This window comes from Oreochromis niloticus, linkage group LG15 (genome assembly GCF_001858045.2).
Source record: "Oreochromis niloticus isolate F11D_XX linkage group LG15, O_niloticus_UMD_NMBU, whole genome shotgun sequence".
Lineage (NCBI taxonomy): Eukaryota > Metazoa > Chordata > Actinopteri > Cichliformes > Cichlidae > Oreochromis > Oreochromis niloticus.
In genome coordinates, this window is record NC_031980.2 from 35,145,838 (window position 1) to 35,216,564 (window position 70,727).

At 38.3% G+C, this 70,727-nt stretch overlaps 4 protein-coding genes and 3 long non-coding RNA genes across 8 annotated transcripts; 4 read left to right on the forward strand and 3 right to left on the reverse strand.

Moving 5' to 3' along the window:
- Window positions 1-1,984: 1,984 nt before the first annotated feature.
- LOC112842447 (uncharacterized) lies at window positions 1,985-3,219 on the reverse strand. The gene is made up of 3 exons (XR_003214220.1): window positions 3,095-3,219; window positions 2,589-2,804; window positions 1,985-2,234 (listed from the first exon to the last, which is right to left on the reverse strand). It is a non-coding gene; the product is annotated as an uncharacterized LOC112842447 (long non-coding RNA).
- LOC106097717 (5-hydroxytryptamine receptor 3C-like) lies at window positions 2,617-13,810 on the forward strand. Its single transcript, XM_019346211.2, has 12 exons — window positions 2,617-2,828; window positions 3,111-3,293; window positions 3,835-4,007; window positions 4,639-4,702; window positions 5,484-5,647; window positions 5,821-5,865; window positions 6,158-6,264; window positions 11,392-11,561; window positions 11,680-11,843; window positions 12,124-12,334; window positions 13,030-13,239; window positions 13,321-13,810. The coding sequence occupies exons 1-12, from the start codon at window positions 2,642-2,644 to the stop codon at window positions 13,602-13,604; spliced, it is 1,962 nt and encodes a 653-aa protein (XP_019201756.1). The 5' UTR covers window positions 2,617-2,641; the 3' UTR covers window positions 13,605-13,810.
- An 8,767-nt stretch (window positions 13,811-22,577) lies between these two features.
- Window positions 22,578-30,476, forward strand: LOC109194741 (5-hydroxytryptamine receptor 3C). 2 transcript variants are annotated; one of them, XM_019345500.2, is made up of 14 exons: window positions 22,578-22,738; window positions 22,905-22,949; window positions 23,066-23,150; window positions 24,137-24,325; window positions 24,491-24,630; window positions 24,865-24,928; window positions 25,859-26,022; window positions 26,133-26,177; window positions 26,555-26,661; window positions 27,148-27,317; window positions 27,451-27,614; window positions 28,072-28,282; window positions 29,506-29,715; window positions 29,816-30,476. In XM_019345500.2, the coding sequence occupies exons 4-14, from the start codon at window positions 24,142-24,144 to the stop codon at window positions 30,076-30,078; spliced, it is 1,722 nt and encodes a 573-aa protein (XP_019201045.1). In that variant the 5' UTR covers window positions 22,578-22,738; window positions 22,905-22,949; window positions 23,066-23,150; window positions 24,137-24,141; the 3' UTR covers window positions 30,079-30,476. The 2 variants fall into 2 exon arrangements, with proteins under 2 accessions (XP_019201045.1, XP_025754737.1); XM_025898952.1 differs by lacking the exons at window positions 29,506-29,715; window positions 29,816-30,476 and adding an exon at window positions 28,431-28,847.
- A 7,952-nt stretch (window positions 30,477-38,428) lies between these two features.
- On the reverse strand, window positions 38,429-39,202 carry LOC112842415 (uncharacterized). Its single transcript, XR_003214175.1, has 2 exons — window positions 38,678-39,202; window positions 38,429-38,544 (listed from the first exon to the last, which is right to left on the reverse strand). It is a non-coding gene; the product is annotated as an uncharacterized LOC112842415 (long non-coding RNA).
- A 3,224-nt stretch (window positions 39,203-42,426) lies between these two features.
- On the forward strand, window positions 42,427-48,579 carry LOC102076962 (5-hydroxytryptamine receptor 3E-like). Its single transcript, XM_019346041.2, has 9 exons — window positions 42,427-42,490; window positions 42,999-43,162; window positions 43,480-43,524; window positions 43,790-43,896; window positions 45,780-45,949; window positions 46,068-46,222; window positions 46,470-46,680; window positions 47,639-47,848; window positions 47,941-48,579. Exons 2-9 carry the CDS (start codon window positions 43,016-43,018, stop codon window positions 48,213-48,215), a joined length of 1,320 nt encoding a protein of 439 aa, XP_019201586.1. The 5' UTR covers window positions 42,427-42,490; window positions 42,999-43,015; the 3' UTR covers window positions 48,216-48,579.
- A 5,219-nt stretch (window positions 48,580-53,798) lies between these two features.
- LOC100697798 (5-hydroxytryptamine receptor 3A) lies at window positions 53,799-62,203 on the forward strand. Its single transcript, XM_025898953.1, has 10 exons — window positions 53,799-53,917; window positions 54,682-54,806; window positions 58,031-58,194; window positions 58,357-58,401; window positions 58,521-58,630; window positions 59,542-59,711; window positions 60,275-60,435; window positions 61,029-61,239; window positions 61,393-61,680; window positions 61,922-62,203. The coding sequence occupies exons 2-10, from the start codon at window positions 54,752-54,754 to the stop codon at window positions 62,137-62,139; spliced, it is 1,422 nt and encodes a 473-aa protein (XP_025754738.1). The 5' UTR covers window positions 53,799-53,917; window positions 54,682-54,751; the 3' UTR covers window positions 62,140-62,203.
- On the reverse strand, window positions 56,647-58,035 carry LOC102079933 (uncharacterized). Its single transcript, XR_001224754.3, has 3 exons — window positions 57,531-58,035; window positions 57,265-57,328; window positions 56,647-56,938 (listed from the first exon to the last, which is right to left on the reverse strand). It is a non-coding gene; the product is annotated as an uncharacterized LOC102079933 (long non-coding RNA).
- Window positions 62,204-70,727: the final 8,524 nt, after the last annotated feature.

The window sequence follows — 70,727 nt, forward strand, 5'->3', positions numbered from 1 at the left end:
TGTTCTCACAGAATGGGTGAATTTAAATTTATTTTAAAAAACACGTTACATAAAATAATAAAAGCTTGTTTGGCAGACTAACGTCTGCTTGTCACAGGTTTCTCTCATTTGCCTGTGATGGGCATGTGTGACACTGATGCTACTGTGGTCAGTCCTCGGCATTTTCGAGTCACACACTGAGGTACCTTACATTACCTGTGGTTTATCTGTGCTTTGTATGAAAACACCTACAAGCAAAGCAGCTGTCCTGCCTTCTGCTCCACAGCATTTGCCCAAGGTTTGTCCACATCACGCTTTGTTTAGTGACTATATGTATATCTTCGCCACTTTAGTCTTGCAAGAGTAAGTTTCCCAGATAACCAGCAGACACACCTTTGCTCTGCTGCTGCTGACTAATACAGCTGTCAACAAAACAATTTTAAATGTGGCAATTATTTAAGGAGATGATTATTCTGTAGTATACCAAATAAAACAGTTTCCATTCAAAAAACAGCTGGAATACAACACTTTCACTCGCAACATTATGGTAAGGAATTTTTTCTTGTTACATTGTCACAAGTGTTACTGCTGAAGTTAAATACTAATAATAGTGCATATCTGTTACTTGAATCCAAAATGTTATTACCATTTTTTATTGATAAATCTTCCTGATTGTGATTACAGGAGCTTCTTCCGTCACTCAAGCCAACCATGATTTTGATCTTCATGCCAGGTATGTGTTGTTAAGCACAATGAAAGTATTTGAGTTTCCACTTTAACAACAGTGTGTTCAGTAGCTAATCAATGATGTTAAATACAGTAAAAGTATGAGCATTAAATCTGGAGAGAGACAATTGAATTGACAAGTACTGAATTCATTTTAGTCAAATCCCATTGCAAGCCAAACATTACAACGTAATTACACTCAGATTCATAATTTTGTTGCCTCATCAGCTCTTTGCAGTGCTTACATGGTGAACTGCTCTGCACCAAACCAACCTGCCCTGCTGGAGTGTCTGTCTCCAGTCTTTGAAATAAGTGACATATGGCCTGTGGAGAAAATGACAACATCCACCGATGTCAGCAGTTTCTTCGCTCTGTGTGAGATACTAGGAGCGGTATGTCACTTGTCACATGAGCTTATTTACAATGTCATTAGTGTGTAAACAGATTTTATCTTTTGGTATCAAATCTATCTGAAACTCTTGAGTTGAAGGAGTGTCACCAACAAGTTCAAACTTCTTCAAAAAGAGGCTTTCTGCATTTTCTGTGTTAGAGAATTTTTTTCTGGTCTTCCAGGATGAAAAGGCTGAACTCCTCCTCACTTATATTTGGCTACAATATGTATGTACTGCAATAATTCTAGTATTTTAGCCATACAGGGGTTTGCCTGCTATTTGTGCTGATACCAATTTTGTTGTTTTAGTCTTGGATCAATGAGTTTGTCAGTTGGGACCCATTTCAGTGGTGTACTGAGCTGCTACATCTCCCCAGAACCAAATTGTGTGTTCCAGATACTGTAATCAACGAGTTGTAAGTACAAAATCATTTATCCTTATCTCAAACTCCACACAAGTATTTCCAAAAGAACAGACATCTAGAAACTCTAAAAATGAATGTTTCAGCATTGTGTGGGATACTCTGTTGTTGTAAATGCCACAATCCTCTGTGCCTTTGTCTTGCAATTACAAATCTAACTTATATGCAAACCAGAGAATATGATTACCCTTAATTAAAAACCCTAAATCTAATCCCATGATTGAAAATGTTGAATTTTTGGATTTTGAAAATTGTTCTCCCAAATATTTTGCAAACAGACACAACAAGAACAATTTTTACACAATAATTCCTTTAGTTTTTCTCAGTGACATAATGGGTTAGTGTTGGGTTTTTTTGTCAACATCAATAGTGCCTTAAATCTATGCCATGTTCTGATTTCACGCGTCTATTCACAAAAAACACCCTGTTCCCTGTGTAGTAACAGTACGGTGGATGACGGTCTACCTGTCAGAGCTGTCAGCTCCTGTAACCTTGATGTCTACACCTTCCCCTTTGACATACAAAACTGCACTTATACCTTCAACCCCTGCTTGCACTTTGGTAAGAACATTTAACACTTGATTATTATTATATACCCTTTTTAATTATCTCTAAATTGAATGTGGGCTTTAAGTGAACTCTGACTTAAGAGAGCATTTTTCTCTTCACCTTTCTTCCCTGCGCAGCGAGGCACATAAAGATTTTTCTTGGAAGACCTGCAGAAAAAAAAGCAACAGTCTCGAAGAGTGTGATGGCCACCATGTGTGAATGGGAGCTACTGGATATCACCTCAGATAAAACAACAGAGAATGATAATAACAGTGGGGGTTTATGTGCTGATGAGTTTAAATTTCATGTAAGTTGATGCAATGATAAACTACGATAAATAGTAAGATAAAATCAAAGCTATGTTGTAATTTTATTCCCTATATTTTTAAAATGTTTAAGATTATTGCATAAGTCAAACACACCTAAAAATATAAATTCAGTCTAAATCCTGAATTATACAGTTATATAGCAAATATTCATGTACCAGGTAATGACAAGCGTGGTTCACAGCTTAAGAGTACCTCAGTTATCTCTTCTTTTCTTTCCACAGATTAGATTGAGGTGCCGGGCCACTATGTATATGGTAAACATCCTGCTGCCCAGCTGCTTTCTCATCACAGTCTACCTCTTCAGCTTCCTGCTGCTTCCACAGAGCGTGGACAGGTCCACCTTCAAGATGACCCTCATCCTCGGCCACACCGTCTTCCCGCTGATCATGAATGACCTGCTGCCGGTCACTGGAAACACCATACCCCTGATATGTGAGCAACACTCAACAAAAAGTGTACAGTACAGTGTACAGTGTACAACCGGCTACAGTTGTGTTTGAATAGAAACTGGACTGGGAACATTCTTCTAGAGTGTGTAAAAAATTACAGTATAGAGAAAAATATGTAAACCTTACATAGAACAGGTTTCCATGCCAACAGTATTTAATGCTAATATTTACATCCAGGCACACGCATAAATTCAGTCAACTAGGCTGCAACATTGTAAATCTGTATTGTTTCTGGGTCTCAGCACACACCGTTGTCTCTCTGTAGACGTGTTCTTTTCCATCTGCCTGGCTCTGATGGTGGCCAGTTTGCTGGAAATAAACCCCATCACCAACCTGCTGTGTGGGTCTGCTGACTTCTCTCCTGTCCCTCACTGGATCCGAGTCCTCACGCAACTTCTGGGATTTCTTGTTTCCATGGCACCAATGAATAAGAAATCAAGAGCTTCGGGTATGTTGTTTTTAAGTAGCCTTAAAGTGGTTAAGAACCAGTAGCATGAAGAAATTCAGGATTACAGAAATAATTGACTTTACAGAGTTCAAAATAATTTATTTTGCAAAGTTGTAAAAAAAAAAAAAAAAAAGACCTGAATCAAAACAATCCCCGGCACATGAACTGCTCCAGCTGCGACCCACAGGAAGGCAGCACAGGACAATAAATGCCAAAATAAACAGCACATATTGAGGGGCTGTTGTGATTGTAAATAATAAACAATAACGGAACATGTTCTCTTCACAACCTGTGCAATCAATAATGACTCAATTACACACACATATGTATGTAATGTATTTATTTATATTTCTATACTGTTTATACTATATTTATTTTCAGAACATATTTTATTTTCTATTTATGTATTTTTTCAATAGTTAGATTGATTTTTTGTTTCCCTTGCTTTGCACTGAATGGGGTAGCATATAATTCTGTTGTGCTTTTAGCATTATGGCACTAAAAGATTCTGATTCTGATACTTTTTCTTTAATTGATTTAGAAATAGACCTTAAGACCACAACTGCTGTGGAAAATATTGAAGATTATGAAGAGCCTCAAGAGAAAAATGGGCCTGGAGTGGAGGACGGGGCTGTGCAGGAGCTAAAGAAAGTGGGCAAGGACCTCCAGGACATCCACCTGGAGGTCAACCAAGGCTCAGAGGAGTGGATGCAGGTATTCAAATATTTATATATTTTGAGTGTACAAAAAATACATTATAAATATGTTTGCCAACCCTTTCAGGATGGACTGCTGGATAATTAATCTGTTTTTAAGACTGGAAAAACATGGAAAAATAATGTTGTGATATCATGAAAACAGAAGCTTTCCCTCTTATTGAAAACCCTAATAGATATTTCTGTATTTCCTGAGATTATATCAATAATATGTTTACACAGTGTTACCAGATACAAAATGTAATGTTATCTGCAGCTTAAGAATACGATGATGATTAAACCATATTACAGTGTAGTACTTAACCCAAGTAATCTAAAACATCAGTTTCTAGACCAAGATACACCTCATCCATTATTCATATTTGTAACTACTGTTTATTATGTATATCTAATATCTAAAACATATAAACCTGCTTTTACATTGTGGGCATAATAGGAAGGTAAATTTCATACCAGATGTATAACAGATCTAGGATGAAGAAACATTTAACAACGAATGTCAAGGTTTAACAGTTAGGTTCAATTTGAACGTTGACTTTTTTTAATGACCTGTAATGACTGTGTTTAAAAAGATGCCCACGCCACTATCACACCACTCAAACTGACAACCACAGTTTTAATGTTTTCAGTGCTGCTCGCTGAAAGTCAGGCCTTCAAAGCTTCTATTAATCTTCATCTCTCTGCTCATGCATGGTAAGTTCCTATAATGTACTTATACACATTTATTTATATTATTAAAAAACAACTAATTCTTATATTACTGATTATTTGAATCCCCTGTGTAATTAATTTTGATGTGTTGATTTTCTCACAGTTTTCATTCCAAAATACTAAATAGTATTTAAACATATAAATGACACACTGTAATGGTTCATCAAACTGTGTTTATTATTTGCACAATACCACTAATTTTATGTGCATAATCTACAGTGTCTCTGGGCATCTTATTAAAAAATAATCTTACTACAAAATGATGTTATACCTGTTGAAATTCCTAATTGCAAAACTGATTTCTGAGAGTCAGATTGTAACACCCATTAAAGAATAAAGTACATTTTTTGGATTGGATGATTTTTTTTTTTTTTCATTCAGGGTCGTTGCACTTGACTAGACTTGTTCACTTTGTCAGCACCACTCACACTGACAGTTAGCTAGTCTTATAAATATTCAAGGAAGAGGAAACATGAGGTACTAGCAGCCAAAAAAATGTCTAAACTACACATTTAGCCAGAAATGTTATGCACCCTGCTGTCCAATTCATTCCTGTCTACATTTCAAAGATTTTACTTTTAGATTAAAAACTGAAATTCAAATTTGAAACTTGATAAAGTTAAGTTTAGATTTAGATAAATGTAGATATACATGATGCCTCACTCATAATTGGGTCGCGTTTGCCAGAGTTGTAATTGTGGGCGTTCAGACAAAGGTATTTTGCTGCGAGATCACGAGGGCACATTTCTTCTTTCCTTTGCAGCTCAGTACGGCTCCACCATGCTGAACTGCTCCAACCCTGATACACCGTCAACGCTGGAGGCTCTTTCGCCAATCTTCAACCTGAACGCCATTCGACCTGTGGTGAACATAACAACAGTCACTAACGTTGGCCTTTTCTTAACTGTGTTTGGCATTATGGGAGTGGTAAATGACACCTTTATTAACATAAAACCATTTCAATATTAGATCATATGTATACACATGTGCTTTTCTGCATACTGTACAAGATAAAGAGCATAAAATGTTCAAATGCAATTTTCCATGAGGGCAATTTTTAATTTTTTGGAAAATAAATAAATAAATATCTTCTTTTTCAGGATGAGAAAGCCCAGCTCCTTACAACATTTCTATGGCAAGATGTTGTAAGTCGTTTTTTCATAGTACATTTTCAAGCAATAATGAAACAGCTGATTTCTGCCCATATCTATGCATAAAAAATGTTTTTATACATGAAAGTTAAAGTTTTGTCCTTGAAATCTTTTTGGGCAGCAAATAGCCAAATCCATTAGTGACATAAAAGTCATAAAAGTAAAGATAAGATAAAAGAATAGTTTTTGGGGTTCCCTTTTAAATTTAATTATCTCTAGTTTTTAAATGGTAGCCATCAGGTTTTATATTGTGTTCATGTTTGTATCTGCATGGTTTGTGTCACAGCAATGGGAAAATGAATTCACCAAGTGGGACCCAGAAAACTGTGGAACTAGTCGGATTTCAATTCCAAGAACAAATCTCTGGGTACCAGATATTGTAATCAATGAAATGTAAGTGCCATCTTCAATAATTTGCAGATTAAGATCATTTCTTTTTTATGTATATGTGTGATCTTGAGAACTAGCCCTGACGCTTCATTAGCCAATAAAGCGCTAACTCTACTAAGCAGCAAAAACAAAAATGGAGAAGGTGCATACAGGTGAAAGTAGAAAGGCTGGTTTCTGTGCATACTGTTGTCAGGAAATATTTGAGTTGCGACTCCAAACGATTTCCATCTATCCATTTTCTTGCTCTTGTCTGGTCGCGGGGTCAGCAGCATAAGCAGAGAAGCTCAGACATCCCTCTCCCAATCCACCTCCTCCAGATTAGTTAAGGGAATAACGAGGCATTCCCAGGCCAGTCGAGAGAAATAATCTTTCCAGCTTGTCCTGGGTCTGCCCCGGGACCTCCTCCTGTTGGGATGTGTCAAGCACACCTCACCAGGACGCATCCTTATCAAATGCCTGACTATCATAACTGGCTCCTTTCAACTGTCGTGGTTTGTTGTGTGGAAGACCCAAACGCAGGACTTATACATGGGGGAGTAAACCCAAAACTTCAGCTTTATTGCTGGAAAAACTCTAACACTGATACAAAAAACAAAACCAAAAACAAGAAACTAGAAACATGAAACTTAAACCAAAAAGCTAAGAAACTAGGAAACTTAAAGTGGGAGTACGGAGGAAACACACGTAGCACAGAGCGGGTACATGATGGTTAATGACACGACAACGGACAGAGGAAAACACAGCTTAAATACACCAGGAATGGAAAACAGGAGGGAAACACAGCTGGGACTAATCTGACATAATGAGACGAAGGGGAAGCAAAACTCAAAACAGTGAATGCAGGACACAAGACTATCAAAGTAAAACAGGAAACAAAAGACAGGTGCAGAGACGCAGACTTGACAAGGAGGCATGGCTGACAGGGAAAACAGAGCGAACGTGGAGCACAGAGACAAGAGTACAAACTGCGACATGGAGACACGGCTGACTGGGGAGACACAGGGAACATAGAGACAGGGGAGAGTAGACTTGAAACGTGGGACACGGGAACAGAAACTAAACACAGGCTAAGATGAACACTGAGGGAGGGAGCACTAAGATTCCTGAGAGCTTAAGAAATAAAGATAACCAAAACCAAGAACAACAATAATCAAAGAATATTTAACCAAAAACACAAACACTAGGTCACCAGACCCAGTACCTTGACATCAACATGGAGAAGTAGTGGCTCTACTCCAAGCAAAGCAGTCCTGCGCTAGGATAGTAACTCCATCCCAAGCAGGGTGAATGGTTCCTTTGGTCGTGTACACATAAGGGTCTACTGAAGGCTCTTCTCTTTGTGTGATCCCTCACCCAGGACCAATTTGCCATGCGAGGGGACAAAAGCTCCCTGACAGCATAGCCCCTGGGATCCATAGGACACACAAACCCCTACACTACTATAAGGTAGCAATTTACATAGGGGTCCAACTGATGTCAGTGGAATAACATAACAATAGGGTGGATAGGATAATAGAGCGACTTGGTAAGACTGCTATCCACTATATAAAGGTATAATCTTTTTGATCTGCCTTCCATAATATTTAGCAGACAGAACAAAGCAGACAAGTTAACACTTCAGAATCAGAATCAGAATCAGAATACTTTATTGATCCCTAGGGGAAATTATCTTTCGTTTCAGTGCTCCATTATAAACAAACATTAACAGAGACAGACAATACACTAACTAAGAATAGCACAATATATACAGGCATATATATACATAAAAGTCACTTATTAATAAATAGCTGAAAAAGAACATGTGCAAGAAGGGTGTAGCTGTTGCAGTAAACAGTGTGTTAGATGGAGGAGTTGTACAGGGAGATGGCCACAGGCAGGAATGATTTCCTGTGTCGTTCAGTGGTGCTTTTCGGTAATCTGAGTCTTTCACTGAACGTGCTCCTGTGACTGACCAGCATGTCATGGAGTGGGTGGGAGGTGTTATCCAACATTGTCTTTATCTTGGACAGCATCCACCTCTCCGACACCACCTTGAGGGAGTCCAGCTCCATCCCCACAACATTACTGGCCTTACGAATCAGTTTATCGAGTCTGTTGGCATCTGCGACCCTCAGCCTGCTCCCCCAGCATTCAACAGCATAGAGGATCGCACTGGCCACAACAGACTCGTAGAAAATCCTGAGCATTTTCTGGCAGATGTTGAAGGACCTCAGTCGCCTCAAAAAATAGAGACGACTCTGGCTCTTTCTGTAAAGTGCTGTGGTGTTTTTAGCCCAGTCCGGTTTATTGTCAATGTGTACTCCAAGGTATTTATAGTTATCCACAATGTCAACACTGACCCCCTGGATTGAAACAGGGGTTAAGTGTTTCCTGGTCTTCCTGAAGTCCACTATCAATTCCTTGGTCTTTGCCACGTTGAGCTGCAGATGATTCTGCTCACACCACGTGACAAAGGAGTCGACCACAGCCCGGCACTCTGTCTCATCATCCCTGCTGATGCATCCAACCACTGCGGAGTCATCAGAAAACCTCTGAAGATGGCAGGTCTCTGTGCAGTGGCTGAAGTCTGTGGTGTAGAGGGTGAAGAGGAAGGGGGAGAGGACAGTCCCTTGTGGTGCCCCTGTGTTGCTGATTACCTTCTCAGACACACACTGTGGGAGACGTACATATTGTGGTCTTCCTGTCTGGTAACCAACAATCCAGGACAACAGAGAAGCATCCACCTGCATCGCTGTTAACTTATCACCCAGGAGGGTCGGCCTGATGGTGTTGAAAGCAATAGAAAAGTCAAAAAACATGACCCTTACAGTGCTCGCCGGCTGGTCCAGATGGGTGTAGACACGATTTAGCAGGTAGATGATGGCGTCCTCTGTTCCGAGACGAGGCTGATAAGCAAATTGAAGGGGATCCAGATGTGGTCTCACTAAGGGTCGCAGCTGGTCCAGGATGAGCCTTTCCAGGGTCTTCATGATGTGGGAGGTCAGTGCCACGGGCCTGTAATCCTGGGGGCCACTGGGACGTGGTGTCTTTGGAATAGGGACGAGGCATGATGTCTTCCACATCACTGGTACTCTCTGCAGACTCAGCATAAACAGTTTATGAAAGACTCCACACAGCTGAGGGGCGCAGGCCTTGAGGACGCGTGGACTCACTCCGTCTGGTCCAGCAGACTTGCCTGAGTGAAGTCTCTCATTTGCATCTCAACCTGGTATTGAGTGAAGGTGATGGGTGGGGGAGGGGTGTCAGGAATCTCACAGGAGGCAACAGCGCCATGTGGAGAGGGAGGCTGGCACAGGGGTGTGGCTCTGGATTCCAGGCTGACTGGAGGTGAGGTTGTGGGGGTGTGAGCAGACACTGTGGTGTCGAATCTATTGAAAAACAGATTCAACTCATTAGCTCTATTCTCACCTCCCTCAGCTCCCCTGCTGTTGGTTGGCCTGAATCCAGTGATGGTCTTCATGCCCCTCCATACCTCTCTCATGCTGTTCTGCTGGAGTTTCCACTCCAGCTTCCTCCTGTAATTGTCCTTAGCCTCTCTGATCTTGTCCTGTAGTAACACCTGGATCCTTCTCACCTCCTCTTTATTGTCCCCTCTGAAAGCCCCCTTCTTGTCGTTGAGGAGGGCTTTGATGTCCTTAGTCACCCACGGCTTGTTATTTGAGTAACAATGAACAGTCTGAGGTGGAACAATGGAGTCGGTGCAGAAAGTTATGTAGTCTGTGATACACTCAGTAAGCCCATTGATGTCCTCGGCCTGAGGCTCACAGAGTGTTTCCCAGTGGGTCACCTCGAAACAGCCCTGTAGTTCCGCTAAGGCCTCTTCTGACCACCTCCTAATGCTCCTCGTGGTCACAGGTTCCCTCCTCACACAGCGGGGGGGTGAGGTGAATCAGGTTATGATCTGACCTACCAAGTGGGGGGAGGGAGGAGGAGCTGTATGCATCCTTGACATGAGCATACAGTAGGTCTAAAATCTTCTCTCCCCTGGTGGGACAGTCCACATATTGTCTGGATGTTGGTTGTGTATTGTCCAGTGATACATGGTTGAAGTCACCCGAGATCACAATAAAGGCACTCGGGTGCTGAGTCTGTAACCGGGCTATGGAAGAGTGGATAGTGTCACATGCAGCTGTGGGGTTAGCAGAGGGAGGAACATAAACAGCCACCAAGATGACATGAGAGAATTCCCTGGGTGAATAATACAGCCTGAGTCCTACAGCACACAGTTCAATGTCCGGGCAACAAATCCTTTCTTTGATTGTTATGTTGGCAGGGTTACACCACCGGTTGTTAACTAAAACAGCAAGCCCACCTCCTTTCCGCTTACCGCTAGCGATGCTGTCCCTGTCCGCCCGAACAGTGTGGAAGCCTTCCACGGAAGCATTCTCGTTGGGAATGTCCTGGTGCATCCATGATTCAGTGAAACACATCAGGCTACACTCTCGGTATTCCCTCTGACTCCATACCAGTACTGAGAGCTCGTCGATGTTATTCGATAACGATCGCACATTTCCCATTACGATAGACGGCAGACACGGTTTATACCTCCTCCTCGCTTCGAGCCTCCGCTGTCTCACCGTCTCCTTCTTTCTTCTCTTCTGTCCTTGACCTCTGCATCCCCGATGTGTTTTTCTCCAAATTTCAGCTGGTACTTCTGCGGGCCTGGCCAGCAAGCCGGCTGGCATCAGGGCGATCAGCTGATCTCTGGAGGAAACAGTCCGTGCGTGTAGGAGATGTGCCGCGGTCCCGTTCCTTGATAAAAGTAATAGTTCCACGGCCACCAGAAGAACAAAAACTCTCTCAATCCACATGATTGAGTGAAAGATAATAAACAGATGAAAATACAAGTCAGAAAAAAAAAGAATATGTAAGAAAACAGAGCTAAACTAAGAGAAAAAGCAGGAGCGACTGTAACAGGCTGCACGCTTAGCAGTCATACTTAATATTAGGTGGCACTCTGTGTATCAACTGTAAGCCCTTTCTTCATACATTTTCTATTTCTGTCATGTAGCTATCTGAGTAAACTTAATTTTAATAATGAAGATAGTTTTGTTTGAAACATTTAATGAGGGCAATATCAGCATACAGGTGCTTGTGTTTCTAAATTTTATGTCTTTCATCTTCCTGTAGCATGGATGAAAACACAGCTCCAAAGGTCCCATATACCTACCTGCTTTCTAATGGCATTGTGAGGGATTCACAGCCTGTCAAAGCTGTCACCTCGTGCAGGCTTGACATCTACTTGTTTCCATTTGACATTCAGAACTGCACTTTAACCTTCAACTCATTCACACTCAAGAGTAAGTGTGAATAAATCTGTCCTATGAAATGAATGGTTTAGTTTATAATACAGTAAGATTATTTTACTGACATTAATATGAATAGTCTTGTCTGACAAACTGACTATTTTCCATGCAGGTAATGCTCTGCAGCTTTATCTGACAGGGACTTCAGAGATGATGTTTGAAAACTCTAAATCAATGATGGCAACCAAGGGTGAATGGGAATTAATAGGAATTGCAGCAAAGAAATACACACTACCGTCTACAGTATCGGGCTTTTATGATGAAATTCGCTTCCAAGTAAGACACTCCATTACACTGTAAAAGTATAATGTTATTGTATAATTTAATTATTCATACTATAAGAAAACAGAGGACACAAAGGCAAAGGCTTTTAGAAAGTAATCAGAAACAAGAGTTTTCTCTTCATTATCAGATATTTAACTCTTCGGTTTGTATATCTGAGGAACCTAGGATCTATTGAATGTTTAAATCAAATACATCTTAAAGTTCTAAAACCATCAAAAACACCCAGGAACATTAGCACCGTCCTTAGTGTTAAATTCTCACTTTGCTGCAGATCTCATTGCGGCGCCAGGCCATGCTGTACATAGTGAACCTCCTGCTCCCCAGCTGCTTCCTCATCACTGTGGACCTCTTCAGCTTCCTCCTGCCTCCCAATGATGTCGACCGCTCTTTGTTCAAGATGACACTAATCCTGGGCTACACCGTCTTCCTGCTCATAATGAATGATCTGCTGCCTGTTACTGGAAATGCCATACCTCTCATAAGTAAGTTTACATTGTCTGGTTTGGTATACATTTCGTCCCAATGTGACTTTTTGTTCCAAATACTAAAGGGTTGCTTGTTCTGATTCACCTAGAGATATAACAGTATAACTACCATAATGTAATGATGAAGCTACATGTGTGAAAGAAAACGATGGCTAATATATTCTTAAAAGTATACCTTTAAAAAGTACAAATCATCATATCGAATCATTAACAAAGTGCCAGGTTTTTGGTTATAATGCACAGTTATTTGGGCTATTTTGTTTCAACTTTGTGTTTGTTGGTCTGCTCATTTCAGTTTAGTTCTTATTATATGAAAATGTTTAGTTTTGATTTAATTTTTATCAGTTTCAGTGTTAGTTTGGGTCTTTTTAATTATTATTTATAAATAATGCATGACAAATATGTCAGACTCAAGATTTAGGAAAATCAATATAGGCATTACAACAAACACACAGAATTTTTGAGAGCAGTTGACTCACAGTCTCATAGATTAAAGCGTCATCTGTGACAGATTTTTTCACCAAGCTGACAGGGGCTGAGGATATTTCTTAAATAGTTTACGGCTTGTCTCCATTCCCCTGAATAGACCAAAAATATTCATGATTTTAATTTTTAAATATTTTGTCTGGATTTAACTTGTATTTGTCTGTAAAATGTTAACATTAATTATTATTCCACTATCATTTTTATAGACGTTTTCCTGTCTATGTGCCTGACTATGATGGTGGGCAGTCTACTGGAAACTATTGTCGTTACAAGCTTCCTGCATGGTTCCTCTAACTATTCTCGAGCTCCTCGTTGGATCAGAGTGCTTTTTCTTAAAATCCTGGGTCGACTAGTATGCCTTCCTCAAAAGCCCAGAGATCGAAACGACACAGTGATCCAAAATCCGGTCACACAGGGTAGGAGACAAGATCAGGATATGCAAATTCTTATAAAATGTCAAAGCTGACATAATCTTCTCACTTGTCTCCCCTCAATAGAAATGCCAATCTACTCTCCAGTGACAGAGGAATCCAAGACTCTGGAGCAGAAGGGGCCACTGAGTGAGGACAAAGCCCTGCAAGAGCTGTGGAGCCTGGGCAGAGTCCTCCAGGCCATCCGCCTTCAGGTGGAGCAGCATCTGAGCAAAAGCCTGAGCACAGAGGAATGGATCCAGATAGGTTTAATCATAGACCGCCTGCTGTTCATCCTTTACATCATCTTCATAACAGTCAGCTTCATTACCATCATCATTATCTGGGTGGTTTCATACAATGCAGCCTAATGTAACTTTTTAGCTTGTCTTCTTTAAACTCTTTGTATACATTGAAATGCTTTACCCTGTTCTGTAATTTTAGTATGCCAATTATGCAAATACATATATAACAGAGCCCTATTTTCCAACAAAACCCTTCATCTGTCTTATATTTTCATCACTTTATGAACCAAAAAGCAAATTAGACAAGAAACTTTAAAGTCCAGATAATTACGAACTTAATCTTACAAATATTCTAAGCTGTGTAAAGGCAATTATAACAATTATATAATTATTTTGAGTTCTTCTATACATCCATTTTCTGTAGCACGAGTTTTCTGTATTTGATGTTTGGTGCTAAATGAGTCAAAAGGCTTCATTTACAAAATTAAATAATCAAACAAGAGTGCACAAATCCCCCGCTTTAGGCAAGGGCTATACTAAAGATTTGATGTTTTATAAAATTTTTCATTACAACAGACTGACCTCAACCTGCTTTTATCAGAACATTCATCATCAGTAGTTTTTATAGATCATTTATATAAATAATTGTTTTGTGTCAACGTTAAGTCACATAATGTTGCATTGAAAAGATAAGGTTTTAAAGAGCTCAAACAAAAAGAAAGGCTTATGTTGTGGAGGTAAACACAGACGACACAAGAGCTCTTGATTAACACATTGCTCATCAACACACAACTCAATACTTTTCCCTCCAAAACACAGCAACAACACTTCCTGTAAACTGGGTGTGAGTGGAGCCCTCCAGTAGTCCATCACAATGTCCCCCATGGTTAAGCATCCAATTTCATATAATATATTACTCAATATACTTTCGTGCTTTTTTTTCATGGTCAACTTCGACCTTGAGACTCATGTTTAAAGACAATCTAAGTATCTATTTTGGATATAATATTTTATTTCTTAAACATCAACCTCATGTGCTGCCATCACCTTTAAATAAAATATTAAGAATATTTGATCTTGTGTAAATCTTTTGTTTTGTGTCTGTGTGGTTGGTTTCAACAATCACTATTAAAGTTTTCCACTGCATTTTCTTTGGCTTTTTGTCTTTGTGTTTAATGCAAATGTGAGTGGTAAATAACTCAGAGTTTTAAACTCTTTGACTTTAAAACTACAGCATCACTAGCTTTATGATGGCATGTTAAACAAAACTGTCTGTGTTGTTTCATTAGCTGTGAGTTAAGATTTAACAATTTGTTTTAACAAGCAACTGAGTTGAAAATGTACAAAACTTGCTCAGAGTGTTGGTACTTTGTTTTGTTTGGATGAGTTATGGAACTGGGTGAGATGAAACAGACAGAATAACAAGACCGAGTGACTACTACTAACTTACTAACTTTGTCTCCAAACTGTCCACCCTGAGCTGTCCCTCGGATTGACCACTTTCTAATTCTCTCCTCATGGTCACAGCAACTGAAAATCTTAGGATCTATATCTTGCTCCCACCAAATATCCACACAATATAAATGATAATTTAAAAAAGATAAAAACAATAATGAAAACAGAGCATTAAGAGCTAAAGTAAAACTGAACATTTCTAAATAATAAAAACTAAAGTAGCCACAAAATCCACACATTTGTTAATGACCTTGTAGTACCGTATAACCCTATTAGAGCACTTCGCTCTCACACTGCAGGCTTACTTGTTGTTCCTAGAGTATTTAAAAGTAGAATGGGAGGCAGAGCCTTCAGTTTTCAGGCCCCTCTTCTGTGGAACCAGCTTCCAGTTTGGATTCACGAGTCCGACACTATCTCTACTTTTAAGATTAGGCTTAAAACTTTCCTTTTTGCTAAAGCATATAGTTAGGGCTGGACCAGGTGACCCTGAATCCTCCCTTAGTTATGCTGCAATAGACGTAGGCTGCCGGGGATTCCCATGATGCATTGAGTATTTCTTCTTCTGTCACCTTTCTCACTCACTATGTATTAATAGACCTCTCTGCATTGAATCACACTTGTTATTAATCTTTGTCTCTCTTCCACAGCATGTCTTTATCCTGTCTTCCTTCTCTCACCCCAACCGGGGGTGGCCCCGCCCCTCCCTGAGCCTGGTTCTGCCGGAGGTTTCTTCCTGTTAAAAGGGAGTTTTTCCTTCCCACTGTCGCCAAAGTGCTTGCTCATAGGGGGTCATATGATTGGTGGGTTCTTCTCTGTATCTACTGTGCAATATAAAGCGCCTTGAGGTGACTGCTGTTGTGATTTGGCACTATATAAATAAAATTGAATTAAATTGAAAATTGAATTGAATATCCTTGGTTTCCTAACATAAAACAAATTGTTGCAGCCAGGGGCAGCCCAAAAATGATCGACTTAAACTGATTTTATTTTATTGTTGTTATTTTCCTTGAGTTAGCGATCCTGTCACTTGTTAGCTAACATAAACTAATGTAAGTCTATTTTACCAACCAACCACATACTGACAGAAGATGGCACTAAACATGTTCTCAAAACTTAAATTTCAAGCACTTATTTTTTTAATCCAGCTTCACAGACAGTGTTAAATCTATGTCCATTTATGAGAGCAAGGCTCCATGATGGAAATTAGCCTTTATATATGCAGCTTTTCATGTCCTCTTTAATCACTGGTGTGATTTCTGGTGTATGTTGGTCCGAGAAATAGCGAACCAGTGTGCAACATAATGAGAGACATGAAGACAGCGAGGATGAGAGGATGTTCTGCCTCTTCCTAAATTTAAAACAACTGGAATAAACTCATGTGTGTTATGTTTTTATTTTGCTAGTTCATAAGAAATTCTACACCCAGTTCAAAATCATACAAAACAATTACACATTACACAGATACTGGTAGTATATATATACACACACAGGTTGATTACATAACAACATTCAGGCTTTTTATCAATTATGTTTACAAATGTTAAGAATTCACAAGCAAAGGGAGAACACACCATGGCACACATTTAAACAAGGGAAGCTTATTGATTAAGACATAAAATTATTTTTTCAGCCTGATATTAGACAGAAATGTCACATGATGTTAAACAGTGGGCAATCATGATGAAACAGTTTATTTTAATTTGTAGATTCAACATGCTCTTCATATTTTTGGCCACCAGATGTCACCAAATAGGACTGTGTTGAAAAGCTTAGTAAGCTGAGTAATAAACTGTTTTTCAATACAAGCTTCAGTGCTTTACAAACTTCATCTGGTCTTCACTAAAAAACAACTCACATTGTCTCCAACAGAATCTGGTCACAAGGAAACAACAGGAAAGTCTTTCACTCAAATGCAAGAAGGTAAAAAAGCCACACTTCACTGTTTTCTCCAAAATGATCCAGCAAAGACTGAACGTCTGTCACTGCCCTAAGTAGTGGCCAAAAACGAGGATGTCATGAATAGGTATGTGATTACACCAGGCATGTCAAAGCAGAAGGCAGGAACCAGAGGAAGGCCCTGCTTTTGCATCAAAACTAACTCATGAACACACACACACACACACACGTGTACACATCGCGCACATGATAGAGGATGATGATGAAGAGGGAGAGACTGCTAAGAGGAGAGAGACAGACAGAAAATGGAGAATCAGAGAGGTCATGACAAAAATAAAAAGTTATCAAAAACCTAATTGGCTCTATGTTATGAAGCAATTTCGCCCCAAAACAAATAATTGGATGTGCCATCTCTTGACAGAAAGAACTGCAATTAAACATTTGTGATATCTGGCAATGAGTTTTTCACTGTGGAAGATTTTTGTCCCATTCTTCTTTGCAAAATTGTTGAAAAAGGTCAGCTGTAAGGAGATTTTTCAGGAAAACCAAAGTCAACCTGTTTCTCACACAGCACACAGGCAAACGTACAGTTCATTTGCCTGTGATCAGCAAGTCACATTGATCATAGGTTGACATTGCTGTGGTCAGTCTTCACCATTTGCGTGTCACACATAGAGAAACATAACAATAACTAGGGTCAATGTACAGGATGTCTGAAAAAACCTATAGGCAAAGCAGCTCCCCTGCCTTTAGTTTTCCCTGCTCCACATCATCTTCCATGCGTTTGTCAACATCAGGTTTTTTTTCAGTGAAAATATGTATATCTTGGCCACAAAGGCTGGCTTTAATCTTCTAAGAGTTAGTTTTCCAGATAACCAGCAGAAAGCCTGACTGACAGTAACATTTTTTGAATGTGGCAATTTTTTAAGGGGATGATTATTCTGTAGAATGCAGAGGAAACAGGTTCCATTTGAAAAACAGCTGGAATACAAGAATTTCACTCTCAACATCATGGTAAGGTGTCTTCACCTACATACTCCTTATGTTATGTTATTCCTGAGGTTTAATACAGCACATCTAATAATAAAGCCGCTCTGTTACTTTACTTTAACATAATATTATTAGTTCTCTTCATTGCACTTCCTTTTAATTCTAGGTGCTGCTTCCATCAATTAAGTCTACCATGTTAATTTTCATCAGTAACTTCATGCCAGGTAAGGATTTTGTGAAGTACAATACCTGAGTTTAAATTTCAATTAAAAGATCAGCTCAGTCTAAAAAGGAAAAAGGTCTAGAAGAGCATGTGTAGTATCTACTGAATTATATTTGCATAAGAGGATAAAAAAATATGCAATATTTACATTTTCCTGGACTGAGGTGTAAATTAGAAATACAACTTCTGGTGCGCATCACCAGCTCCCCACACAAATCTCTCCTTCAGCTTACATTCCACCTTGGGAGCTCTGTCGCCTCTGTTTTCTTTGATTGCTAAAAACTCTTGATTATTCACTCTTGGCTTTGAAATGCACCTTCTGCTATTCAGTCATATTAGTTAAAAGTGGTCTTCAGAAATGTGTCATATCTGCTTAATAATTTGAACACTATGCTCCTTCCTTTGTCTTCATATTTCTTCTGGCTGCAGTTTTTCGCACATTGCACAGCTCCATTTGGGGGGTACTATCAAGGGTAATAGCTATCAGGTAGCAGATCTCCAGATTTTCTGCTGTTTCCCATTTTCTGCACAGTAAGTTCAGTCTCATGGCATTGTTCTTATAAGTTAAGAACTGATAGTGTATTCATGACAATATAGCCGTACTCTGTCTCTCTGTTTATTACATGGTTCTTTACATGTCCATGACAACATTTGAAAAGCTCCTCAAATATCAGCTTTAGCAGCTTCACAACATTTTTCACCATCTCTCGTCCACAAATGGACTGGATAGCAAAGTTAAAGCTTAAAGTTATGGTAAATCAGCATATACCTGGTTGTGGTATGAAAGTCTTTTCTATCTCTAGTCACATTTATGTTTTTAATTCTCTGAGCCTCGTAAACCTTTATTCTCTACAGTAGACTGTCTTTTCTCTCTCCAGTCCAGTTTTACACATGCTCTCCAGCTCCCCCCTACCCCACGCCTACAACGGCCTTCTAGCCTGGCTGCTTACACTCTACTCTCTCCTGGCCATCGCCAACCTTTCAGCATGGTCGCAGGCTTCCTCTCTGCTGGTCTACGTAGGCCCTTCAGCATGGTCACAGGCTTTCACACCCACCTGTGTCTCCTCCTAGGTTGGCTTTTCAGCCTGGTAGCAGGCTCTCCCTCTCCCTTTCTCTCTCTCTCTCCTGATTTATGATGGCCTTCAGCCTGGTAGCAGGCTCTCGCACTTGCCTGTCTCTCAGCTTGCATCAGCCTCTTAGCCTGGTCTAAGGCTCTTACATTACTTGTCTCCTGGCCTGCGATGATCTTTCCAACTGGTTGCAGCCTTGCTTTTTCTCCCCTGACCTACAGAGGCCTTTAGGCCTGGTCGGAGATTCTCTTAATCCTCTTTCCTAGGATTTGATGGCCACTAAGCTTAATCACGAGCTTTTGTTTCTCTCTGCTGGTCTCTGATGGCCCTTGGGCGTTAACTCAAACTCTTTCTCATTATGCTTCCTCTTTCCTCTTGCTATCTGGACTCTTCCCCAGCTTCCTCTTGTTAACACTAGTTTCTCTTAGTATGCCTTTTTATATAGTCTCTTGTCAGAGTTTTGTTCATGCACAGCTAACAGTCATTCTATAGAGTCAAACCTCTCTGCTACAGTAAGATTTCTCTTAAACCTTTTGGGGGGTCCTGTCAGTTCTACCATGATGAGTTATCAGAGTCTAATCGCCAAAAACATCTCAATGAATAAATAAAAGTCTCAATAAATCATGCTCAGTTCTTCCAAGTGATTTCTCGTTATTGAAATTTCATTGTCTTATCAACCCTTTGCAGTTGTTTCTTTTGAAAGTAATTACTAAGATAAATATATAAATAATTAATTACAAATATAATAATTATATTTAAAACATTTAATACATTATTTATTTCTGATGTTAATGAATTAATTTCACGTAATATTAATAATATTAATAATATTAATAATAATATTGCTATTGTATATAACTAAAACCAAGTCTGAAAAAATATGAGACAATCTTTTTCAATAAACAAGCTTGGCTGGCAGGTTTGAAACCAAACACCACCTGTTTCTCACAGGTTACTCTCATTTGCCTGAGATCAGCAGACGTGACACGGATGGCGCTGTGGTCAGTCCTCAGCATTTTTCGAATCACACACTGAGGTACATCACATTAACTCTGGTTCATCTGCACTTTGTATCAAAACACCCACGGCAAAGCAGTCGCCCTACCTTTATATTTCCCTGCTCCAAATTATTTGCCCAAGGTTTGTCCACATCACGCTTTATTTAATGACAACACGTACATCTTGGCCATGAAGGGTGACTTTGGAAGAGTTAGTTCCCAGAAAAGCCGCAGACACACTTGGTAATCATGGTAAGGAATCTTCTCTTCTTTATGTTATGAAGTGTAACTAATAGTTAAAGTACATAATTAGTAACAACTAATAATAGTGCATTTGCTGTAACTTTAATCAAATCTTCTTTTTATTATAGGGGGCCTTCCATCTGTCAAAAATAATTGTTATCCTCATACCATGAATGCATTTTTTTAGTTATGCTGCTGAAAATTCAGTTCAACTCAATACTTTATTGTCTCACAAGGGGAAATTAGTTTAGAAGCAGGAGCAACAAGGACAACATACATGGGGACAATGAGTAAAAGATTGTGTGGTGTCGCGAAAATGAGAGATAACCGGGGACGGTTACTAAAGTAGTGACAACGCCACCTGGGGGAGGGCGCTACAACCCCAGGAAAGATTTCTCTAGCCAATGAGAAGATTGCACTGGCTACCAAAGCCCACAGACTCGTTATTTAAAGGCAGAGGTGAAACAAAGAAAGTTTATAATTCAAAAGTTTATTTAGAGGAACTACTAAAACATAACTAAAAGATTAAAAAGGCACCTAGGGTAGCAGGGGTAAGAGAGTAAAATAATTAAAACACTTTATTACCGAACAATAATTAAAACGACATACTCCCTACCACAATGCTACACTAAAACAAGCACAATATGTTAAAAGAGGCAACTAGACAAAATGGTGGAGACCGGCCACTTGAGGAGGCAACCTACAGGGAGGAGTGCCCAAGGGTGCCACCAATTACTCACCCGTGTGATTTCACAGCAAACCTCACTCACACTAAACTCTAAATGGTGCAATCTGCCTATGCCCGGTGTGTACACTCGCATGCATCGGGGAGGGGATTCCACCTCACGTGCCTAGCCTCTAAACAAGCGGCCGCACCTCCACTAAAGCAATAAAAGAAAAGATAAAACGTTAAACAATCAATAAAAGATCTACATAAAACCACATCCCAAATCACTATACGTTATAAAAGTAGTGCATAACAAACAAAACAGCATCTGACAAGACAGCAGCAGTCTAATGCACACCTGCAACAAGAGAGGGAAACAGTAGTCAGAGTCCACCCTACTATGCCACAGTATGATAAACAAAAGTCGCACTTGCCACTCTCTAAGGGCAACTGAGTAGCTTTCCTTAAGAGATATGTGGAGCTCAACTGCCTAGTGCTGCAGCCACCTTAGATTGCCAAGACCGCCAAATGCCTTCTCTCAGTAGTGAAGCGCAGCTGTTTCTTATAGCTAGGTAATTGTCGGCTGAAAGGTGTGGATGTCAGTGGTGCGTTTAGGGACATCATGTAACATCCTAACCCAAAATCTACTTCACTACAATCGCATAAGAATAAAACACTGTCACGATAAATAAAAGACACAACAACAATAAAACAACAACAACAATAAAAAGGGGAAAAAAGTGGCAGGTAGCAGTAGGGAGAAAAGAAACCTGCTCTGAAATGACGGCCAGAGGAAAAAGAGTCAAACTTTCCATGGAGTAGGTGGTTAAAACAATTAATAATAAAATGAGCCTTTGTTAGCACATGCTTGCTATAAATGTACAAAAGCCTACAAAAGCCAACACCCTGAGATTTTTTAGCTAGAGAAGTCCCAGCCAAAGTTCAGCATTATGTTTAATATAGTAAAACACATACTGGAATATTTAAATTCCTCTGTACTGAGAATTACGTTTGGAAAGAGAAATGTATTGAATTTGTTCCAATCAAATCACATTGCACACGCACCACAACATAATTAGACTCAATATTGTTGTTTTATTGTTTCATCAGCTCTTTGCAGCGCTTACATGGTGAAACCAAATGAACCTGCCCAGCTGGAGGCTCTAGTCTCCAGTTTTTGAAATAAGTGACATGTGGCCTGTCGAGAACTTAACAACATGCCCTGATATCAGTGCTTTCTTTACTCTATATGGGATTGTAGGAGTGGTATGTTCACCTCTCTGAAGATGAGCTTAATATATAATTTAATGAGTGTATACAGAGACTAAAACATTTTCCATCACTGCTTTCTAAAACTCTTCAAGTGTAGAGAAATTACTGAGAGAAAAGCTTCAATTTTTTAAGAAATAAATATTATGTATGTTTGCAAACACGGTGTTACGACCCTCCCACACTCATGAAAGCTATGGCCTGCTGTTTTCATGGCATGGGAGGATCGTCAGCTAATGCGGGTCACCTGTGTCTTGCGGGTTATAAAAGCTGGCCCAAATGCTCGCTCTTTCTTCCACTGTACCTGACATCCACCTACTGGTGATCTTTGTGTCTTGGTTAGTTATGTTCAGTAAATAATTTTACATTTAAGCAAAATTCTTGTGTCACAGACTCCCTGCTTGTCGCCTACTTTGAGCGAGTTTGCGACACATGGCCAAACCCGGAATGTGAGTGTAAACGGTTTTCTGTCTTCATTTGTGAAATGTGTGCATTTCTTTGTGTTTCAGACCTCCACTGAGACTTCCTCCAAGATTCAAGTTATTTTCTGAAAAGACTTTAGGACAAACAGCATTAGTGTTTTCCTATGGTAAAGTATCTTTTGTTGTCTTCCAGGATCAAAAGGCTCGGCTCCTTCTCACTTATATTCGGCCACAATACGTAAGTAGTACAGTAATCCAAGTCCTATATAGCAATGCAGGGGGTTGGATTTATATTTTGTAAATGTCATGACTACTCACAGCTCTTTGTGCTGACACCAGTTTTGTTGTCTTTAGTCTTTAGACCTGTTTCAGTGTGGTTCTGACCTGCTGCATCTCCCCAGAACCAAATTTTAGGTTCAGATATTGTAATTACCGAGTCGTAAGTATTGTCTTACAAAAACATGTACTTTTTATATCAAATTACACAAGTATTTTCCAAAAAAACACTGATCTAGAAGCTGTTTTGTGGAATCAGTCTCCACAAAATGTAGTTTTTGGTCAATGATGTCATGCAGATTTGCTATGAGTGTTTTCCAGAGAACAGTCATCTGGAAATTGTATTGTGCAATCAATCTCCAGAAAGAAATCTCTTTAAAAGAGACGTGGAGATAACCTATGTTTTCTTTATTGTCAATTATTGTAAATATCTTTCTGGTATTTAGCAGTGTTCATCTGCAAAAGCTAAATGAATACATTAAATTGTATACTTTAAATCTTTTGAATAGGTTGATACTGTATTGAAACAACAATTTTTGGTAACCAATCAAATTCTTTCACTTTGCTGTATGTTGTTGATAGCGGATTAATGATTGTTCAGCAGCAGGGGTCACCAACACCTTTACTGCCTTAGGAAACTTGCTTATTTTCACACTGACCGAACAATTTCAACTTTGTTTTATCATGAGTCTGTTTTACCTTTTTGTTTGGTCGCATTGTTCAGTCAGACCTCTGTCACAGAGAAAAACTCATTGAATGAGTGAGATGGTCCAGTAGTCTGACAGGTGAGTCACAGCCCTGTTTAGCCTCCCTGTACTCTAAACAGGTACAACAGATGGCTCTTCTTAAGAATGGTTCCCATCCTCTACGGGGTGAATTTCAGCTTTTTCCCTCGGGACAGAGGTTTCTAGTTCCAAGATGCAGGACAAAGCGTTATAAAAACAGCTGCCATCACTAAACTTAATAAAAACTGTTTTTTTTTTTCTTTATTTGATTCTTCTCTAATTACCAGATATGTACCCGTCAGATTTAAATAGGTGTCTGTGTTTTGGGAAGGGATGAAAAATGCTATCGTTTTTCTAAAATAAAGTGACCTTGATCTATATAGACTGTAACATTGTAAACTTTTGTTTCTGTGTATTGTTTCAGCGCACATGTCCTTTTCTCTCTGCTTGGCTCTGATGGTGGCCAGTCTGCTGGAAATAACCCTCATCACCAACCTGCTGTGTGAGTCTGCCGACTTCTCTCTTGTCCCTCGTTGGATCTCTGTCCTTATTCTGCAGTTTCTGGGATTTCTTGTTTGTACGACACAAATGAATAAGAAACCACGAGCTTCAGGTATGTAGTTAATAAGTAGCTTTGCGGTGGTTAAATGTCAGTGCCATGAAGAAATGCAGCATTACAGAAATAATTGAATTCAAAGAATAGTTGAAAATCATTTATTTTGTCATAAAAAATTGTAAAAGAAGATATATTGTGAAGATTTTTCCTGAATTGACTTAGAAATAGACCAGATGACCACAACTGCTGTCTCAAATATTGAAGTTTATGAGGGGCCTCAAGAAAAAAAGGGGCCAGCAATGAAGAACAGGGCTGTGTGGGACCTAACGAGAGTATGCAAGGACCTCCAGGACTTAACCCAAGTAATCTAAAACATCAATTTCCGATTCTAGAGACTAAGAGACAACTCATCCATTATTCATGTTTATAACAACATTATATCTAAAACATATATAACTGTTTTTAATTTGCTTAATCATAACAGGACGTTCAGCGTGTACCACATGTATACCAGATGTAGGATGAAGGAAGATTTAACAGTTAGGTTAAATTTTGTTTTTTGTTGTTTGTTGTGTGAATTTTAATGTTTTTTTTAGCAGTGCCAGCTGAAAGTCCGGTCTTCTAAGCGTCTGTTCATCTTCATCTCTCTGCTCATGCATGGTAAGTAAAGTCTAATATACAAAAACATATTTATTTATGTTTCTTATGTTATTAGTTTTTATGTGCTGATTTTCTCACAGTTCTCATTTAATTTGGTAAACAATCCAGAATAATAAATATATAACTGAGACATTTTAAAGGTTCAGCAAACTATGTTTATCAAACTGTGTTTGTGCTATACTGCGTATTTCATGTGTACAATCTACAGTCTCTCTAGATGTCGTATTAAATATTACAAAATGATATTATACCTGTTCATATTCTTAAATGCAAAATTGGTTTCAAGGGGTCAGGTTATAACACCCATTAAAGGATAAAGTGTAAGTTGACATTTTTGGATTTGAGGGCTTTCCTTTCTTTTTCTATTTCTTTTTACTTCCCAGTGTCGTTGCAGCTGACTGGACTTGTTTACTTTGTCAGCAAAACACAAAGTGACAGTTAGCTACTTTTATAACTATCCAAGCAAGACAAAACATGAGGCACTAGATGCCAAAAACTGACCAAAATACACATTTATCCAGAAATGTTACCCACCATGCTGTCTGCATTCATTCCTGTCCACATTTTAAATTTTTTTGTGGATTGCTTAAAAGCAGGTATTAAAATTGACTCTTTCAGAAATCTGAACACTGAACAAAGTTAAATTTAGATTTAGGCAATTTCACTGTAACATTAACCAGTTAAATGTTTACTCTATACCTGTAGTGTGTCCACCTAAATGTAGGGTTGAAAAAATGCACAAAACATTGCACTTGTTATTGTACTTACAAATCAGGCATTTATCTATTTGGGTTTATGCATTTCACGTGAATGCTTTATGTGGGTTTCTGAAGGTTGTTAGAAAAAAATACATATATGTTGCTAGATACTGAAGCAAATGTGAAGTCACCTTTAGAAATCCCAAGGACACATTTCTTCTTTCCTTTGCAGCTCATTACGGCTCCACCATGTTGAACTGCTCTAACCCTGATACACCTTCAATGCTGGAGGCACTTAAGCCAGTCTTCAACCTGAAAGCTATTCGACCTGTGGTGAACATAACAACAGTCACGAACATCGGCCTTTTCTTAACCGTGTTTGGCATTATGGGAGTGGTAAATGACGCCATTAACTTAAAACCAAATCAATACTAGATCAGATGTATACATATGTGCTTTTCTGCATACTGAACAAGACAAAAACCATAAAAATTCATGCTTTTCAGGATGAGAAAGACCAGCTCCTCACAACATTTCTCTGGCAAGATGTTGTAAGTAGTTCTTCACAGTAGGTTTTAAACCAGTAATGCTGATTTCTATCCATGCTATCCATGAAAATGTTTTTATAGCTCAAAGTGCAAGTCCTTGAAAGTTTTCTGGTCAAACACATCAGTAACTTTCAGTTCAGTCTTATTTATATAGTGTCAATTTACAACTGTTGCCTCAAGTTGCTTTATATGGTAAGATGAAGACCGTACAATAAGACAGAGGGACTTATTAAAAACAATTAAGTTAAAAAGAAGAAAGACGGTACCGGGCTCTTTAGTTTTAGGGGGTTGTTTTCAGATGGAAACATCCAAAGTTTGAAATGGTAACCACCGGGTTTTATATAACGATCATGTTTATATCTGCATGATTTGTGTCACAGGAATGGGAAAATGAATTTACCAAATGGGACCCAGAAGATTGTGGAACTAGTCGGATTTCTGTTCCAAGAACAAATATCTGGGTACCAGACATTATAATCAATGAAATGTAAGTCCCATCCAATCAAAGATTACAATGAGTTTCTTTTTTATGTATTTGTATGATCTTGAGAACTATCCTTAAGCATCATTAGCCAATAACGAGCTAACTCTGGACAAGGTGCATACAGGTGAAAGTACAAAGGTATATTTTCTGTACATACTATTGTCAGAAAATATATTTTGGTTCTGACTCCATATGCTTTATTTAGAAATAAAACAAATATAGGGTGGATATATAGAGAAGCTTGGTAACACTGATATCCACTATAGAAAGATATAATCTTTTTCATTTGCCTCCTATGATATTTAGCAGACAGAAAGAAGCAGACAAGTGAACAATAAGCAGTCACTTAAAATCAGGCTGCACTCTAATTCTCTCAAGTCTATGATCTACTATCATCTGCATAAAGTTTTGAATGAAACATTTAATGAGGGCAATATCAGCATACAGGTGCTTGATTTTATAATTTTTATGTATTCCATCTTCCTGCAGCATGGATGAAAACACAGCTCCAAAGGTGCCATATACCTACCTGCTTTCTGATGGTACTGTGAGTGATTCACAGCCGATCAAAGCTGTCACCTCGTGCAGGCTTGACATCTACTTGTTTCCATTTGACATTCAGAACTGCACTTTAACCTTCAACTCATTCACACTCAAGAGTAAGTATGACCATGAGGATCTATTACAATCCGTCCTGTCATTTGAGTGGCTTTGTTTTTAATACAGTTATTTTACTGAAATTGATATGAAGGAATAGCCTTGTCTGACAAACTTTGACTATTTTCCACGCAGGTAAGGCTGTGCAGCTTTACCTGACAGGGACTCCAGAGAGTATGTTTGAATACTCTAAATCAATGATGGCAACTATGGGTGAATGGGAATTAATTGGAATTGCAGCAAAGAAATACACACTGCCATCTACAGCATCAGACTTTTATGACGAAATTCACTTCTATGTAAGTCACTGCATTACATCGTAAAAAATTTGTATTCATACTATAAGAAAAAAGGATGTATAGAGCACTGAATTCAAAAACATTAAGGCGCAAAAAAGCACTTTTCCTTAGTGTTTTGTTCATGTATGTAAAGAACTATAAGTGGATAGTTACAATTTAATTTCAGTTAAATTGTTAAACCACATAACAAAATGATGATTATCGTCTGCCATCACAGAAAATATACTGTTCCCTTCTGTACTGATATATGATTCTTTAAGAATTTTGATCATAACTAATTTCCTACAACAGAAACGGATTGACAGTCTTTGTTAAAATGGGGAAAACATTTCACAACCAAGTCATATAAACCTTAGGGTCTGACTTTAAGTGCAAAAAGTGTTAAACAAAGCTCTTTGTATGAGGTACTGTATGATCGAAGTAGAAAGGAATTATTTTAAATTCCACTTTGCTGCAGATCTCATTGCGGCGCCAGCCAATGATATACGTAGTGAACCTCCTGCTCCCCAGCTGCTTCCTCATCACTGTGGACCTCTTCAGCTTCATCTTACCTCCCAATGATGCTGACCGGTCTTTGTTCAAGATGACACTAATCCTGGGCTACACCGTCTTCCTGCTCATAATGAATGACCTGCTACCCATCACTGAAAATGACTTACCCCTCATAAGTAAGTTTACATTGTCTCGATGGGTATACAGTTATTCCCAATGTGAGTCTTTGGCCCAAATGCTGAAGAGTTGCTTGTTCTGATCTACATATGTAACAGTATAACTACAATTATGTGATTATGAAGCTACATGTGTGTAATTTCTAAGGAAAAGTGGAGGTTTTTGGTTATAATGTTGGTGATAAAGGAAACACAACATGTCAGCACAAACACCTCATTCCACCTCTGAACCACAGAGGGACGATGACTTGGGTTTGTGGTTTGCAGCCACAGGACCTGGGCACCTTCCAGCAAAGTTAAGGTTATTTCCTTCATTTTAATTTTAATTTGTTTTTATTTTTACTTAGTTTTCTCTTTTTTTTATGTCTGATTAGTTTAGTCAGCGAGTTTTCAGAGTAGGTCTACTCATTTTAGATTAGTTCTTGTTGTGTGAAAGATTTTATTGTTTTTAATTATTATTTATAAGCCATGTATGACATATATCACCTATGTAATAATTTCTTTTAACGAGACTAACACTAAGGATATTTCTGTTTTCCAAGTAACCAAATTTTTCACTTCAGTTTTTATTTTTATTTTTTTAAGTTACTTACTTCTCTTATCCTCTGTATAAGAAAGTATTCTAGAGTCAAATATGAGGCCATCTGTTCAACACCTAAAGCTTGGTCAACAATGGGTCATGCAAAAGGACATTGATCTGAAACAGAAAAAAATCAACAACAGTCTGACTGAAAAAGAAAAGAATCATGATGCTGCAATGACCCACTCAATGTCCATACCTTAACCCCAGGAAAGACCTTAAATGAGGTCCGCAGGAGTGAATGCCCACAAAGCTCAATGAACTGAGGAAATGTTGTAAAGAAGATTAGACCAAAATTCTTCCACTGTACTTACTTTCATGGGACTTTACATGTCAAGCACAAAATGTACAACACAGGTCTTTGGTCAAGATGTAGAGGCCACACATGCAGAGGTCACCGTCGAGCTCTTTTAGCTACAAGACAAAAATATATCTTGAATACTGGTGTTATATATTAACTGTAAAAAGTGGTTCCAGTAATCTGAATAAGTAATCTGCCATCTTACTGTGTTGATGCTGTTTACTCCAAACGACCAAAAATTTGTATCATTTTATTTTTAAAAGTTTTGTATGGATTTAACTTGTATTTGTCTATAAAATGTTACCATTACTTATTATTCCACTATCGTCATCATTATTATAGATGTTTTCCTGTCTTTGTGCCTGGCTATGATGGTGGGCAGTCTACTGGAAACTATCGTCATCACAAAATTCCTGCACAGTTCCTCTCACTATTCTCGAGCTCCTCGTTGGATCAGAGTGCTTGTTCTTAAAATCCTGGGTCGACTAGTATGCCTTCCTCCAAAGCCCAGAGATCGAAACGACACAGTGATCCAAAATCCAGTCACACAAGGTAGGAGACAAGATCAGGATGAGCAAGTTCTTAAAAAATGTCAAAGCTGACATATCTTCTGTTGTTTTCCCTGCAATAAAAATGCCAATCTCCTCTCCAGTGACAGAGGAATCCAAGACTCTGGAGCAGAAGGGGCCACTGAGTGAGGACAAAGCCCTGCAAGAGCTGTGGAGCCTGGGCAGAGTCCTCCAGGCCATCCGCCTTCAGGTGGAGCAGCATCTGAGCAAAAGCCTGAGCACAGAGGAATGGATCCAGATAGGTTTAATCATAGACCGCCTGCTGTTCATCCTTTACATCATCTTCATAACAGTCAGCTTCATTACCATCATCATTATCTGGGTGGTTTCATACAATGCAGCCTAATTTAACTTTTTAGCTTGTCTGTTCTTTAAACTCTTTGTATTTATTTTTTTGCTTAAAAAACATTTAACACCACACACTGAAATTTATTACTTTAACCATAATTCATGTTTTGTCATTTTAGTATGCCAAATATACAAATAACCCTTCATCTGTCTTACATTTTCATGACTTTGTGAACCAATTAAGACAATTAAATCATAATGTTTTAAAGTCCAGATAATAATGAACTTAATCTTACAATTATTCTAAGCTGTGTAAAAGCATCTTAACTGAAGACAGTTTTATATTGAGTTCTTGGGAAGCCTATACTTATTTTTTTTTTTTTTATAGCATCAGTTTTCTGTATTTGAGTTTTGGTGCTAAATTACTCAAAATTCTTCATTTACAAAACTAAATAATAAAACAAAGCCACTCATAGTGTGCAGAATTGACTTTGGAAAATTTATGGCGTCATTGTGATTCGAAAAAAGATGTTTTGCACATGCATTTTCATGTGATATATTACTCAGTGTGCTTTTTTGGGGGGGGGGTTCGTGGTCAACTTTGATCTTAGGACATAACAATGCTCTCATTTATTCCATTCTAATTCTCACCATCATGGTCACTCAAACCGAAAATCTTAGGATCTATATGATTGGCCTTGTTACCAGGCCTTTGCCATGCTTGATGGCATGCTGAAGAGGTAATTCAACCATTTGATTCAGCTGTGTTGGAGTAGGGATGGATCTAAAGCTCCAGGACAGTAGCTCTCCAGGACTGAAGTTGGAGACACCGGGTTTGAAGCATTTTCCACACCATTCTATACTGCCCCCCTGTGGTCATCTTACACACAGTGTAGCATGCCAAAGTTGCAAGTCACATACAATGATGCAATGAGAATCCTCCTTAAAATAGCTGGAGGGGGTTGTAAGATGTTTTTTCAGATATTTGTAACTGCAGGTGTTTGCACTTTTAAAGCGCTTTTAAGAAAGTTAATATTTGGTTGGTTTTATATATTGTGCTTTTTTCTGTATAACCACAAACTTAAGTCTGTTGATAAAGCTTGATTAATGAATTATAAAATCACATGGAGCACAAGCATACTTCCAACCTATTGTAAGATTGTGTTGAATAGATTATATTTAATGTATTTTTTTGGATTTTTATTAAGAAAAAAACATCAAGAAGTCACAAGCAAAAGGAGAACACACAATGGCACATGTTTAAACAAGGAATGTTTATTCATCAAAATGATTTATTACTCAAATAGACAAAACATAATTTTTTCACCCAAAACTATACGTTCAAAGCCCCAGAACGGTAGCCCAATATATCACAGAACTGTCACATAATATTAAACAGAAGCTGTCAATTCAGCTCTGCAGAGGGGCAATCATAATGAAGCGGTTCATTTAAAGTGGTAGATTCAAGCTGTTATCCATATTTTTGTCCACTGGAAGTCAGCCAAGAGGACTGTGTTGAAAAATTTTGCGTAATGAACCCTTTGTCAACATAAACTTCAGGACTTCAGAAAAAGTATTGGCCACAAACAAGAATATCAAGAACAGGTATGTCATTACACCAGGTGGGTGGAAACAGAAGACAGGAACCAGAGGACGGCCCCACTTTTACAACAAAATCAACTCATGGTTTAAACTTTGAAAACAATTATGATGATTAAACAATCAAACATTTATGGTATCTGGCAATGAGTTTTTCTAATCACTGCGGAAGAATTGTGGGAGGTTTTGCCTGGAATATTTAAATTTTTCTGGACTGAGCGGTAATTGGAAATATAATTCCATAAATTCCATTATCTATGGAATTATATTTCTATGATGTACAAAATAAATGTGAAAATTGTTTTATTGTGAAACTTATTGTGAAACAAACCAAACCCTGCAGCATAGTTTGACTCAATATTATTTTACTATCTCATCAGCCCTTTGCATTCCTTACAAGGCAAACTGCTGTAAGCCAAACGAGCCCACCCTGGTTGGTTTGGCCACAAGTACCAAAATGAATTAAATAAATACGTCATTAGATCATTAACTATATTTGTCATTAATAAATTAAAATAGACAAATATTTACTAAAAAAGAAATATATAAGTAAGTACCTACAAATCAATCTTTTTCATTGAAAACATTTATGAAATTATTAATTTATTTCCAATTTTAATGAATTAATTAATGACATATTTAATTAGTTATTCAATTATGTATTTAATTATTTATTTTCAGCTTACATAAACGCTGACTCTCACTGACTGTCACCAGACACAGTTCACTTATATCTGTATGTCTGTTTTATTTGTTCCTGAGCAAATTAATATTGAGAAGTATGCATGAAATGTTATTGTATATAACTTAAACCAAGTCTGAAAAAATAGTAGACAAAAAAAAAAAAACCTTTTCAATAAACATGTTATATAAAATGATAAATGCTTGGCTGGTAGGAGGTTTTGAAACCAAACACCACCTGTTTCTCACAGGTTACTCTCATTTGCTTGTGATCAGTCGGTGTGACACTGACGTTGCTGTGGTCAGTCTTTACCATTTTTTGAGTCACACACTGAGGTACAGTACATTAACTGTGGTTTAGCTGCACTTTGTCTCAAAACACATACAGCCAAAGCAGTCGCCCTGCCCTTAGTTTTCCCTGCTCCACATCATTTTCCCCGTGGTTTGTCCACATCATGCTTTGTTTAATGACAATATGAATATCTTGGCCATGAAGGCTGGAAATTTGGAGTTGGTTTCCCAGAAAAGCTGCAGACTTGGAAGTCATGAAAAGGAATCTTCTGGTCTTTACGTTATGAAGTGTAACTTATAGGTAATGTACATAATAACTAATAGCAATAGTGCATCTGTTACTTTAATGCAATATTTTACTGCTAGCTATTATTAATAAAACATCTTGACTTCCTTTTAATTTAAGGGGGTCCTTCCATCATTAAGCCAACCTTCATGTCAGGTATGAATTTTGTTAAGCTAAATATAAATATATATAAATTTCTGTTTAACCAGCATTATGTTGGTGAAAATTCAATTCAATACTTTATTTTCTCACAAGGAGAAATTAGTTTAGCAGAATGGACAAAAAAAGACAACATGCATGGGAACATAATTAGACTCAATATTATTGTTTAACTGTTTCATCAGTTCTGTGCAGTGCTTCCATGGTGATCTGTTCTGTGCCAAACCAACCTGCACTGCTGGACTGTCTGTCTCCAATCTTTGAAGTAAGTGACATAAGGCCCATATCGGCACTTTCCTCATGCTGTGTGGGATTCTAGGAGTGGTATGTCCACCTCTTTGAAGATGAGCTTGATATATAATTTAATGAGTGTATATACAGGCCGCAACATTTTCCAGAACTGCTTTCTAAAACTCTTCAAGTGTAGACAAATTACTGAGAGAAAAGCTTCATGATTTTATAAATAAATATTACATATGTTCGCAAACATGGCCAAAGCCTTGAATGTGAGTGTGAATGGTTTTCTGTCTTTATGTGTGAAGTGTGTGTTCTTTGAATTTGAAAGTTATGTTCAAGTTATCACGTTATGTTCTAAAAAGACTTTAAAACACACATTTCCTGGAGTTGATCTCAGGTGTGGTGCTTTCATTTCCATGGTCAAGAGAAACCCCTCCACAATAGCCAACTGTGCAATATCCAAGTCTACCTTAAGACTGCATGAAAGTACTGGAAGTATTGGACTTCGAACATTTTTTTGAACATCTAAAAAAGCCAGCAAGCTTCTGGGAAAAAAATCTTTGGACAGATGAAACCAAGATCAACCTCTACCAGAATTATGGCAAGAAAAAGTATGGAGAAGCCGTGGAACAGATCATGATGCAAAGCACATCATCACCACATCGTCTGTAAAATACTGTGGAAGCAGTGTGATGGCATGAGCATGCATGGCTGCCAGTGGCGCTGGGACACTAGTTTTTACTGACACAGGACAGGAACAGCCAAATGAATTATGAGGTGCTCAGAGACTGTCTGCTCAATTCTGGCTAAATGCAGTCAAACGGATTGGGCGGAGTTTCATAATACAGATGGACAATGACCCAAAACATACAGCCTAAGAAACCCAGAAGTTTATTAAAGTGGAATATTTTTGAATGGCCAAGTCAGTCACTTGGTCTTAACCCAACTGAGCATGCATTTCACCTGTTAAAGACAGGCCCACAAAAAAAGAAACAGTAACTGAAAGCCTAATGGCCTGACAGAGCTTTAAAAGGGAGGGAACCCAGCATCTGATGACGTTCATGAGTTCAACACTTCAGAGCGTCATTGCCAGCAACGGGTTTTCAACCAAGTATTAGAAATGAATGTTTTATGTTTAGTTATTTAATTTGTCTAATGACGTTTGAGCTCCTGAAATGAAGAAACTGTTTAAAAAATTCTCAGTTCAGTTCCACTGAATTGACTCTGAAAATCTGCACTTCACATGCATCTGAGTTGTTTCATTTTAAATTCATTGTGGTAATGTCCAGAACCAAAATCTATCCAAATACTTATTTAGCTACGATATGTAAAGTAGTATGATAATCCTATGAGTCCTATAAGTGATTTAAGGGTATAGATTTATATTTTGTAAATGTAATGACTACTCAGACCTGCTCTTTGTGCTGACACCAATTTTATTGTTTTAGTCCTGGATGAAAGAGTTTGTCAGTTGGGACCAAGTTCAGTTTGGTACTGACCTCCTGCATCTCCCCAGAACCAAATTCTGGCTTCCAGATATTGTAATCACTGAGTTGTAAGTATCATCATACAAAAGCATATTAAACTGCACAAGTATTTTCCAAAGAACAGTCATTAAGAAACAATATTGTGGACTCAGTCTCCACAAAAAAAAAAAAAATTATAGGAGAAATGTTGAGATAACCTATAAATAAATAAATAAATAGTTTGTTTAATTGTTGATTAATTCTTCGAACAGGCATATAATTTATTAAAACTACTGTACACTAGGTTTTGGTAAACAATTGAACTAATTCTGCACGAGTATTTTCTGTGCAGAAATCTGAAAATTGTATTTGGAATGAGTCTTCAGAAAACTTTTCTTTAAAAGGAGAGATGTGGAGATAACCTGTGTTTTACTTACTGTCAATTATTATCATAAAAATCTTTCCAGTATTTAGATCTGTTAAGCTGCAATAAGTAAATGAATAAATATAATTGTATACTTTAAATCTTTGGGTGCCATTCTCTCACTTCACACATTTGATCTGGTCTCACAGTATGGAGGAAGACAAAGCACCACCTGCTCCCTATGGGCACCTGCATAGCAACAGTAAAGTGGATGATGCTCAGCCTGTCAAAGTTGTCAGTTCCTGTAATCTCGATATCTACACCTTCCCCCGTGACATACAAAACTGTGCTCATACCTTCAACTCCTACATGCACTTTGGTAAGAGATTTTTCCTTCTCTAGTCACTTCTTTATGTAAGTTTAACTTGATTATCACTGTTTAGAAAAACGTTCAAACCCTTTTCACATACCTCTAAAAATTAATGTCGGCTTTTTGTGAGCTCAGCTTTGTCTTTGTTTTTCGTCTCTGCGCAGCGAGGGACATATTTTGGAAGATTTTTCTTGGAAGATCTGCAGAAAAAATGACAGATGTCTCCAAGAGTGTGATGGCCACCATCGGTGAATGAGAGCTACTGGATATCACCTCGGATAAAAAAAACAGAGAATGATATTGACAGTGATGGTTTATATGTTAATGAGCTTGAATTTTATGTAAGTGATTGAAACTATAAACTACTATAAATACAGGGAGTGCAGAATTATTAGGCAAGTTGTATTTTTGAGGAATAATTTTATTATTGAACAACAACCATGTTCTCAATGAACCCAAAAAACTCATTAATATCAAAGCTGAATGTTTTTGGAAGTAATTTTTAGTTTGTTTTTAGTTTTAGCTATTTTAGGGGGATATCTGTGTGTGCAGGTGACTATTACTGTACATAATTATTAGGCAACTTAACAAAAAACAAATATATACCCATTTCAATGATTTATTTTTACCAGTGAAACCAATATAACATCTCCACATTCACAAATATACATTTCTGACATTCAAAAACAAAACTAAAACAAATCAGCGACCAATATAGCCACCTTTCTTTGCAAGGACACTCAAAAGCCTGCCATCCATGGATTCTGTCAGTGTTTTGATCTGTTCACCATCAACATTGCGTGCAGCAGCAACCACAGCCTCCCAGACACTGTTCAGAGAGGTGTACTGTTTTCCCTCCTTGTAAATCTCACATTTGATGATGGACCACAGGTTCTCAATGGGGTTCAGATCAGGTGAACAAGGAGGCCATGTCATTAGTTTTTCTTCTTTTATACCCTTTCTTGCCAGCCACGCTGTGGAGTACTTGGACGCGTGTGATGGAGCATTGTCCTGCATGAAAATCATGTTTTTCTTGAAGGATGCAGACTTCTTCCTGTACCACTGCTTGAAGAAGGTGTCTTCCAGAAACTGGCAGTAGGACTGGGAGTTGAGCTTGACTCCATCCTCAACCCGAAAAGGCCCCACAAGCTCATCTTTGATGATACAGCCCAAACCAGTACTCCACCTCCACCTTGCTGGCGTCTGAGTCGGACTGGAGCTCTCTGCCCTTTACCAATCCAGCCACGGGCCCATCCATCTGGCCCATCAAGACTCACTCTCATTTCATCAGTCCATAAAACCTTAGAAAAATCAGTCTTGAGATATTTCTTGGCCCAGTCTTGACGTTTCAGCTTGTGTGTCTTGTTCAGTGGTGGTCATCTTTCAGCCTTTCTTACCTTGGCCATGTCTCTGAGTAAGTAAGTAAGTAAGTAAACTTTATTTATTAAGCGCTTTTCGCAGATAGACAATCACAAAGTGCTGTACATAAATATAAAATAAACAATAAAATCGATAGACAATGTACACAATATAAAAGATCAAATGTAAATAATGTAAAAAATATAAAATATGAAGAGATCAACAAAAGGCTTGTTTAAACAGAAAAGTTTTTAACTGTTTTTTAAAACAATCCACAGAGTCAAGCAAACGTAACTGTAGTGGTAAACTGTTCCACAGCCTTGGTGCAACAGACTGAAAGGCTCTGTCCCCTTTTGTCTTCAGTCGTGTACGGGGAACAACTAAGAGACTTTGAGTCTGTGAGCGGAGATGACGAGCAGCAGTGTATTTTATATTGCACACCTTGTGCTTTTGGGCACTCCAGTGATGTTGCAGCTCTGAAATATGGCCAAACTGGTGGCAAGTGGCATCTTGGCAGCTGCACGCTTGACTTTTCTCAGTTCATGGGCAGTTATTTTGTGCCTTGGTTTTTCCACACGCTTCTTGCGACCCTGTTGACTATTTTGAATGAAACGCTTGATTGTTCGATGATCACGCTTCAGAAGCTTTGCAATTTTAAGACTGCTGCATCCCTCTGCAAGATATCTCACTATTTTTGACTTTTCTGAGCCTGTCAAGTCCTTCTTTTGACCCATTTTGCCAAAGGAAAGGAGGTTGCCTAATAATTATGCACACCTGATATAGGGTGTTGATGTCATTAGACCACACCCCTTCTCATTACAGAGATGCACATCACCTAATATGCTTAATTGGTAGTAGGGTTTCGAGCCTATACAGCTTGGAGTAAGACAACATGCATGAAGAGGATGATGTGGACAAAATACTCATTTGCCTAATAATTCTGCACTCCCTGTAGAGTCAAAAGTAAGCAAATTTATATTTGAAATTTATTTTCATTTTTAAAAAGTTGTTCTTGTATAAGTCAAACACACCTAAAAATATTAATTCAAATAAAACCGGAATTATACAGTTATATAGTGAAGATACATGTACAGGTAATGACAAGTCAGCTTAAGGATACCTCAGTTATCTCTACTTTTCATTCCTTCCACAGCTCAGATTGAGGCGCCAGGCCACTATGTGTATATATATATATATATATATATATATATACAGTATATATATATATATATATATATACAGTATATATATATATATATATATATATACAGTATATATATATATATATATATACAGTATATATATATATATATATATATATATATATATATATATATATATATACAGTATATATATATATACAGTATATATATATCTATCTAGATATATATCTATCGATCGATCGATAGATATATGTGTGTGTGTGTGTGTGTGTGTGTATATACATATTGTAAGGAAGAGGACTCCCTTACTACATTTATTTGTATTATATTATCTGTATAGCACTTTAGAGCACACCTTTCACTTTATTAAAAGCACCTTATCAAGCACTTTATTTAGCATTGCACTTTAAGCATGGATTTGCACAGTAAAACATTTGCACACAAGAAGTTTAAATATTTATTGATTATTTATTGGGAATTTTAAAATCAGTTGGTAGCCTTGTTTCAGATCCTGCACAGCTGCTCCTCATCAAGGAATGTGGTGGTTGTCTGTCAGGAGAGAAGAATGGTGATTGAGATTATGATTAAGGTTTACCAGTAAGGAAAACTAATGCAAATGTGTGTGTGAAATCTAGGAAGAAAAGTGGCGCAAATAAGTGTTTGTAAGATAATGATTACTCACCTTTCTTGCCTGTGTCCTCTTCAGGGTGTTTGGGCAAATGTTTCCCCGGGGGTCCAGACACCATTTAAAGGTTCCGGGAGAGACCATTGGTAAAGAGAGTGTGGTGAATCTTTTTGTGTGCTTGGGTTTCTGGGTTTTTATAGTATTGGGTTTGGTGTAACATTAAAGTGTGAAATATTTATTAATATGAAAATGTGAAATGTATTTATTTATTCTAATTGATATATTATATACTGTGGTGGAAGGTTGGGATTTAAGAATTTACCTAAGAGTGGAATAATGGTTTGGTCTGTGACAGCTGAACATATTTAAGGCTGCTGGTTGTCATTAGAGGAGGATATATTGTGCTGTGAAGAAGCTCGAAGTGAATTGTTGTAAGGAGAGCTGTATGGCAAATAAATACTTTGTTCCACTGCACTTGCCTTAGTCCATCTCACTGTGTTTCCAGCCGCTAAGGGCTGCCCTGTTACACATATATATAAAATAAAATATACAGAGGTCAGTAGTATGAATATTGTGCAAAAGAAATGGCATATATGTACAACATGGAGTGCCTAAATGTTCTGGTAAGTGAAACTGAGGTGTCTATGCAGTGTTCAGCAGTCTGGTGGCCTGATGGAAAAAGCTGTCCCTCAGGCTACCTCCACACTAGCCCGGATAGATTTGAAAACGGCGTTTTCGTCTGAAAATGCTCCGCGTCCACACTAGTGTTTTCAGTCATTTTCACAGAGTTGTGCGTCCACATTGAAACAGCTGAAAACGCTTACATTCCAGTCCTGCGCATGTGCAAAAGTGAGTGAGGATTAAAGAATTTGAAGAAAAGCTATCTGGAGCATGTACAAATTCATATTCATCTTTTTTAGGGCTGTCAAAATTGAGAGCAATCAAAACAACTGCTTTATAATGCCCTCCGCTATCTTTGTTTAATTGGTCACATGACTAAAATTCGTCATCGTTTTGAAATGTATGCATTTTCGAGAGCGTTTTCAAAACGCTGCGTTTTTCCTTGAGGAAAACGGCATCTCAGTGCGGACGGGAGGCCAAAACAGCGAGTAAACGATGCGTTTTCAAACGAAAACGCATTAGTGTGGAAGTAGCCTCAGTCTGCTGGTTCGGGACCAGATACTGCAGTACCTCCTGCCTGAAGTAGTTTGAACAGTTAATGGCTGGGGTGACTGGAGTCTTTGATGATCTTCCCTGCTTTCCTCAAGCACTGCTTCTTGTAGATGTCCTGGAGGGAGGGAAGCTCACCTCCAATTATCCTTTCAGCACACTGCACCACTCTCTGGAGAGCTTTGCGATTGTAGGCAGTCCTGTTGAGGGTGAGATGGTTCTCTTGGCACCAGTGTGTCAGGGCGCTGACCTCCTCCCTGTAAGCGGTCTCATCACCTTTGGGGATAAGGTCCACCACTGTCATGTCGAAAAGGAAAATTAAACACAAAAAATAGCTGCTGCTTGGGGGAGCTCGTGACGAGGCTGCCAGACTCGGCACCATCCTTTTTACACATTTATTGAGGGGGAAAAAAGCTAACAAAACCTAACTGGCTCTATTTTAAAAAGTAATTGTCCCCAAAGCCAAATAATGATTTGGCAGCAAAAACTGCAATCAAACATTTGTGATAACTGTCAGTGAGTTTTTCACACCACTGTGGAGGAATATTGGTCCACATTTCTCTTTGCAGAATTGTTAAAATGGTTAAAAAGTTGAAAAGGTTAGCTAAGCAGAGCTTTTGCATGAAACCAAAGTCAACCTGTTTCTTACACAACACAGTTCATTTGCCTGTGATCAACAAGTGACATTGATCATAGGTTGACATTGCTGTGGTCAGCCTTCACCATTTGCGAGCTGCATTGCTCTAACTAAGTGCAGTATGTCTGAAAACACCTGGCCTTTACTTTTCCCTGCTTCACATCATTTTCCATGGGTTTGTTCACATCACGCAAAAACAAATGTTACTTATAGTTTACGGTAAGTGAATTTCTGTGTATTGTGAAAATCAAAAATCTCTTTAATCCACAAAATAAAAAATTCCATACATTTTCTCACCGGTTACTCTCATTTGCTTGTGCTCAGCAGGTGTGACGCTGACGTTGCTTTGGTCAGTCGTCACCATTTTTCAAGTCACACACTGAGGTACATTACATTAACCGTGGTTTATTTACACTTTGTCTCAAAACACATACAGCCAAAGCAGCTGCCCTGCCATGCCTAGTTTTTCCTGCTCCACATCATTTGCCCGTGGTTTGACAAAATCCGCCAAATCAATCTTTGTTTAGTGACAATATGTATATCTTGGCCATGAAGGCTGACTTTGAGAGGGGCAAGAGTTTGTTTCCCAGGCAAGCTACAGACATACTTTTGCACTGTAGCTGCTGACTAATACATTTTACAGCAAAAAATTCTTTAAAGAAGATAAATATTCTGTAGTGGTTTGAAGACAAACTTTTCAGAACGGCAAGAATACAATTTCACTTGCAACATCATGGTAAGAAATATTCTTGTCTTAATGTTACTAATAAGTAAAAACTGTCATTTGTTTGGCCTCTGCGTTCTGTTTGTCTCATTCAGCTTCTTTGCTGGGTTACATACTGTTAGTAGCCGGCTGCTATGTGTCAAAGTCCCAATTTATGCTAGTGACATGAATGTTTACTTAATTTTGACTAATATGTTTAGAGGGTTTGAAAATGGGTACATACATGAGAACTTATATTGAAATATTTTTATCAGTTTTGGGTGCATATACAATTGTAAAGCATGCTCATCACTCAAAAATAGCAAAAGAAAAAGCTTTAGCAGAAGAGTGTTAACAAGCGTTAAATAACATTTGTGCAGTAAACGCTTGTTTGATGAATGTAAAAAAAACAACATAAAATATGGTTGCTGAATCTTATGGAATATTAAATTTCTTGAATAGTCAAGTTGTTTATAAAACATTCACACAGATAATGTTGTGATATCCTGAAAACCCCTAAGCATATTTCTGTAAATGTTCTGATACTATTAGTAATATGTTTACAAAATGTTACTAGTTAAAAAAGGTAATTTTGCAGTTTTCCTGCAACTTAAGAATATCAGTGAGATAGTGTCATATTATAGTGCAGCACTTAACCCAAGTATTCGAAAACATCAATTTATACTTGTAAAAGGTCTTAGATGTAAAAAAAACACTGAGTCAACGACCCAGGTACCCTAACATTAGTTAGCAAAGTAAAAGTAATCTCTGTGTCCCTTGTGCTCTCGCCCTCTCTCCTTTCTGTGTTCCCTGGGTTTCATCTATCTCTGTCTCTGTGTCTATGTTTCCCGTACTTCCTGTTTTACTAAGTTAGTCTCCTGTCCTGTGTACGTCATGTTCAGATTTGATTTTCCCTGTCTTGTTATTTAGATCACACTCAGCTGTGTTCCCTCCTGTGGTTTGTTTCCTCGTTTACCCATGCCCTGGTTCAATTCGAATGGTTTTTGAATTAACTGTGATGATTTTCTTAAAACAAAAAAGGCAGTGTTACATTAAAAGTGATAAACATTCTTTTCTGTTTTGTCTTAAATGAAAATATTTATTTCATATCTTGAAATATCTTTTTCTACTGTTGGGGATATGTATCAGGTTTTTGAAACAGAAGAAGAAAAAGAAGAGATATAATCATTAAAAAAAAACACTTAAAATGCCACTAAATATCTTTATAGGCAGTCCTCACCACTTGCACACCACTGAACCTGACAACCTTTTTTGATGCAATTTTAATGTTTTTAGTGCTGCCTGCTGAAAGAAAGCCCTTCTAAACTTCTATTCATCTTCATAACTCTGCTCGTGAATGGTAAGTACAGCTGCTACAATGTATAAAAAGAATTAAGTTGATTGGTCTTAAAAATGTAGACATATTTTATGTGATTAATTCCTTGAATTTCATTTTTAATTATTTTCTACGGATGGATTAAAAACAAAACATTCAAAATCTTCAAAATTTAAATACATTTAGCCTGCTCATGCCTCATTTGTATTTTTAAGCGTATGTTAATCAGTTAAATGTTTACTCTGTACTCTGTTTTCACCTAAATGTAGGGTTGAAAAAATTTTGAAGAAAAAAAATGAAAATTGCACAAAACATTACCAGTTGTAATTGTTCTTCCAAACCAAACCTATGTATACTTTGAGGTTCAGGGTTACGGTTCTTCATTTCACACGAATGTTTTATGTGGGTTTCTGATGCTTAGCTAGGGTCATTTATTCATTCGGGGCAAAAAATATATCTGCTCCTAGATAGTTAAGCAAATGTCAAGTCACCTATACAAATCACGAGGGCACATTTCTTCTATCCTTTGCAGCTCAGTACAGCTCCACCATGCTGCATTGCTCTAACCCCGATTCGCCTTCAATGCTGGAAGCCCTTAAGCCAATCTTCAACCTGAACACCATTCGACCTGTGGTGAACATAACAACCGTCACTAACGTTGGCATTTCTTTAACTGTGTTTGGGATATTGGGAGTGGTAAATAACACCTTTATTAACTTAAAACCAATTCAGTAATGGTGGCATGTGCTTTTCTGCATACTGTACAAGATAAAGAGCATAAAATGGTCAAAAGCAATTTTGCATGAGAGGCTTTTTTTTTTTTTTTTTACAAAAATGTTGTCTCCCTCTCATTCCACATATTTTTAATTTGAGTTTTAAATCAAAATGAATAAGTATAATACATCTGAACATCAATAATTAAAGACAAATGAATGATTCAGTTCAGCGTGTGTTATAGAGACATTAAGGTTCAGTAAAACTACCCAGTTATGGATAAAAATCTTCTTTTTCAGAATGAGAAAGCGCAACTCCTCAAAACATATCTCTGGCAAGATGTTGTAAGTAGTTTCTTCATAGTAAGTTTTCAAGCAATAGTGCTGATTTCTATCCATAAAACTGTTTTTAGAGATCACAGTGTGGAGCAGTGTAATAGCAGTCAAACCCAATAGTGACTTTCAGTTTAGTTCAGTTTTATTTATATACCCCCAAATCACAACAATAGTCGCCTCAAGTTTCTTTATATTGTAAAGACCATACAATAATACAGAGAGAAAGTTAAAAAGAAGAAGGACGGTTTCAGACTCTGGGGTTTCTTTGTTGCAGACATGGGAAAATGAATTTACCAAGTGGGACCCAGAAGAGTGTGGAACTAGTCGGATGTCTGTTCCAAGGACAAATCTCTGGGTACCAGATATTATAATCAATGAATTGTAAGTCCTAACTTCAAAAATTCACAGATTACGATCAGTTTCGTTTTTATGTATTTGTATCTTGAGAACTAGCCCTGAAGCATCATTAGCCAATAAAGAGCTAACTCTGCTAAGTAGGAAAGAAGAAATGGAGAAGGTGCATACAGGTGAAAGTACAAAGGTACAGATTATGTGTATTATGTTGTCAGAAAATTTTGGGGTTGTGACTCCAGTTGGTTTAAATGTAAAAAAATAAATAAATTATAATAGTATGCACATGATAATAGAGTGGCTTGGTAACACTGCTATCAACTATATGAAGGTGTAATCCTTTTCATCTGCCTCCTACACTATAAAAAGTAATTCAGAGGCTTAGTAAATATCACTATAAATATAAGTTAGATGAGCCTGATAAAATCTATGAATATCCTTTTAGTAATTATTTGAGTTTGATAAGTTGAAATAAATGTCTAAAATGTTAACATATGTGTTTGTGTTAAATTAAGGTATTTATTTACATTTATCTGAGACAAAAAATTCAGTATGTGGTTCACAGAATACCTTCTTTGCATGTACTTAATATTTTTGTTTAAAATTGAATCAAAATATTTGAGAAATAGGTATCTATACTCATCAGTATCTTGTTCTAAAATTATTAATTATTCAAATCAATATTATTTATTGTCAGCAACTACAACTGAAAAGTGTAAGTAAAACACGATAACGTAGAGTAATTGACTACCATGAGCCTTTTTCATTGTTTTGTTCATTTTGTTTAAATACTCTGAGCTTTTGTGTTTGCTCTCCTGGTTTGCCATTTATCCTTTAAGTATGTAAGGCTTTGAGCTAAAAGGGAAAAGGCTCTTGTCTTTTTAGTGCTTGTTTATTTCAAGTTATTGCCATGTTTATGAAAATTACATTTTCTTTTGGAAAAATGTTTAACATGTGGTCATTTTTCCTACATGTATTATGAAACACACAACTACATATTAGTTTGTTTGGTTTTTTTGACTTAGACTACCAGGGAAATACAATAACATTCATATTTGAATGTTAAGGGGCGATCGTGGCTCAAGAGTTAGCAGTTCGCCTTGTAATCAGAAGGTTGCCGGTTCAAGCCCCGGCACCAACAGTCTTGGTTGCCTACTGCCTACTGGTGGTGGTCAGAGGGCCCGGTGGCGCCAGTGTCTGGCAGCCTTGCCTCTGTCAGTGCACCCCAGCGCAGCTGTGGCTGTAATGTAGCATGCCATCACCAATGTGTGACTGAATGATTCACACACACTTTCAGGATCACTGCATGTAGTGTAAAGCGCTTTGAGGTTCATAGGGACTAAGTAAAGTGCTATACAAATACAGGCCATTTATCATATTTAATATTAAGTACAATTTTGATTGCGTTCAGTTTACAATATTCAGTAAATGGAACAAAATTTTGGATTAATCTATCTATATTTCAGTTACATTGACCAAGCATGTCAGTGTTATTTAGTCAATTTTTTCATGTTTGTGTAACAACTACAATTATTCATTTCAACTTAATATGTTTAAGCTTTAGTTATTCAATTGATCAAGTATATTGAACAGATTTGACTGGTTTCCAATCTACTCAATATTTTTAAGTGTAAAAGTGTTGCCTAAAAAATTTAAGTAAATGTCAGTTTTAGTTTTTAGAGTGTATAATATTTAGCAGACAGAAAGAAGCAGACAATTTAACAATAAGAAGTCAATTATTATTAGGCTGCACTTTAATTGTCTCAAATCTATGATCTACTATCATCTGCAGTTAACCTGGTTATCACTTCGGGTGAAAATCAATATAGGCTACAGTCGCTATTTCTCCATACATTTTCCATTTCTTCTATGTAGATATCTAACTTCAATTAATGTCTTTTATCTTCTTCCAGCATGGATGAAAACACAGCTCCAAAGGTGCAATATGCCTACCTGCTTTCTAATGGTACTGTGAGTGATTCGCAGCCTATCAAAGCTGTCACCTCCTGCAAGCTTGACATCTACTTGTTTCCATTTGACATTCAGAACTGTACTTTATCATTCAACTCATACACACTCAAGAGTAAGTGTGACCATGAGGATGTATCACAAGCACGGTGAATTGAGTGGTTTAGTTTTTAAAGCTGTTGTTTTATTTATATGTATATGGTTTTATCTGACTTTGACTGTTTTCCATGCAGGTAGTGCTGTGCAGCTTTACCTGACAGGGACTCCAGAGAAGATGTTTGAATACTCTAAATCAAAGATGGCAACTATGGGTGAATGGGAATTAATTGGAATTGCAGCAGAGAAATACACAACAGCATCTAGATCTTACGATGAAATTCGCTTCTATGTAAGAAACTGCATTGCACTTTAAAAATGTAAAGTTATTGTATGATTTAGTTATTCATACTATAAGAAAACATAAGACAAATTCTTATGTTTTCTCTTCATTACCATTTGACTCTATTGTTTCTATATTTGATAGGAAACTAGGATATATTGCTTCATGTATAGAAAGAATTTACTGTATCTACTGTACTGCATAATTAAAGCACAAAGAACTATGTGAGATTAGTTAAATTCTCTCTTTGCTGCAGATCTCGTTGCGGCGCCACGCCATGCTGTACGTAGCGAACCTCCTGCTCCCCAGCTGCTTCCTCATCACTGTGGACCTCTTCAGCTTCATCTTACCTCCCAATGATGCTGACCGGTCTTCATTCAAGATGACACTAATCCTGGGCTACACCGTCTTCCTGCTCCTAATGAATGACCTGCTGCCTGTCACTGGAAATGCCATACCTCTCATAAGTCAGTTTACATTGTCTTGGTTGGTATACATTTAATCAATGTTAGTCTTTGGCCCAAAATACAAAGGGTATACAAATACAAAGTGGATGGATGACTTGTTTGGAACATTTGTGAGGATAAAGTCTTTTCTCTCCAAACAATAAATCATCCAGCCATTTTCTTTAACTTATCTAAAGTCAGGTCAAATGGACAGCAGCCTAAGCAAGGAAACCCAAACCTCCCTCTCACCAGCTGCCTTCTGCTTATCCATGGAAAGATTTAGGTATTCCCAGGCCAGTCGCGAGATCTCTCCAATGTGTCCTGGGTATCCCGGGGGCCTTCTCCTGGTAGGAGATGCCCAGCTGGAAAAGTTTACCCAGGAGGCAACTGCCTCAATTATCGACCTTTCGATATGGAGGAGTAGCGGCTCTATTTTGAGTCCCTACCAATTGACTAAGGGGGAGCCCATCCACCCACTGAGAGCTAATTTCTGCCATTTGTATTGACAATTATTTGCTTTTAAAAGATTTCACAATAATAGTGGTAACAAAAAGATCAGGCCTAGATTAACAACCTTGTTGACTTTTCTCAACAACAATGCTCCATCTGGTGGCACGTGGTTGCATAACATTTTGGACACAACAATTTACCGACATTAGGCATCAATTAAAATGTTAATAATGAGATTAAACAGCTAGTACATCTGGTATCAATTAGTGACAATACTGAAAATGAATTGTCTAATCAAATAGTTGCACAAATCCCTATAATCAAACATTGGTCGTCAGAGCTTGACAAACAAATTATTAGTTATGCAACACTCTTTACAGTAAACTGAAGGAATGTATCTCTCTCTGTCTCCCTCCATCTCCATGTCCTTTTTTAGTTTTAAATGTTTTTGTCTGGACTTAACTTGTATTTGTCTGTAAAATATTGACATTAATTATTTCTCTACTATTATTATTATTATTGTTATTAGATGTTTTCCTGTCTATGTGCCTGGCTATGATGGTGGCTAGTCTACTGGAAACTATCGTCATTACAAACTTCCTCTGTGGTTCCTCTCACTATTCTCGAGCTCCTCGCTGGATCAGAGTGCTTGTTCTTAAAATCCTGGGTCGACTAGTATGCCTTCCTCCAAAGCCCAGAGATCGAAACGACACAGTGATCCAAAATCCGGTCACAACAGGTAGGAAAGAAGGTCGGGATGAGCAAGTTCTTAAAAAATGCCAAAGCTGACATAATCTTCTCTGTTGTTTTCTCTGAACTACAAAATGCCAGCGTCCTCTCCAGTGACAGAGGAATCCAAGACTCTGGAGCAGAAGGGGCCACTGAGTGAGGACAAAACCCTGCAAGAGCTGAGGAGCCTGGGCAGAGTCCTCCAGGCCATCCGCCTTCAGGTGGAGCAGCATCTGAGCAAAAGCCTGAGCACAGAGGAATGGATCCAGATAGGTTTAATCATAGACCGCCTGCTGTTCATCCTTTACATCATCTTCATAACAGTCAGCTTCATTACCATCATCATTATCTGGGTGGTTTCATACAATGCAGCCTAATTTAACTTTTTAGCTTGTCTGTTCTTTAAACTTTTTGCATTAACTCTTAGTTTTCAAATAATATTTAACATCACACCCACAATGAGACAGTGAAAGCAAAACTGAACATAACACACATGGGATAAGAGACTTTCAAAATAAATTAGAAAGTAACAAACAATGAGACCAGGACTAAGACAAATGAACTTGACAGAACTAAATGGAGACTTGGGAGGCAGAAAGGTAGACAAACATGGAATCAAAACTGACTTTCAAAAGAAACGCTGAGGACGAGACACAGACAAGACTGGGAGGAGAACTAACATAATTTCACAAAGAACTAATTATTGGAAGCACATGAAATAACACCAGAAACAAAACACCATAAAATAACGCCATCTCTCAAAATCAAAAGTAACAGGTCCAAAATGAAAAGCTGAAAATACTGGGTTAAAGATCCAGGTCCATGACATATTTCAGTTACAAAGGGTAGAAAGATCGAAGTTGGCATAAATTAAGCTGCTAATATATTTGGGGTGACTTACAAACAGCTAAATATCGTTTGACAAAAATTTATATTTTATGTGTTAAGTATCAATTACTTGTTGCCTTTACCTTTAAAAGCTATTAAGAATTTCTGATCTTGTGTAAGTAGTATGATCTTTTGTTTTGTATCTGTATGAAAATATTAAAGGTTTTCCTCACATTTTCTTTGTCGTTTGTTATTTTGTGTTTAATTCAAAAGTTAGTGGTAAATGGCTGTCTTACTTGTTTAATCTTAGAATTAAAAAGACCTTGACTTTAAAAGTATAGCATTACTAGCATGTCATTATATTATTAGAATCAGAATCAGAATCAGAAAGGGTTTTATTGCCAAATGTTGAGCAGGTTTACAACATTAGGAAATTGCTGCGGTACTTAGTGCGAACATACTGTCATATAATGCTTAAATAGACATAAAAATAAGAATTAAAAGTGCTAAGTAGTTAGATATATACATGAGTGCAGGTGGTGATCAGGTCCAAACATGGAATGATGCAGTGAACACAGTGTAGGGTCACGTGTTAGTGGTGGGAACAGTCATGTGGTTATTGTTCATGAGTCCAACAGCAGAGGGGAAGAAACTGTTCTTATGGCGAGAGGTTCTGGTGCGAATGGACCGGAGCCTCCTGCCTGAGGGGAGCAGGTCAAACAGACTGTGTCCAGGGTGAGAAGGGTCAGCTGTGATCCGAGCTGCACGCCCCAGTGTCCTGGAGGTGTACAGGTCCTGCAGAGATGGGAGTCTGCAGCCAATCACCTTCTCAGCAGAGCGCACAACACGCTGTAGTCTCTGTTTGTCCCTGATAGTGGCTCCAGCGTACCACACGGTGATGGAGGAGGTGAGGATGGACTCGATGATTGCGGTGTAGAATTGCATCATCGTCCGTGTTGGCAGGTTGAATTTCTTCAGCTGCCTCAGGAAGTACATCCTCTGCTGGGCTTTCTTTATGATGGAGGTGATGGTGGGCTCCCACTTCAGGTCCTGGGTGATGGTGGTACCCAGGAAGCGGAATGAGTCCACAGAGGTGATGGGGGTGTCAGTCAGGATGATGGGGGGGAGTGGGGCTGTGTGCTTCCTGAAGTCCACAATAATCTCCACTGTCTTCTGGGCGTTCAGCGCCAGGTTGTTGTGGCTGCACCAGGACACCAGATGTTCAACCTCCCTCCTGTAGGCAGACTCATCCCCGTCGGAAATGAGTCCAATAACGGTGATGTCATCTGCAAACTTGATTAGCTTGACAGACTGGTGGGTGGAGGTGCAGCAGTTGGTGTACAGGGAGAAGAGCAGAGGAGAAAGAACACAGCCCTGAGGGGAGCCGGTGCTGATGGTCCGGGAGTCCGAGACATTCTTTCCCAGCCTCACATGCTGCTTCCTGTCCGTCAGGAAGTCAGTGATCCACCGGCAGATGGGATCAGGCACATTCATCTGGGAAAGCTTGCCTTGGAGATGGTCTGGAAGGATGGTGTTGAAGGCAGAGCTGAAGTCCACAAACAGGATCCTGGCGTAGGTTCCTGGGGAGTCCAGATGCTGCAGGATAAAGTGTAGAGCCATGTTGATCGCGTCGTCTACAGACCTGTTGGCTCTGTATGCAAACTGCAGGGGGTCCAGGAGGGGGGCCGTGAGGGTCTTGAGGTAGGAGAGAACCAGGCGCTCAAATGACTTCATGACCACAGATGTCAGAGCCACAGGTCTGTAGTCATTTAGTCCAGTGATCCTAGGTTTCTTGGGGACAGGGATTATGGTGGAGGACTTGAAGCAGGCAGGCACATGACATGTCTGCAGTGAGGAGTTGAAAATGCCAGAAAACACTGGGGCCAGCTCGTTTGCACAGTGTCTGAGAGTGGCAGGAGACACACCGTCTGGGCCAGGAGCTTTTCGAGCATTCAGGCTCTTAAACTGCTTCCTCACATCTGCTTCATGAATATGAAGAGTTGTGGTGGGAGGGGGTGGTGTGAAATCCTCCTTGGTGTGGGGTGTGGAGGGGGGAGTTGTAACATAATAATAAATGACATAATGACAATAATAATAAAAAAGCTGTCAGTCTTGGTCAGTTAGTTGTAAGTTTTGCAGTTTACAATTCATTTTAACAAGCAACTGAGATGGAAAAGTGCAATACTTGCTCAGATTGTTGGTGTTTTCTTTTGTTTGGTTGAGTTATGGAAGTGTATGGAACCCTGTCTTCTCATTTCTGTTTAAAATACATGAATGGATGGTGTAATTGATTAAACAGCATTTAAAATTTCCCTACTGGTGTCCCACTGATTAATATCCTTTGGAATTACAAAGAAATTCAATTTAAATACAAAAAGTAAAAATACAATGCCATTTGGAAAAGTTAACTGCAGTTCACTCAGTACATTATGCTTAGCAACATGAAGACAGACAGCTTCTCATTAACAGATCTGCAGAGTATATGTGCATCTAGAGAAACCCTCACACCTGTTGAAGGAATCGGGTTGGTCGTTGATCATCTACTGTTTGCCATGAATCTTGTCTTCTCTCTGCTTTATAACTACTGTGTCTGGCTTCAGATGAAATCACCAGATCAGTAGAACTGACTGATTGGTGGGCAATCAGTCAGTTCTACTGATCATCTACAGAGTTCATCTGGTTTAAAAAAAGGATTATAATATGCTGAATTTATTGATTTAGCAAGTGTTTACAATATTCAAAATGTTACTTTTCTGTGTTTCATTTCACACTTGCCTGACTAATAGCCCCAAGGTTAATATATAATTTCATTATGAACCTGATTATCGGGGTAATTTGAGCCTTCCAAGAGTTTTACATCATACATCTTTAATAGGGGTGGGTTTTTATAATCGATTTATCAATTAAAATCGATTCTGGCTTGGATAACGTAAAATCGATTCATTAAAATCCTGGATCGATTTTTTAATATAAATTTATTTTGCCCGAAATGCCAGAATCTCTGGTGAAATCTCACAAAATTTCAACAACCACCAAACAGTTAAGACAGTAAATGAGAGCAGGTACACGGATTCTGCACCAAGACGTAAACACACAGCCCGGACCCGCGGATCAGAATCAGTGAGATGTCGCCTTTCTCACCTGACGGCACGGACACGGTCGGGTCCGCGCTTTTGTTCACGCCCTTTTTGCGCTGATTCTAAAGCTGTTAGTTTTATCTCTCTCCAAACAATATTGGCCGAACCAGCAGCAAAACAAGATCCAAACTACGCTTCACATAAACATCGTCATGAATTCCCTCTGACTTTTACTGTTTTGCTTCCACCACGATGCACATCTCCCCCCCCCTCTCTCGCTCTCTCTCTCTCTCTCAGTTTCCCGTCTAAAAATCTGTTTTCTGCAATATTCGCTTGCTATACGCACAAGTCTACCGTTGTTTACAGCGCTGTCGACCGCTGTTTTTTTTCCATTTACATTCTTCCGAAAAGAAAACCGAATTTCTGCTGTTCAATACTGAACCAAATTAAACTTTTTAAAATTATGCAAAATGCAAAACGCTCAGCCGTGTCTCTAATAAAAACCGCTGTAATGTCAGAGGTAACGTTCATATGTTGATTAATGGTTTTCTTTCGTTTTTTTTTGTTTTTGTTTTTTTTTTAAACCTGTCCCGTTTGGTTCTTTTGCCATCAGAATTATTGTCTAAAGGCGAAGAAAGATGCCCAACGGATTTACTTTACCAAATGGACCATCCCAGCCTTGCCGTAATGGTCCATTTGATTCATCTTTTATTGTTTATTTTATTTTCACTTGCTGAATACGGGACAGACTTGACTGGGGGAAGGAAAGGGGAGAAAGAAAGAGGGAAAGAAAAACAGCGGGGAAGAGGGATGGGGAAAAAGGGCAAAAAACCAAAAACCAACAGAATAAGCAGACAAAAAATACATATATCGATCATCTGGATCACCTGTTGAGAAAGAAAGAAGAAAGCAAGCAGAAGAAAACGAGAGTAATAAACATCACAATGATCTATGGGAATATGACAGTAAATACTAAATATTAAACATTATTGTGCAGCATGTAAGATCGACAGCGCACAGTGTGCTTTGAGGTAAGAGCCAAAAAGGGTGTAGTTTGTGTGTGATCACCTGTGTGTACACCTGTGAGCATGGACGCGCTTGGGTTTTTTTTTTTTAAAGGTTCCTTCATGTAATGATCTGCTAGAGGGTGTGGGGGGCCACTGCCCCGTCCTCCAGGGCATGACGCAGGTATGGAGGAGATCAAAACTCCAGACATCCAGAGGCCCCCAGAACACTAGAGACCAAGGAAGACCAACAGAGGGGCAGCCGCGTCACTATCCCAGAAAGAGCTGAGGAGAGTCCCAGATGAGGGGTCACTCAGCAGCCGCGGAGCAGAAGCCAGGGGGGGTTGCAGTGACGTGCCCGTGAGCTCCGCCGGCAGCCAGCTGTGCCTGAGTGACCGAGCTCCGGGCCGAGAGGCCGAGGGCACCCCGCCTCTGAAGTGGCCCGAGCGAGCCCCAGGCTCCAGGCCCCGATAAGCAGCCGCCAAGGAGTGAGCCAGTGTGTACCTGGGCGCCCACCCCCGGACACACAGAACCACCAACGCACCGATGTCTGAGGGCGTCCGCCACCGGCATGGGAAGTGGTGGTGAAATAATACTTCCTTCCTTACAACACACACAGTCAAATATAAATAGCCATCCCCAATAATTTTTGGTTATATATCTTTTTGTGTGGTTTTGTGCAGCCACCAACAAGCCTTGGGCATAATTCAAAATAACTGATTATTCTTTTTGGCAGATTTGATAGTGGTTAGTTTCCTGACTTGGATGCTGAAGCTTAATGTTAGCCTGCTTTATGCATTCCAAAACCAGTGTTGATGTGTGTTTGCTTTCATTATCCTTTGGGAACATTGAAATGTGTTGCAAACATTTGCTGTTGATTTGTAGTAAAGTTAAATAATTTGAAGGTAGTCTTCCGTTTTTAATATTCCGTCCATTTGTGCTATCTACAAGTACTACTGGTAGCATAACAGCACCAGAGCATGTCGCTACCACTATCGTGGTTGACGGTTTAGTGTTCTTAGGTTTCAAAGTCTCACCTTTACTCCAAACACACCTCTTGTTATTGAGGCCAAATAGTTCAATCTTTGTCTTGTCTGACCATAAAAACTTTATCTAGAAAGCGTTTGGTTTGTCCACGTGGGCAGATGCAAACTTAATTCAAGCTTGAAGGTGTGAGTTTTGAAGCAGGGGTGTCTTTCTTGATTGGCACCTTGGGTCCTTGTTCTTGTCTTTGCTTATGACAAAATGTACAATTTAAGAATCACACATTTTAAGCTATGTATCAGGGTCAGAGCCTGTCATAGGTTTTCAAAACAGCATAAATCCAAAAATAATTGTGTGGCTCATTAGCAGGGTACACACCGAAGGGTATCGGAAAAGACTGCTACTCCCACAGGTGGAAGTGCTGAAAAATAAAATGGGTGAACGGTTACTGTAGGTGTGAAAAACAAGTTATGTGCTACCCTGTATGTGTTTGTGACACATTGCATAGACCATAGTTTTCTATTTTTTGCTATTTTTCTTGGTGATTTTTGGTTCGTGTGTTTGCTTTTTAATCTATTCAAGAGGCCTCAGTGACCTCAAACAGACTGAAATAATCTGCCATTGTGACTGTTTGCATAATAAAACGTATTAAAGGGTCCTGAAAGTTTAACAGCTATGCACTACAGAGTTCTAGCACATATACTGGTTTGATTGTTATTTTTGTTGTTCTTTTTTAGTGAAATCTGTTATTTGTGAGACTCTATTTATAAAATGTGTATAAAATATTGATGATTTAAACAATAGGGTCTTTATTAGTCTTAAGATTGCTGTTTTATTTGGGGTAAGGCAGGTAGTGGCTGTGGTTAAGGAGGCGCTAATTCTCCAGAGGTTCATAATTACAATATTTCTTTAAGAGACAAAAACAAGTATGTGTGTGTGTGTATTACCAGGAGGAGCTTTTCACTGCACATTATTAAAAGGTGGTGGTGGAGAAAGTTTAGTCTATCAAAAGCTTTCAGCATGATCCTGTCTCAGCAGAGAATCAACTTCATCACAGGATTACTCTTAATGTCAGGTAATGATAACACCTCTATTTCCTACTTAAGTGTTCATACTTTATTTTCTAAACCAAAGCAGGTTTTCATCTACAACAAATGTTTTTAATAATAATGATAAGCATGACTGTTATTATTTTAAATATTACTAATGTAAAGGTTTTATCTGTCAGGTTCAGGTTAAAATCAGTCTTACTGTGCAAATATATTTGTCTCTTTTCCCTTTTGTACATTTAGTTTATGTCACTGTGGTATACTAGATTCTTTCAGCTGAATCAAGTAGTAGATGACATCTTCTAAGTACTGCAAGGATGTTTGTTTTTTTACTGCTGTAAATGTTTTTTGTTATTTCATCTTCTAGTTGGCAGCTGTTGTTATTGTGTGATGGCTTTTAATGAATAACATTTGATTACAGCAGATCTCTTTCTGAAAGTGCTGTAAGTTCAATAATCCGTCCCCCTTATCTTATGTGCAATACCACTGATTTCCATTCTAATCCGATAATACAGTAAAATTCAGGCAGCAAAACTGATCCAATGCCGATACTTTGAACAAAAACTTAATGTGTTTGGATTAAAAATGAGAGTATTTCAAACTATACCTTTATAATGAATACAGGACATTAGACTTTTGTTCTTATTGTTTAATTGTGGAGAATTATCATACAGGAAATTAAAAACCTAAAGTGTAAGTACATACATTTTAAAATATTCAGTTAAGAATCAAAACAAATGTGGCTGATTGAAAATGATAGAACTAAGTAACATTTTGTACATACATATTATTATCAAAATCCATCATAAAGTCTACAATCAGAAGTGCTTAGTGTAACTAATAAACACACACCTGAAAGCAGATGAGCTGTAAACTGGACAGCAAAAGTAATTTCACTAATTTAGAAGACGCTTATTTACTTTGAGGAAAAAAAAGTTTGTTGAGCTTTAAAAAAAAATTTAAAACTCCTCGGTGAAGCTAGGGCACTTATTATTCATCACTGAAAAAAGAGAATAGAACCATAGGGTTTCTTTTCAACACTGTAGCCAAGCTGACAAACAGTCAGAGCACTGCTGAATCAAGTTTTTCTTTAATCGAAACCACTAATGACTTAATGAATATTTTCACAAAATACATTTAAACCATCAGAGAAAAAATTAGTCATCACCATGTACAGCTACTTGCACTACTACTGACATTTGTTTAGTCCAATTCTTGATGACCTTTCTGAATCATATCTACTGTTTTTCACACTATAAGGCGCACTTAAAATCCTTTAATTTTCTCAAAAATCGAGAGTGCGCCTTATAATCGGGCGCGCTTTATGTATGAATTCTGGTTGTGCCTACTGACCTCGAACCGATTTTATGCGCTCAAAAAACTGTCAAAAATGTTTTAGTACGACTTTAGTAAGCTACGAAGCCGCACCACGTGATGGATTGTTGGACCATTATGGCTACCGTAGTCAGGAGCCTCGCAGAGTAATCTGGGTCCAAAAATCCGTCCACTTTAGGTCCCAAAGTCAAATCAACACTGTGGCATCAATGAGAGGTAAAAACTGTCTAAATTCTTTCATCTTTAATAAAATGATCAGCGTTGCTGCTTTACCAGATGTAACAACTAAGTTTAACATCCAGGCATCCATGAAAACAGGATTTATTAAATTTAACAGAGTTAGAAGTTAGCAGGAAGTTAGCTCGCTAGTTTCCACTTAAACATGATATAGCATGTTCTCACTGAGAGATTTCTGAAACAATTCAAACGTACAGCACTATCACTATCACTGCTATCACTTCCAACATAAATGAAGACAGAAAACTAAACAGCAGTGATGTTTGTAGGGTTACTGAAGTTGGGCTTGCTGGTATATAATGATTTGCTCCGTGATCGCTAGCAACACAGCTATATTAGCATAGCATAAACAGTGAAGCTGGAGGATGAATGCTAATGCTTGTTTTGCTTAATGCGCCTTATAATTCGGTGTGTAGCAGATTTCAAACAGTTGACTGCGTTGTGACGACAGACACAGACTGGCTGGAAACTGGATTTATTTCAGTGTGGAGTCCATGCAGCTCTAAAAGACAAAGTGCAGCAGCAAAATCAGTGTCACACAGCAACAGCAGGCCTCTGCTCATCCCAGTGTGGAGTCCATGCAGCTCTGCTCACAATATATAAAAGAAGATACAATATATAAAAGAAAATACAACCTATCAAAACAATGGTGTGGTTTCTCTCAACAGCCACTTTAAAATCAAATGTAATAGTGGGGTAAAACAGAGACAAATATGAAGCAAGGTGTAGTCAAAAATAAGCCACTAATAATAACTTGTAATATTTAAATCCCCACTAAGATGGATCAATTACACAACACATATTCAAACAACTGTAACTTTTCCCAACATGGTTGAAAATACTATTCAGTGTGCAGCCTCAGATCATGAACTCATTATACATATAAAACAAGACCTATACATTTACACATACCTAAAAGACAAAGTGCCACACACAAAATCAGTGTCACACAGGAACAGCAGGCCTCTGCTCATCCCTGTTTAGCACAAGTAAGGAACACATAAACGGATGGTGTAACAGATAAAAGGCAGTTCCAATTACTATTTTCCTTGTTCAAAGTAATCAAAAACACTTTGGGAGCTTTTAGCCAAAAGAACTAATACTTATTAAAGAAAAATACACCAAATTTAAGCGTATAATTTAATACAGGGAGAGGAGCTACAGAAAGTGTGCCTCACCAGTGTGGAGTCCATGCAGCTCTGGCTGGGAACCCCCACACATGCAGCATGTTTACAAGTGGAGTCACACTGATTAATGCCCCACTTCAACAGTGACATGTGGAACCTTAGTTTTACAAAAATTAAATTTACACAATAAAAAAAACTATATACAATACAGTTTTGAGAATGTTCACACTCAGTATATCTCAGCTACAGGTGCGCCTTTTCTATGAAAACAGACCCGTTCATCGACAGTGCACCTTATAATCCGTGTGCCTTATGGTCAGAAAAATACGGTAATTAATAGATTTCAATTTCTTGTGCTTGGTCCAATGGGGTCATTATTTTAGGGGTTTTATCTTACAATATAAAGTGCCTTGAGGTGACCCTCTTGGTCACCCCATCTAAACTGACACCATAGGTAAAAATCCATAAAGGCAAAAACTCAAAAGCAAAGTTTCTTTTTTGTTCTTTTTGTGTTTTGTTGTTTTTATGAAATACATTTTCTCTGTGGTCAGTGTCTGTATGTTACAGTATACTGTCTTGTAAAAATGGCCACAGTGGCCCAACACACGAGTCCTTGCAGGCTGTCTTTGACCTCCAAGCCTTTAGGCCAGCCGTGAACCTCAGCAATCCCACCATAACCAACATCTCCTTCACCTTGTATGCTGTCCTCGGTGTGGTGAGTTTCCTTATTACTACTTTAAGAAATGCATCAAGACTTCTTAAGGAATTTCTCTAAAACCACATATTATTATCATACCTGTTCTTATTTAATGCTGATTTAACTCTAATTGATTGGTACCAGTCAACAACAGGTTTACTCATATTAACTGTATTTCAGAATGAGAAAACTCAGATACTCACTACTTTCTTGTGGCTCAGACTGGTAAGTACTCAATAAATGTCAAACTTATAGTAAGAATAACCATGGACACTGTAAAAAGCTGCTCACATATTTAAATGTTACACTGGAGGTTTAAAATCAATGCATTACTTCTGTGGCAGTACTGGCACAATGAGTTTCTGGTCTGGGACCCCAAGGAGTGTGATGGTGTCACGAAGATTTCTCTACCTGTAAAGGAGCTCTGGTCTCCGGACATCATTGTTTATGAGTTGTAAGCACTTCAAATAAAACATGTTTTAAAATAATAACATTTATGCATTTAATCAGTTCAGCAAAATGAACCTGTAAGCACGAAACCACACATGCATAGTTGCCATAAGTCAGCGGTCCCCAACCCCCGGGCCTCGGACCGGTACCGGTCCGTGAGTCGTTTGGTACCGGGCCGCGAGAGTTGAGGCTCAGGTGTGAAGTGTATGGTTTTCAGGGTTTTTATCGGTTTTCAGCGTTATTTTGTTATCGTTTTTATCGTTAACTTGGTTTTCCTGGGTCTTTTCACATGTGTTATGAATAAATCTTCTTTTTTTCGGTACCGGTACTAGTATTATTTTGTTGTATTTATCCGCGACACCTTAAAGGCCGGTCCGTGAAAATATTGTCGGGCATGAACCGGTCCGTGGTGCAAAAAAGGTTGGGGACCACTGCCATAAGTACAGAGTGATAAGCACGAGATGCTGATACAGATCTGAAAACTATATTTTTGTGAACAGGCTTGGAATCAGCCAAAGATCCTGAAGTCCAGTTACAAAATACAAACTGTGTCGATATGCTAAGATGTCATCTGCAGCTACATTATCGACCTTTTCATGCAGACATTTTAGCTTGTCACAGTGGAGAAACCACAGGTGTAATAAGGATGGATACAGACCTCTTATGGTCCTAGTATTTTGTGTACTTGATTACTGTAATTACTTACAGAGGCACTTATAAAATTATGAAGTTATAAAAAATGCCTGTACTTGTATTTATTTCTATTTTTACTTTACACTGCCTCAAAAACTATGTCTATTGTGTCTCATACATATGTATCCACAGTGGGACTAATACAAATACGATCTCTCTTTTCTGTCATTGTTTTTGTTCAATATTATACTATTTCCTAATTTCCCCACCTCCCCCTGCCAGTGTGGATGACGACGTCTCCCAGGCATGTCCTTACGTCTACGTTAACCACACGGGTCACATCCGCTGGGACAGGATGCTGCGGCTCGTCTCATCCTGCAATCTGGAGATCTTCAGTTTTCCTTTTGATGTGCAGAACTGCACATTTACATTTGGCTCTTACATGCACACCAGTAAGAATGGGCTGCTTTCAGCTTTAATTCAGAGGGTTTAACAAAACAATTGCATCAGCCGTTTTAGGAATTACAGCCAATTTTACACATAGTTCACATCTTCAGTGGCTAAATAATAATAATGGAACAAAGTAACATAATTTTAAATATAATAATTGTTTTTAATACTGGGATACAAATTCTCTGACTGCCTGAAGTGCAGAAGCCATCTAACCAAATACTGTTTCTTCCCTTTCCTCCCTGCTAGGGTTTTACTGAAGCGACCTTCAGTTGCTGTTTGTTTGTGGGTCTTTTTGGGTTGTAATAAATAAATAAAAAACATGTTTGTTTGGGTTGAGATTAGGTGACTGCTATGAGATTGACTCCAATTAATTTGAAGGACTATGTTTGAAAATGTCTGTATTTCCTAAAGGGTTAATTGAATACCTTAATTAAACCGCTTAAATGAAAGCCAAATATCTTCATTTCAATCACACAACTATCATACATTGTGTGCAAATTACAAAATTACTTTTGTATGTATACCTAACAGTGTATTGTGTTGCTGTGGTTGTCTTACATAGTACGGGATGTGAGGGTCAGTCCAGCTCTGCCTTTTAAGGAGATGTCTCTAAACTCAAAACGATACCTGGAAGCCAGTGGAGAGTGGGAGCTGGTGGACATACTAGGAGAGACCTCCATACTTAAATTTGGAATCGACGAATGGGACATCATCACCTTCTGGGTCAGAGAACCACACTTTCACTGAATTTCCTACTTTTAAATAAAACAAATATAACAGACTGAAACTAATTTGGGCATCAGAGACTCCACAGCACAGCAACAATGGGACTGATGCTTACTTATTAATGCTATTTACCACTAGCGTCTATATGGCAAATATACAATGTAAGCCAGCAGGTATAGTTTAGCTCAACACAGAGTGTGACATGTAGCTGAGTCTCTTATTATTAAGGTCAGAAGTTGTTTTTAAAATCATCCAAAAAGCTTTACTCCTTGACCACAGATTATCTGCAAGCCACTGCATCACTGTAGACCTTTAAAGTGATTTTTAGCTAACTCTTTCCTTTCTTACTTCTCCTTTACAAACTTTTTGAACTGCAACAGGCAGATGGTTTTGTACATTCTCATCCCCAAACAGGAGTCGGTGAACGGTATTTTAGAATTTAGCATTTACCAATTCAGTATCTATCAGTTTATAGAAACCAAAAAAGAACCAACAGACAGTGAATGCAAAATTAAAAACTCACTTTTCTGAATACAGAAGTCACACCTGTGAAGATGCATCTAAACTGCATGTGCTTTCTTGTTCACTAGGTGGTCGTTAAGCGGCGCCCAGTCCTCTACGTGGTCAACCTTCTGATCCCAAGCTCTTTCCTCATGCTCATTGACATCCTGTCCTTCTACCTGCCTCCCCATAGCGTCGACCGTGCCTCCTTCAAAATGACCCTAATCCTGGGCTACACAGTCTTCCTGCTCATCATGAACGACCTGCTGCCAAGTACAGCAAATGGCACTCCCATCATAGGTACATACTGTTATAAACCACCTTATAGATAAGTAGAAGAAAATGGTTGGAAGGCTTATAGGTCCCAAATTTAGCTGCCTGTTAAAAGTGCTGATAAACAACTCAGCCAACATCTTAAAAGTTTAATGTGTGTCCTTTGATTTTTCAATCTAGGTATCTATTTCTCAGTGTGTCTTGCCCTCATGGTTATCAGTCTACTGGAAACAGTCATCATTACCAACGTCCTCCACCATAACTCCTTAAAATATCGGGAGGTTCCAAAGTGGGTTAGGATTGTTGTGCTCAAACATATAGCAAACCTCATCTGCTACCGCTGGCCAGAAGATATCCAGCTGCCTTCTACACCACAGAAGGATAAACCTGGAAATGCCAATGGCAGTTCTGGTCCTTGGATCATTCAACCAGCCAGCCGGGCACCTGACCAGCACCCAGTTAGTAACGGTAGCCAAACCTACATAATGCTCTGTCATTACTGCCATTGGCCAATTGGTGCTGAAAAATCTTGTGACCTTAAAAGTATTTGAGAAAACATACTGGCAGGCATCATTTGGTTCACTCAGATACAAAAAGGTTACATGGGCAAATGTTCTATTCTGTATTAAATTAAAAGATGATATCTGTGTTGTTAAATATATTATGGAGTGCTCCTTATTTGACTTTGTAATCTCCACTTTTCTGTCAGGTACATCTGCTCTGCCTGAACTGCAACAGATCTGTCAGTACCTTGCTGAACTTCGTGCCCACCTCGTCTCTCTGCAGAAGGAAAGCCAGTTGTTGGACCAGTGGTGCCATGTAGGATATGTCCTTGACTTCCTGCTCTTTCGTATCTATCTACTGATCATCAGCTGCTATGCTATGGTTATTGTCACAATGTGGTGCATTTGGATCACTCAAACCTAAATGAATATTGTAGTGATGGATCGGTCGCGAACGAAATGGCTCTTAGAGCCGGATCTTTGATGTGAACGACGCGAGCCGGCTCCTTATCGCGAGCTGTGGGGTTTTTTTTCTCTCACCCTCTCTCTCTCTCTCTCACACTTTTTTTTCCGTTTCACTCCGCACGCGAGTCTTGTGCTTTGCGCTGGGCAGAGGGGGGAGGGTCAGTAGCAGTGTTGCCAACTTAGCGGCTTTGTCGCTATATTTAGCGAGTTTTCAGACCCCCTGAGTGACTTTTTTTCCAAAAAGCGACTAGCGACTTCTTCTGGTGTTATTGGAGCCTTATTTATGATGACTTTTTGACGTGAAAACGCGTATCGCTCTTACTCTCAACAAGCAGCGGTGCTGCCGCGGGCACCTCGCCCGTTCCAAAGCGCTCACGGGCAGAGGATAGTCCTCTCCCAGCTGCTATCAGGGCAGGAGATGTTCACACCTATGCGTCCAAACTGCAAATGAATTGGGCATGAGCGAAGCTGCTGCTCCCTCACTGACTGTAACGCAGTCAGTTTTTCTTTTACTCTTATGCTGTTTTGTGGATCACAAGGTTTAAAACTACTTATAAACACACACACACACAAAGTAACTCCACCAGAGTGCCTATTTCGGGTTACTTTTGCCGGTCCAAGCCCTGGTGAAGGAGCAGGGTTGGAATTGTGACATTACAAGAAACAACAGTTGCTAAAAGAAATTTAATTTGTAGTTCTAAACAAACTCTAAATGCATTTAGGACGTTTTTTCCTCACTTTATGTCTCTTTCATGATGTTATTTCTCTCTCCAACGACGTAGGTTACAATTACATTAGCATGACCAATTATGCAAATTAGGCGATGACGTCATTTAGCGACTTTTAGGACAGCCATTGGCGATTTTCCTTACTGAGGAGTTGGCAACACTGGTCGGTAGTTACAGTAGTCGCAGTAGCACAGGAACAGAGTGGGAGGGAGAGACAGAGAAAGAGAGCCAGGGACAACGACGTCACATTAGAAAGGTATAGTAATCATCCACAACTATTTTCAGTTGCGGATGATAAAGGATTCAGAAAGTTTATTCATGCAGGCCCATATGACAGAGAATGTGCATCTTCTTTTTGTTTTCATATTTTAATTTATATTTAATTGTGTTGTGGTTTGCAGTGTTTTGTGTTGTTTCACTTTAAATTTGTTTAAAAGGAAAATCCTGAAAATTTAAATAGTTAAAAGTTGAAATGTGAATAGTTGGTTTTTGTATTATATGATTTATTTATTACATTTTATGTGGCGTGAATAAATAAAAGTATATTTACGGTGGCCCCTAGAGACAAAGCACGTGCAAACTTTAAAACACGTACGAACTCTGAATCACGTACAAACCCTGAAGCACGTACAAACTCCAAAACACGTAAAAACTCCATAGCACGTACAAACCCCGAAGCACATACAAACTCAGAAGCACGTACAAAACTCCAAAACACATACAAAACACGACAGATGTGCTCCAGGATGCTAGGCGCAGTGTTGAGCTTTTGTTACCTAGTGGCTACACAAGCCAGCAAGTACCAACGACCGGATTTGGTGTGTAGTAGTAACAGGTAAATGAACTTTTTTTTTAAATTATTTGAATATATATGAGTGCTTGTGTATAAATACACAAACCATACACATATTGCTTTCAATTGTGTAATTTAAGTGATCGAGGTAGCTCTGTTTTGGAAGTTCAGTTAACGCTAGAAATGTGTTTTGGAGTTTGTACGTGCTTTGTCTCTAGGGGCAACCGTATATATTTATATATAAACATATATAAATAAAACCACTTTTTTTTTACATTAGTAATTCCTTTTGTGCATAATTTTATATTATTGTTAATAATTAATTAATTAAAGCAACAAAACAACCTGAAGAGCCGGTTCGGAGCCGAAAGAGCCGGCTCTTTTTAGTGAGCCGAGCCGAAAGAGCCGGTTATCTAAAAAGAGCCGGAAATCCCATCACTAGAATATTGATATGATCCAGGATGGATGTCTTGTATAAACAACTAGAAAACGTGAATGCATGACAAGGACTGTATTTTTTTTCTTTAACATAAAATATAATTTACTTGTAATTTTGAAACAGGCCAACTGATAAATACAGTGCAGTGGTTTTAGGACAGGGGCTGGTCATCATCACCATCATCTGCCACAGTGATAAATGAGTTAACAATCTTAATGAATGGAGACACATTCATTAATGGCTCCTGTCTGCTGGAGCAGCAGAAGGCCTTTTGGAGTGGCACCTAAATTCAACAGACTGTCCAATAATGTCTCCTCCCAAATGAGCCTGTTCACAAACAAGAAAGACAGAAAAATGATGGTGCTTTGTACTCCCACTGCAAGAAACACAATATTAAAATCACTAGGAGTCAATTCCTTACACATAAAGACATTTTTAGCAAAAAAAGTAATCTTAAAATCTTTTTTAAAACTGCTGCTGTGTCCGCAGCGTTTGCTCTACAGGTATGATTTTACCCTCAAAACGTAGCCATCGCTGTCCTCTTTCATCCAATGTGTTTACTATTGTACTAGGTGTTATGGTTCTTTCATAATTGTCACCAAAGCACAGCCTCCTCCCTCCAACTCTTCCATAGACTCTAATGTTAAAATGGCTCAGAAGGTTCGTTTGAAAATCAGAAGAGCATGGTGTCTTTCCACTGTCACCACGTCCATATAATAAACTCCACAGGCATGAAAACTTTTTTTTTTTTTTTTTTTTTTGGTCAAAGTTTTTTTTTTTTTTTTTTCTCTGAGAAAACTGAGAATTAGGTAGACTAGACATTGCTGTCGCTCACGGTGAAAGAATTTTGTCAATACGACTTGTACTTTTCATTTGGGAACGATTTGTGTCGGCCTGACTTTTCTGTTCATTTTAAGCAGCAAAAGTGAGGTGCATGTCTGTGTGCGTGTGTACTGAGCCATTGGGTGCAGTCACTATAGCAACCAGGCTCACACCTGCCTGCCTAACGAGCTCTATCTCTCACTCTGCCAAGATTCATCTTAAACACTTCTCTTTCAACTGCTGCTGTGTCCACAGTGTTTGCTCTACAGCAATCATTTTACCCTCAAAACGTCGCCATCTTTCTCTTTCCAGCACTGTGTCTTTCAAACCTCATAGATATAAACGTTTTAAACTGTGTGCATCCAAGTGGAGGGATCACATTTTAGTCATTCAGTTATTCAAAGAATATGAACTTTTAATATTCATTCAGATGTTTTTTGACTCTAAATTTTCTTTTCTCATTTCTTAGGTTTTTCTGATTTATATTTAAAACATTTTCAGCTATTTTCCAACTTCTTCTGTGTGGTTGTCAGCTTTTAGCAGTTCAGCACTTTTGTTTTCAGGTGAAAATTTCTGTATTTTTCATCTCATTCAACATTTTTAACTTAAAATTCAGCAATTAATTCATTTCAGTGCATACATTCAGATTCAAGCATTCACACTGCAGTTTCTTCAGAAAATGCACTTTCTAGTTCACATATATATTAATCTGATAATCTTAACACAGTGGAATGATGGAACGCTGTATTCACCACTATATTTTAATAATAACATTGTTTTCTGCATCCTTAAATTACAACGGATAAATAAATAATTAAGCAATTCAAAATCCCAAAGAATGTGTTAATTTGTTTACTTGGTTCTTGACAGACTGAATAAGTGCTCTAAACACCAGGATCACATTTGCTTAACATGAAACAAGCAGGTGAGTAAATATCGAGCATCAGCTGATCCCTGAACTGTCAGTCAGGATTAAACCTGCGTTTTGTTTCTCCAATGAACAAATATGGGCATGCGTTTGAGACTTTCAAAGGAACACGATCCACTGGTTGACAGTAATAAAGTAATAAAACAATGTCTCATACACGTTAATTTTTATACCAGATGTTTTGAAAATAAACAGGTAGGTTGTGGGGCGGAACTGCTTTCTCAGCTACTGAGGCACTACCAGTCACTGGGCAGTACTGATGTCCCCAGCTTGGCAGAAGGATTGCCTGTTATGCGTCAAGGTGTGGCTGATAGCTTCCGGATCAAAAATGCAGACATGGAGATACACATTCAACTCAGACAGCTTTACTGCTGGAGCTCGGGAACCGAAATAGAAAAAACAGAAAACTCAGACTTAACTGGATTCGATCATTTACTGGTTACATATGAGATGTGACAGACTGGGTAGACAGGACACAGAGACTAGACAAACAAAGGAACACAGAAACACAGACCGACACGGAGTCAGAAAAGCAACCAAACATGAGATAATACTGATTTACAGGGGCTTTACGGAGGTGAGTCTAGGACAGGAGACAAGGGGGCAAAACTGAAGTAGAAAACAAGCAAAGCACAGAGCAAGGGCTGTGCTCGTCTGCCCTTGACACGTTGGTTCAGACATGTGAAATCCAGAACATACAGACTCAACAACTCCTTCTTCCCCACTGCCATCAGACTCTTGAACAGCTGACCTATTTTTGAACAGTAATAATAATTAAGCTATATTAATTATTAAGCTATAGCTCTTTTGCACACATCTCTGTTTCACACTTCAATATTTTGTCTCCCTTTCTGTATTCATTTATTTATTTGTGCTATTTGTATTTTATCTGTTCTATTTCTATTGTATATATTAATCGGCATCTGTGGGTGGACAGCAAAGAAAGAATATAATTGCACAGAGAAATGCTTTTTTTCTTTGGACACATGACAATAAACACTTAGAATCTTGAATCCTGAATTTTTGAATCTATAACAGCTCCATGTCAGATAATAAAGTCTCTGCAAATAACAAAAATGAGGTACATGTACCTTTTTCCACACAGCAGCTAAAGCTTTGTGCAGGCCGTAGGGTCGTAGAACCTGCAGACCCTCGCAGGTGTTGTACATCTCCCGACAAACTAAAATAAAGGCTCCACATAATGAATGGGGCATATCAGATTCACACAATGATGGCAATTCCTTGTCGAGCAGCCTCTGGGTGAACTGTACGATGATATGAGCAGCAAAGGTTCTGCAGACAAGGGTGAAAAAAGACAAAGATGTTTATTATAGATCCACAGCATGAGATTTTTAGATTGTAAGTATAGCAATCTCAATTTGTGGCTTTAAATGCCTACACTGGAGGTTTTTAATAAGACCTGAAACTAGCAACTAATAAAACGAATAAAGTCAAAAGCAAAGTGTTTGCTGAGGCAATGGAACAACTCAGCAGTGTACACATCTGACTTACTCTTGAAACTGGCACCTCAGCACTGGGTTAACTTTTCAGAACCAAGGCTACATCTACATCAATTCCTTGAGCAACAAAAATTATTTGGGGTCTCCAAAGCACTTTCATACACTCACATTTTTAATAAGCCAGCATACATACAGAAGTGAAGCCACAGGTGGTTGGTAAATACATTCTTGGTCATTCACAACAATAGAATGTGTTTCTGGACAGACTGAAGGAAACTAAAGTCCAGACTAGTCATTGTCAGGCAACAGAATATAATGTAGTATAATATAACCCCAGCTATTCACAAACCAGCAGCACCCTCATGTTCTGCTCTCGGTGCAGAATAAGCAGGATTTGCTATGCAAATTTAACTCTGTATTAAAATCTTCCAGCTAAGTTAGGAAAATGTCATTTATTCATTACTATCAAGAAAGACAAAACAACGCTGCGAATTTAATCACAACATCTCACCTCTAACTGTGGGCTGCGACGAGATTCTTCTCAAATAAGAAGAGCGCTAATCCTCTGTCTGTGTTTGCAATACGAGCCAGAATATCTGCAATGGGACTCAGGGTTGCTGCAGGAGACGTTAACTCAGCCTGCAAAGCACAGAAAATAAACACACAAAATTACCAACTGCTTCAGGAAAATTGGCACCTGCACAGATACTCAACATTGAAATAACACTTTTGTCTTTCACAATAATGGAACTGAAGAAAAAACTACTACATTTTATAACCAAAGCCTCTGTAATTCCATTTTCTGGAAGGCTGAACGATGACAAGTCCTTACGCAGAGGACAGCTATGTTACTCTTAAGATGAGGAGTCTACATTTGAAAATTGTATGTTTTGATGAATTTTTAAAAATTATTGCACTAAAAATGTAAAAGGAAAGTAGTTTACATGCTTATTTATTATGAGTAGAAAGTCATGGTTGGACACTTTACTCTTGAAACTGTATGAATCAAAAACTTTGTTGTAATCTGCAAATGATGTGTGTGTGTGTGTGACACAGAGAGAGAGAGAGAGAGAGCCTTTTTATGGGAGCATATTATTGTATGATTTAAATTCAATATATTTAGACTGGTTGACTGAATTTGATCGTGTGTGTCTCTCTGTGCATGTGTGTTTCCATATGTGTCCATATTTGTGATTGTGTGACTGTTATACTTTTTTTTGCTGATTTCTTTTTCATTTAACAATTACATTTGAGGGACCCTTAGCATGTTCAGGATTTTTTCAGCTGTCCATTTTGCTTTTCCAATTTTTCTATTTAAGTTATTACTATTGTGCTAAGTCATAGCATTTCTGCTGCTTTTCAGTATTTGTGCTAAATACAGCATTTCTGCTAAATCATACTATTGCTGCTATTTGATAAGATTTGTGCTAAATATAGTATTTCTGCTAAAAAATAGTATTTCTGCCAAATATAGTATTTTTGACTAATTATAGTTTTTCTACCAAATCATAGTACAGTTTTACTGCTTTTTATAGGATTTGTACTTAATATAGTATTTCTGCTTAATTATAGTATTTCTGCCATTTTATAGTATTTGTGCTAAAACATAATATTTCTACTAAATGCAGTATTTCTGGGTAATCATAGTATTTCTATGTATTTCTGCCAGCTCCTCAGGGAGTCAATCCTCTGTGAGGAGTGTAATATTCAAATTTACATATCAGGTCATGCACGACTTCCCAACCAGCCAATCATATCTGAGGGCTGACACATTCAAATTTGCATATTGGGGCATTCATGGCTTCTAAGATAACCAGTCATATCTGAGGGCTGACACATTCAAATTTGCATATTGGGGCCCTCATGGCTTCCCAGCCAGCCAATCATACCTGTGGGCTGACACATTCAAATTTGCATATTGGGGCCTTCATGGCTTCCCAGCCAGCCAATCATCTATGTCATATATCTATAATATTTCATATTTTTATTTTAAATGGTCAACATTTCAAGATTCCCCCATGTTGTCTGAACAAAACGGTCTAAGAATGACCGTTTTAGCCCCTACGGTTAGGAATTTATGGCTGTTTGTTTGAGGGGAATCCTCACTATGAGAAAAAGACTGCAAAAATCCTGTCTCTCTCTGTGCTGCATGTGTAAAAGCCTGCACTTAGTGCACCAGTTTTGGCGGGAAAAAGCACACAGCCTCTCTGATTGGTGGATTCAAATTGAGAAGCTCACAGCTGTTTGACTGACCTAGAAACATGCTGTTAACAGCCCCTGTTCACTTGCTGCTGCTGCTGCTGTGTGTGTGTGTGTGTGTGTGTAAGAGAGAGAGAGAAAGAAAGACACACACACAAAGACCCTTTTTAGGGCAGGATCTCATTGTTGGATAAAAATATAATATATTCAGACTGGTTGACTGGCATAGACCCTGTGTGTGTGTCTCTCTCTCTGTACATTTGTGTATCCATATTTGATTTTCTGTGTATTTGGTGATTTGTGTATCCATATTTGATTTTGTGTATCTGTTGGCTGTTCTTATTTGTTTTTTTTTCTAAATGTATTTTTAATTTGTCATTTTACCTTTCCAATATTTTCACTTAAGTTATTACTATTCTGCTCAATCATAGTATCTGTTCTAAATCATTGTTATTAAGCTATATTGTAGGATTTCTGCTAAATCATAGTATTTCTACTATATTATATTTTTCTTTCTAAATATAGCATTTCTGCTATAGAATAGTATTTCTGCTATGTTATAATATTTGTGCTAAACTGGAGTATTTTTGCTAAAACATAGTATTTATATAAAATTACAATATTCATAGTATATTACAGTGTCTCTGGTAAATCACAGCATTTCTGTTATGTTGTACTGTTTTTCTAAATCATAGTATTTCTGTAATGTTTAAGAATGTTTGGCTAAATATATTCTTTCTGTTATCTTATACTATTTCTCCTAAATTCTGGTATTTTTGAGAAGTTATCGTGTTTCTGGTAAGTTACAATATTTCTGCTAAGTTCTGCTATGCTATTGTATTTCTGCCAAGTATTATGTTTCCTCTAAGATATTACAGTTCTGCTAATGTAACGCTTCCGTTCTTCACGAATCACAGACGCTCAGAAAGGTTGGCTGTTCACGGTTTATTCCCTCACAGTGCAAACGTGCGCTGTCTTGACAGACTTACAATTAACTTTTTTTTTTTAATAAAGAAAAGATGGAAAACAATAATTTCTCCCATTTTACTGTCTGTCACACCATACTTGTATACAAAAAGAAATCTTATCACTTATAAAAATACATTTCACAACCGTATAAAACAAAATAACAGGATAACAGAAATATCACTGGCTAAACATTTCCCTCTAGTGGACAA

What these genes read in the sequence shown, in the direction of transcription:
- LOC106097717 (XM_019346211.2), top strand. Translation starts at nt 2,642, where the DNA reads ATGTATATGGTAAACATCCTGCTGCCCAGCTGCTTTCTCATCACAGTC. An exon ending in CATCTCTCTGCTCATGCATG is followed by an intron (nt 4,703 to 5,483) that starts GTAAGTTCCTAT and finishes TTTCCTTTGCAG; the next exon opens with CTCAGTACGGCTCCACCATG. An exon ending in AAATGCCATACCTCTCATAA is followed by an intron (nt 12,335 to 13,029) that starts GTAAGTTTACAT and finishes TCATTTTTATAG; the next exon opens with ACGTTTTCCTGTCTATGTGC.
- LOC100697798 (XM_025898953.1), top strand. Translation starts at nt 54,752, where the DNA reads ATGATCCTGTCTCAGCAGAGAATCAACTTCATCACAGGATTACTCTTA. An exon ending in TGGCTCTTACATGCACACCA is followed by an intron (nt 59,712 to 60,274) that starts GTAAGAATGGGC and finishes TGTCTTACATAG; the next exon opens with TACGGGATGTGAGGGTCAGT. An exon ending in AAATGGCACTCCCATCATAG is followed by an intron (nt 61,240 to 61,392) that starts GTACATACTGTT and finishes TTTTCAATCTAG; the next exon opens with GTATCTATTTCTCAGTGTGT.
- LOC109194741 (XM_019345500.2), top strand. Translation starts at nt 24,142, where the DNA reads ATGTCCTTTTCTCTCTGCTTGGCTCTGATGGTGGCCAGTCTGCTGGAA. An exon ending in TAAGAAACCACGAGCTTCAG is followed by an intron (nt 24,326 to 24,490) that starts GTATGTAGTTAA and finishes GAATTGACTTAG; the next exon opens with AAATAGACCAGATGACCACA. An exon ending in ATGACGAAATTCACTTCTAT is followed by an intron (nt 27,615 to 28,071) that starts GTAAGTCACTGC and finishes ACTTTGCTGCAG; the next exon opens with ATCTCATTGCGGCGCCAGCC.
- LOC102076962 (XM_019346041.2), top strand. Translation starts at nt 43,016, where the DNA reads ATGCTGCATTGCTCTAACCCCGATTCGCCTTCAATGCTGGAAGCCCTT. An exon ending in GATATTATAATCAATGAATT is followed by an intron (nt 43,897 to 45,779) that starts GTAAGTCCTAAC and finishes ATCTTCTTCCAG; the next exon opens with CATGGATGAAAACACAGCTC. An exon ending in CCAAAATCCGGTCACAACAG is followed by an intron (nt 47,849 to 47,940) that starts GTAGGAAAGAAG and finishes ACAAAATGCCAG; the next exon opens with CGTCCTCTCCAGTGACAGAG.